This window comes from Medicago truncatula, chromosome 1 (assembly GCF_003473485.1).
Source record: "Medicago truncatula cultivar Jemalong A17 chromosome 1, MtrunA17r5.0-ANR, whole genome shotgun sequence".
NCBI lineage: Eukaryota > Viridiplantae > Streptophyta > Magnoliopsida > Fabales > Fabaceae > Medicago > Medicago truncatula.
This window is the reverse complement of record NC_053042.1, coordinates 33,927,966-33,997,345: the sequence shown is the minus strand read 5'-3', so window position 1 is coordinate 33,997,345 and position 69,380 is coordinate 33,927,966. Positions and strand designations below refer to the sequence as shown.

General features: G+C 33.1%; 9 protein-coding genes across 12 annotated transcripts in view; 7 read left to right on the top strand and 2 right to left on the bottom strand.

Moving 5' to 3' along the window:
* The window catches only part of LOC25484197 (ABC transporter C family member 5), a 9,203-nt gene extending 2,904 nt beyond the window's left edge, over positions 1–6,299 (bottom strand). Inside the window, exons 1-8 of the mRNA XM_013612966.3 lie at positions 3,885–6,299; positions 3,431–3,751; positions 3,256–3,342; positions 1,734–2,417; positions 1,489–1,653; positions 923–1,217; positions 297–511; position 1 (exon numbers count right to left, since the gene is read on the bottom strand). The exon at position 1 is cut by the window's left edge and continues 305 nt beyond it. Coding sequence (XP_013468420.1) covers position 1; positions 297–511; positions 923–1,217; positions 1,489–1,653; positions 1,734–2,417; positions 3,256–3,342; positions 3,431–3,751; positions 3,885–5,987 — 3,871 coding nt within the window. The 5' untranslated portion in view covers positions 5,988–6,299. The remainder of the gene's footprint in view (positions 2–296; positions 512–922; positions 1,218–1,488; positions 1,654–1,733; positions 2,418–3,255; positions 3,343–3,430; positions 3,752–3,884) is intronic.
* A 9,236-nt stretch (positions 6,300–15,535) lies between these two features.
* LOC25484195 (uncharacterized) lies at positions 15,536–19,263 on the top strand. Its single transcript, XM_024779439.2, has 4 exons — positions 15,536–15,905; positions 15,993–16,335; positions 17,119–17,205; positions 17,375–19,263. The coding sequence occupies exons 2-4, from the start codon at positions 16,003–16,005 to the stop codon at positions 18,761–18,763; spliced, it is 1,809 nt and encodes a 602-aa protein (XP_024635207.1). The 5' UTR covers positions 15,536–15,905; positions 15,993–16,002; the 3' UTR covers positions 18,764–19,263.
* Positions 19,264–20,750: 1,487 nt separating this feature from the next.
* LOC112420387 (tetratricopeptide repeat protein 4 homolog) lies at positions 20,751–24,432 on the top strand. Its single transcript, XM_024779438.2, has 8 exons — positions 20,751–20,942; positions 21,015–21,227; positions 21,843–22,034; positions 22,324–22,524; positions 22,613–22,690; positions 22,856–22,988; positions 23,865–23,951; positions 24,039–24,432. The coding sequence occupies exons 1-8, from the start codon at positions 20,838–20,840 to the stop codon at positions 24,113–24,115; spliced, it is 1,086 nt and encodes a 361-aa protein (XP_024635206.2). The 5' UTR covers positions 20,751–20,837; the 3' UTR covers positions 24,116–24,432.
* A 2,045-nt stretch (positions 24,433–26,477) lies between these two features.
* On the bottom strand, positions 26,478–30,539 carry LOC25484194 (alcohol dehydrogenase class-3). The gene is made up of 9 exons (XM_013612963.3): positions 30,389–30,539; positions 30,152–30,288; positions 30,020–30,066; positions 29,393–29,718; positions 27,986–28,068; positions 27,820–27,895; positions 27,526–27,683; positions 27,242–27,403; positions 26,478–26,822 (listed from the first exon to the last, which is right to left on the bottom strand). The coding sequence occupies exons 1-9, from the start codon at positions 30,420–30,422 to the stop codon at positions 26,706–26,708; spliced, it is 1,140 nt and encodes a 379-aa protein (XP_013468417.1). The 5' UTR covers positions 30,423–30,539; the 3' UTR covers positions 26,478–26,705.
* A 1,776-nt stretch (positions 30,540–32,315) lies between these two features.
* LOC25484193 (SUN domain-containing protein 4) lies at positions 32,316–36,651 on the top strand. Its single transcript, XM_024779427.2, has 4 exons — positions 32,316–32,565; positions 32,871–34,195; positions 34,305–34,390; positions 36,333–36,651. The coding sequence occupies exons 1-4, from the start codon at positions 32,427–32,429 to the stop codon at positions 36,577–36,579; spliced, it is 1,797 nt and encodes a 598-aa protein (XP_024635195.1). The 5' UTR covers positions 32,316–32,426; the 3' UTR covers positions 36,580–36,651.
* Positions 36,652–37,760: 1,109 nt separating this feature from the next.
* On the top strand, positions 37,761–40,522 carry LOC112418606 (uncharacterized). Its single transcript, XM_039827286.1, has 6 exons — positions 37,761–37,842; positions 37,941–37,987; positions 38,534–38,657; positions 38,766–38,872; positions 40,038–40,104; positions 40,205–40,522. The coding sequence occupies exons 1-5, from the start codon at positions 37,761–37,763 to the stop codon at positions 40,047–40,049; spliced, it is 372 nt and encodes a 123-aa protein (XP_039683220.1). The 3' UTR covers positions 40,050–40,104; positions 40,205–40,522.
* Positions 40,523–42,607: 2,085 nt separating this feature from the next.
* LOC25484190 (uncharacterized) lies at positions 42,608–44,858 on the top strand. 4 transcript variants are annotated; one of them, XM_024779847.2, is made up of 5 exons: positions 42,608–42,783; positions 42,888–43,027; positions 43,115–43,196; positions 43,284–43,400; positions 44,525–44,858. In XM_024779847.2, exons 2-5 carry the CDS (start codon positions 42,909–42,911, stop codon positions 44,573–44,575), a joined length of 369 nt encoding a protein of 122 aa, XP_024635615.1. In that variant the 5' UTR covers positions 42,608–42,783; positions 42,888–42,908; the 3' UTR covers positions 44,576–44,858. The 4 variants fall into 4 exon arrangements, with proteins under 4 accessions (XP_024635615.1, XP_024635612.1, XP_013468413.1 ...); XM_024779844.2 differs by having other exon boundaries at positions 42,608–42,790; XM_013612959.3 differs by having other exon boundaries at positions 42,608–42,808.
* A 1,913-nt stretch (positions 44,859–46,771) lies between these two features.
* Positions 46,772–49,375, top strand: LOC25484189 (uncharacterized). Its single transcript, XM_013612958.3, has 3 exons — positions 46,772–46,941; positions 47,695–47,836; positions 48,840–49,375. The coding sequence occupies exons 2-3, from the start codon at positions 47,714–47,716 to the stop codon at positions 48,888–48,890; spliced, it is 174 nt and encodes a 57-aa protein (XP_013468412.1). The 5' UTR covers positions 46,772–46,941; positions 47,695–47,713; the 3' UTR covers positions 48,891–49,375.
* An 876-nt stretch (positions 49,376–50,251) lies between these two features.
* On the top strand, positions 50,252–56,205 carry LOC25484188 (3-oxoacyl-[acyl-carrier-protein] synthase, mitochondrial). Its single transcript, XM_013612957.3, has 14 exons — positions 50,252–50,473; positions 50,555–50,784; positions 51,535–51,642; positions 51,726–51,797; positions 51,953–52,039; positions 52,610–52,761; positions 52,864–52,944; positions 53,077–53,110; positions 53,215–53,281; positions 53,367–53,443; positions 54,976–55,036; positions 55,171–55,253; positions 55,460–55,531; positions 55,668–56,205. Exons 1-14 carry the CDS (start codon positions 50,347–50,349, stop codon positions 55,836–55,838), a joined length of 1,422 nt encoding a protein of 473 aa, XP_013468411.1. The 5' UTR covers positions 50,252–50,346; the 3' UTR covers positions 55,839–56,205.
* The last annotated feature ends 13,175 nt before the right edge of the window (positions 56,206–69,380 follow it).

Here is a 69,380-nt window from a genome sequence, read left to right as displayed (position 1 = left end):
CCTTCAAGAGAGAGACAGTAGAGGGAAAATGAGGTGGATCATCGCCAGAAAGAGGCAATTGCAGTAGAAAAATCACAATAAAGATTTTGATGCAATGCACATTTCTAAGAGTTTGGATTAGACTCTAATGTTGTGCAACAGAAGAAAACATAAGAATCTTCCCGCACTCAAAATTTTTTAAAATAAATAAAAATTAAAATGGCTAAAATCAAAATTAAATGCGGTAGAATAGACATGAACTACTTGGTGCTGAACAAAGAACAAAGAGCATATTTAATGTGAAACTTAGATGGTACCTTCAGATCAATTAGTTGAATTGTCCCATTCACTGGCCATGAGGGTGGAGGGCGAAAATCTTCAATAAGTGGTGGTGCTTCACTAGGAATTTGACTGTACTGATAAATCCTTTCAATAGATATAATTTTATTTTCAAGTTTACAAAAGCTTAGTATCCAGCGAGACAAACGTCCATTTAAATTCAGGCCATACGTCACAGCAAGTCCAGCCATACCTATAAGCAGAAAAGTAACAGTAATTAGCAACAGAACATTGTTTACTATTGCATTCTGCTTGGTTCCAAACCATCACTTAAGCCCTTTCCTATAACACAATCTAATACCATATACACCTGCTTTAAGTGAAATTGAAATGCAAAAGAACAAAATCATACACCAAGTATGAGCTATCAGTAGACTATTCTATGTGATAAACAAATTCAACAGTAAAGACCTGAGTCGTAACAATAGTGCGAAACAACTATGTGAACAGAATCAAAATAGTAAAGATTCCATAGGAATCATTTCTAGTAGTAACTACTTCAAATAATACTACATGACTTTGTTTTGACAAAATATACTACATAACTCAATCCTCCAGGATTTGACATCATGAAAATTGGGAATCAATCAGGAAAAAAACTCACTGGGGTCAATACTTCCACGGGGAAAGCTCACGAGTAATACCATGCAGAAAGCAAATACAAAAGTTGAAAGCAATTCCATGCGTAGGCAGAGCCACTCAATAGCTGCAAGACTGCAAAAGAATGGTCGTGCAAAACAATCCAGAAGATAGAGGTTCCTCTTCAAGAACCTTTTTTCTTGTCCAAAACCTCTGATGGTGGCTGCTCCAGCAATTGATTCACCAAAAAGTTGTATAATTGGAGATTTCTGGATGCTTACAATACGTACAAGTTCCCTTGAAGAAGCCATGTAGTATTTCTGCAATTAATTAATGGTCAAATATTAAGCCACAGCATTGGGAGTTAGGAAAACACAAAATGCAATATATTAATGGAGGATTTCTAGTCCTTCGTCAATGTATCTTCTCTGTACCCCTTGAATAAAAAATTTCCTTAACAGAAAAATAATGAATAGGAACTTTATGATAAATGGGGTTTATTTTATCCTTCATGGCTTGATTTTCAGCTAAAGAAATCTTTTTGAAAAGCAGATTGAAAGATTAAAAAATAGGCTTATGATTTCCGATTACCTGCATCCACAAACAGACAATTGCCATTGGGACTACTAGGAGCAAAACTTGCCATGTAACTTCTGACATTACAGCAACAATGCCAATAAGTTGTATCGTTGATGAAGCAAACCCTCCAAGTCTAAAAGGAATGTCAAGATCCACAACACTTTGATCAATTGAAACCTGAGGGAATAAAGGTAGTTCATTATATGATGTAGAGAGACAAAAACAAAAGAGGAGTGGGAAACAACGAGAAAACTTACACGATTCAGGATCCTTCCAGCTGGTGTAGAGTCAAAGAAAGACATTGGTGCATGGAAAATACTCCTAAGCATGTTAAAAAACAGCTTCTGTGCAGCTGCTAGACCAAATGTAGCCACGAGAACGGCCCTAACAAATATGAAGCATGAGCTGCCAAAGGCAAGGGCCATGTAAACAAGAAGAAGAGTCGTGGGAGTTACTTTGGGCTCGTCTCCTTCTGTTTGAGGATTCGCCCAAGCCATCCACCAATTGCTGGCAATCTGAAGGAACTGAAATAATGTTTGTGCAATGATTATGAGGGGAATCAGTAAGCCTTTATAGGCGGCTGCCATGTAGGTCAGGTACACCTTCATGCTGACTCTACCTCTAACCCTCTCCTCTTCTTGAACAAGCTGTTTTTTTCTTGAGCGCTTTGCCTTCTTCTTTTCCTTTATTTCTGACGATCCCTCGTGAACTTCCTTCGCCAAACTGGCAATATCATTTACAGAAGAAATAGATTTCTTACTGGTCCTAATAGGTGCATCCAACGACTCATTTTCATCTGAATCTTCTGAGGATGAGTGAGTAGGAATGTCCATTGCCTCTATTGCTTCATGGTGAGCTGAAACTAGAGATCTAAAATCTGTTCCTGCCTGTAAAAGGTCATCATACTTTCCTGCCTGTATGATCTGGCCTTCTTTAAGAACCTTCAAAATTGGACAAAAAAATAATAGTAATTGAGAAAACTACTTTCACTTTATACCAACCACATTTTTAAGATGTAAGATAATAAAGGATTCTTCTTAGTCTTTGAAAGAATTAAACATCATTATAGACAAAGATAAATACGACATGTAGGCAACTAAAGAAACTAAGGATCAATGTTGAAACAAAACAATGTAGCTAAATTTAGAAATATTGTTAGAAAGTATCAGCAATACATTCAATTACCATAATGGCCAATTGATACGAGTAACGAGTTTCTCTCAGGAGGAAGCTGCTATAAAACAGAACAATATCGGGTTTCACTCCTGAGCCTTAGTCTTGCACAAAGCAATTAAATATGGACCCAAAAGTCATACGTTTTCCTTCTGACTTGTATTATAGCTGTCAACATCTCATGTCATATCCTATATATAACAATAATTTCACACATGTTTCCCTACAATATCTCCAAAGTAAGAGTCTGATTTTTTTTCATATTAAATACAGTGGGAAAATCAACCACAATTCCAGTTATTACACACATACAGCCTACAAATTTGACAGACTAATGAACTCAAACCAAGATCATAGTATAAAGAGAAAGAATTAAGAACCCAACCAGGATATGCAAGGAGAAACAATGCATCACACTGAAATAGTAGAGAGCAACAGCCACCCCTGATCATACAGGGAATATATAACTCTCAAATGCAAAAGAGTTATACCGTAATTTAAAATAATTTAAAAAAAATAAAAAATAAATAAAACACCTGAATCAAAGCATAAACATCAACTAGGCCTCTTAATACACAAATGAAAGACAAAACCATAGAGCCATACCAGTATCATATCAGCAGCTGGAAGAAATTCAACTTGGTGGGTCACAAAAATAACTGTTTTATCTGCTAGTTCCGACAACACATACTCCTGCAGTTACATTACATGTCATAGATTAAGAAAAACACCCAGAACCAATTAAGTTAAACAGTGTCATTAATTAGTGGGAGAAACTAACTCTGAACAATTCTGATCCAGTGTGGGCATCAAGTGCACTAAAGGGGTCATCAAGGAGATAAATATCAGCATCTTGGTAGAGTGCCCGTGCGAGCTGAATCCGCTGCTTCTGTCCACCACTCAAATTTATACCTCTATCACCAATAATTGTTTGATCTCCATGTGAGAAAAGTTCTAGGTCCTTTTTCAGTGAACAAGCATGAATAACATTCTTGTACTTTCGTTTATTCATTGGGTTTCCAAACAGAATATTTTCTTCGATATTTCCTGACTGTATCCATGCTGATTGGGAGACATACGCCGCAGAACCACACACTCTTACCTGCAAAATAAATCGGTTACATCTTGTCAAAGCTGATATAAACAATAATAGTATCCTATTTCAAATGCCAAAGAAAAAATATAAAAACAGTATAGGTGGAATTCTATCATTATGAAACAGAACAACAACATACTTCACCAGAAAGCTTGGGAATTTCTCCAAGGATGCAAGAAAGAAAACTTGATTTCCCAGAACCAACCATGCCACAAACGGCTACACTCATCCCCCTTTCTACTTTCATATGTATTCCTGAAAGAGTAGGCTTAGAGGAAGAAGGGTCCCAGCAGAAGACACCGTCCATAATTTCTATGACAATGTTAGAAGTTCCACGCGGCAAGACAGTAGTTGCATCTTCCCGCAATTCTTCGTCCTGCAGGAAACCAGATATGCGATCAAGAGAAACCTTTGTCTGAGCCATGGTTGATACCAAATCAGGAAAATTTCTGAGAGGTTCTTGAAGAATCCTGAAAGTGGCTAGAGCAGATAGAACACCACCTGCAGTCAGCTGAGTTCCTAAAAATACGGTTGTAGCAAATGTGACTGCTGAAACAAATATAGGTGAACTCCAAAATATGAAAGTTACACAAGCCTGAGAGTAAAGTGCTTTCCTTAGCCACTTGAACTCTACTCCGCGCATTTCCTCCAATTTTATTCTGTATCTATCTTCCCAAGCTTGCAGCTTCAGAATCCTCATATTTCTCAGACACTCGGATGTTTTTCTCATCCGTTCATCCTTAGCAGTCATTAACTTGTCTTGATATTCTTCTTGTATCCTAGCCACAGGAACAGTGACAACAATGGAAATGATTGTAGCTATCAATGTTGCAACGAAAGCAATTCCAACATTCTTATACAAAATCACAAGGGCAAGAACAATCTGCAGAGGAAGCATCCACATATCATGAATGTACCAAGAGTAGTCCCCTACCCTCTGAACATCAACAGCCATGTAATTGACAATCTCACCACTAGTGTGACTTTGCTTGGCCGAGCTCGAGAGTCTGAGTCCCTTCTTATACACCATGGCAGTTAGAGCTGACCTAACATGCATACCTAATATATCCACTCCTAGATACCACTGCCTAGTTGTCAATGTCTCCACAAGCTTCGCCACAAAGAATATACCAGTAAGGATATAACCCTCATGAGCAAAAGTCTCTTTCCCACCCAAGAAATCAACAAAGTAACTTATCAAGTATGGACCTACATACGAAACCAAAGTATTCATACCAGCAAATACAGCATTCAAAGCTGCTTCCTTCCAAAATGACTTGAGAAGAGCCCAAGCTAATGAAGGTTGCTTGGACGAATTTTGATTTTCAGCCTTCAATTTCTCCCAGTTAGAATTCACAGCCTTGTAACTAGCCTTGGCTCTATCACTTGGAGCAACAAGTGGAATGTCCTTAAGCTCAAGTGGTCTCTTTGCACCAATAGAAAGAAGTGGATTCAACCAAGAAAGTGTAGCTAAGCTAAAAAGTCCAGCATCCCTATATGGAGTAACCTGGAGACACCCTAGTTCCTCTTCTTCAACAATTAACAGTTCTTGAAGATCGGAATTTCTACTAACTTGTATACCACTAACACCATTAACCGCAACTGCGCCTAAAAAAGCAAGTGCAGGTGTGACAGCAAAATTCGCAACAGCATGAGAACGAAAGTACTTAGAACCTTCCAACCAAAAACCTCTCCCATCAACATATAAAGTACACAAGCAAATAACAAATGACAAAAACCACCAAACTCTTAACAAAAATGGAAACTTCTCTAACACCTTGAATTTGCAATTCAAAGCTGAGAAGCTTAACACAGACCAAGCTAGAACCTGTGAAGCTGGCACAGAAATAAGTGACCAGTGTAGAACCTCACCCCAAATGATAGCACCTACATCAAAACTCAACACTAAAACTTCCACAAACAAAACATAGAAACAAGACAACACAGATAACTTGAACCAAACACCTATTGAAACATCACTCGTTTCTCTATCAATAACACTGCAAATTGGACTATCATTTGAGGTAGTACTGTCCTTAACGATTCCAATTCTCTTGTACACAAGAATCTTTCTAACAGAGACAACAAAGAGAAACAACAGAACAAGAGTCAAGTTCACGCATATTGCTGCAAGTTCCAATACAGACAATCCCAGAATCGTGCTGGAAAGAATATGCAACGATCCTGAAGATTCAGAAGTTGATAAAGCTGAAATTTTTTCGAGAAATTGGGCAATACCCATTACTGAATACTGTCTATAGATGAAGATGGAACGAATTCAAAATGATGGGTCGGCGAGAAAAGCATTACAGGATTTGGGAAACGAAGATGAAGCAGTAAAAATGAAATTTTGAAGGTAGAGAAAGAAACCCAGTGGAGAAAAATGCAAAATTCAGGAACTGGGTTGTTGTGAAGAATTGTGAGGCAAGCTTGTTATGAATGGTGATGAAGTTGTTGTTCAACAAGCTTCGCCTCTGAAATGGTGATTGCCAGCGATGATGCTAAGCGTGTAAAATTGTAAAACAATGAGAGAGAGAGAGAGAGAGAATTTTGCTTCTTCTCTTCTGCTCTCTATTATATAATGTGCACCACTATGTCCCACACACACTTGCTCATATTTTTATGTTAACAATAATTTCACACTTATTGAACAAAAAATATTATCCTAAGAAAGAACATATAATTTATTAAGAGTCAGGATCCGTTGACACGTATCAATAAATTCATTGACATCAAATTTTAATCGTTGATTTTTTTTATTAAATTGTATAAACAATTCAAAGCATTTGGATTAAATAAATTAACGGTTGAGATTTGATGTCAACGGATCCTGACTCATTTATTAATTAGTTTTGTTTGTGATAATGTAAATATTCATCAATACTAGCAGGGTCATGTTAACTTGTACCCTAAGGGTCATGTTAACTTGTACCCTAAGGGCACAAGTTAAAGAACTTAAAATAGAATTAAGTAATAAATTTTATGTTGAAAAAATAATTTTAAAATTTTTATGACATTGAATACAATTTCCAAAAAAAACTTCTACTTTTGGTTCCTTAACTTATGTCTCAAGAGCACAAGTTAACATTTCCCTTCCTAGTATTAAATAAGTTTGGTGAAATGTAAAATATCCATCATTAATTAAAATTAAGTTGAAAACAACACTCCCCTCTAAAAAAACACTTAATGTAACAATTTAAAAAAAAAATTGTTTGTTGGGAGTACTAAGTTTCTGATCAATTTGTTATTACAACTAAAATATATTTTTTAAGAGGAAATTTGTTATTGTTGTTTATAATATAACATGGTGTGTTCGTGAGCTTAGCTCAGTAGTTGATATGATCAATACATAATATTTGTCGTTCAACCCGAAAAAGAAAAAAAATATATGGTGCCGTGTGTTGTTTGTACTTTGTAATATGGTTCCGTGTGAGAGTGAGAAACCTTTCAATTGCATTGAAGCAGGTGCTGAAAAATATTTGGCACTTTCAGTTGATGAAACAAAAAATGTCAAAAGCAAAATGACTCACTTGTGTGGTGGTTATGTTCAATGGTGGGACCAAATTTCCTTTTTATACTATGGTGTAAAAGGTTTCGTCATCTCCTCTCTAGGTGAGATTAGCTTAGTAGTAACATCAAAACTATCGTTTCATTTTAACCATTACGTGTGCTGGGGACAGTTGGTGTTTGTCAAGTACAGAGAAGACCCAAATCTCCAACCTTTTAACTTTGAGGAATGATATATTTTTGTACAACCAACAACATTTTTTGCTATTTTTTAATATATTTGTACTGATTTTGATTTGAGTGTTCCTCACATTGTCAAAAGTTGTTGCATAAGGTACAATTTTGGTTGTACAAATAACATAACTCTTTAACTTTTGCCTAGTAGGACACGCTCTCTAACATAGTCCTAAGACTTGGTATCTATTAGGTGTCTTTGTTGCACAAGAATTATTTTGAGTATTTAATAGAATCATTGGAATGATATTTGTATAACTAATTTTAAATAACTTTTGTTACAATCATTTTTCCTTTCTTTTTATTAGACAAAAACAATAGAGAGAGAAATAAAAAGAGAGATAATAAAAACATTATAGGTTTAAATATGCCTTTAGTCATTGCACTTTCATCAGATTTTGGCATTGGTCCCTCAATTTTTTTTGTTTGGAATTGATCTCTGCACTTTGTAAAAATATTGGTATTGATCCCTCTGTTAACTTTGTGTTAAAAAAAAAAGCACAAAACTATTGGTATTGGTCCTGCACTTTGTAAAAATATTGGTATTGGTCCCTGCACTTTGTAAAAATATTGACATTGGTGTCACGTGGCGTGAAATGATCGGGCCACGTGGCACTCTGTTGGTTTTGTGGTTTTTTTTTTAACAAAAGTTAACAGAGGGACCAATACCAATATTTTTACAAAGTGCAAGGACCAATGCCAAACAAAAAAAAAGTGTAGGGACCAATGCCAAAATCTGATGAAAGTGCAGAGACCAATGACACATTTAAACCAAACATATGTAAGTATGAGAGAGAGGGTTGTTCCAATGTACAAATATCATTTCTCATATAAATAAGGTATCAATGTAGATCTTCAATCTTAAGTGGGATTTACATTTTTTAATATTATAATATTGAAATATAATGATATAGAGTTATTGATATAGGATTAATGAATTTTGTTTAAGATTATGTGAGGTGTAGAATTGAAGGAATTGTGTGTTTGTTACATATTATATTACTGTTAAAAAATTATAAATGAGTGACATGTATATGTAAAACTCATTCAATTATAAAATATATATATATATATATATATATATATATATATATAAGTCTCGATTATAGATCCTCTTTTTTTTTTAAAGAAAATGAATGACATGCAGGAATCGAACTGTGAACACAAAAGTATAAAACATCTTAAACAAAGTATAAATTAAATGAAAAATATTAACAACTATCTTTAGGGCACATGTTAAGATGTCTAGAGAGGAAGATTTGTTTCGCCCCAAGTGCCTTTTAATTGTTGATTCTTGCTTGATTAAGTATTAAAAACTAGTTTGTTCATAATACAACCACGATATAATTGACTTCTATTAAAATATTAAAATAAGTTATGAAGAGTTTCAACTTTAAACTCTTGATTGTTTTTAATTTTTTTAGACCGTAAGATATTATTATATGATATAAGATATACCACAAAATAAGATGCTTATATAATTTTTTTGAAAAAAGATACCTATATAATTGTATTTTATTTCATTGATAACGTAGTTAAATATCAAAGACATATCAATGATATGATCTTTTTTATGTGAAATGGAAGGAATATTCGTTGCATGTGGGTTGTACGGTGTTTTAGATTGTGATAGGTGTTTTAGGATTGTGTTTGCTAAAATAATTATAGTTATAATAATAGTATAATATACATTTGGAAGTCTCCATTTTAGATTGAAAGATCACCTCCCTCTATGACGACCACGGAACAGGATTCCTGTTGTAACAGCAGGGTGCTGTAATCAATTACAGTCGTATGATCACAATTGAACGGTCATGATTGTTTTAACTAGAAACAAAGTTTTCAATCTCAACCGTTTGATCTGAGATGAACAGCTAAGATTGGAAACTGTGTGAAATTGTGGCCTTTTTCTACACCAGGGAAACCTGATCTTGTCGACCACCATGTATTTCGAAGCTCGTCTTATAGCTAAAGTTGATATTGTTTCTAGTTGTATTAAATCGTTTTTAAAGATGCATCGTGACATAGAGATGTTTTGTGTGCCCAACACCTATTAGATGTGTTGTGTGGAGAGGGTTATATTGTGGTTTAGAAATTTTTTATATGTTATTACTTCAATGGTTAACATGTTGTCAGTCGGAATATGTCTAGTGAGTTTGACAAAATTTGTAGCGTATGCACCCTTGACACTGTTATTGAAGTCTAGTGGTGGAGTATGTCATATTGTAGTAGGTATTGTTTGGAGGTGTATGTATCTAAGGTTGCTATGAAATGAGTCGGTAAAGATGTGGCTAAATATCCCCATGACTTACAGTTTGGTGTTAGAGTACCATGTGGTGTTGAGGCCACTTTGCACAACGTTGACATGATGTTGAGCCATCACCATGGAAATGGTTCTTATTTTTTAATAACATCAACAACAATCTTTATTATAGTAAAAGTTGTTGCTTAAGGGTATAATCGCGATAATGAAAAGGTAAGTATAGATATATCCATCTAGGTTGTTACACTTTTAAATGATAAAGGAAAAAATTGGACATTTATGTTTGTTACACTTTTATTCAGTGGCGGAGTCAAGAATTTTATAGAGTCTGGACAAAATTTTGACCGCAAATTCACATATGACATAATATATAAATAGTCATAAATCAAAATAAAAGAGACTCGCAATTTTGTCAATAAAAGTACAATTTAAAATAAGAGAGATGAAACATAACGTGTCAATAATGTGCTAAATAAAATTAGGAGGTAAATGTCATTTATGATACCTCTTTGCGGAGAAGGTTCGAATAATGTCAATATGATCAAGTGACTTGAATATCTCCCGCTCGGTGTAACATATCATTAAGTCATAGGCTTGTAAGATTATTTTACTAGCTTATTGGTAGGGCTTGACAACCGGTGGACTTCCAACTTTTGTTGATGTTGGTAATGGTTTTAATGCACCCGCTATTGTTGAAGATCCATAAATTAGAAATTAAAATCTGATTTAGAAATTAAAATCTGATTTATTATGCCATGTTGTAGAAGTAATTGTAAGTTTTTTTAGGTATGAAGTGATTGTAAGTTGTAATAGTATGCAACTCCAAAGGCTTGGTCTAGTGGTAAAAAGTCAAGTCTTGAATCCGAGAGAACCCGGGTTCGAGCCCCGCTAGTGCCTTTGGAGGGAGGTAAATGTAATTACCTTTGTAAATGCTCTTTGAGCCCGAAGGTCTTCCCTGCCTTGGACTGGGGCACCATCCCCTCACCCTAAAAAAAAATTCATCAAAAAAAAAATTAAATTGTAATAGTATGCCATTTTGTCTAATAAGTTATTATGAATAGCGACAGCTGCAACCGTAGGAAGATGTCCATAATGTTTTTTTAAAATGGTCTCCAATTACCTATGGTTTTGTCCGTAGATAAAAGTGGACAACACGCAGCGTCAGCCATTTGACAATCACAGACAGATTTAACTACGGAAATTTACTCCATAGTGACAAATTTTGGTCGTAACTACAAGTCAAATTTCTTGAATTTTTTTTGTAGTGATACAAAGAAATGTGTTCAGGCTCGTCGGGTGGTAAAACCACCTCTAATTTTATTTTAATATGTAAATTTATTCTTATCTGTTTGTTACACGTGTTATCTCTTACCAAGTAACCTAAGCTCACATGGACAAACAAATAAAACATTTATCCTTAATTGTGTGTGATTTAAGTTTTTCAAATATAGTAATGTATTATTAAAATATTTTTTTGATGAACCTAAAATAATATATTAGTAGTAATAAAACAAAATATTATATAATTATTATAACAACCGTGTTAATCATTATAATGTAACTTTGTATATTTTTTTCTTTTCTAGACGAATAAACACCACCTAAAATTCGCTTACACAATTGTAAGATGTCGAGTTCAAATTGAAGTGTAAATGTACAAACTAATAGTATCGGTATTATCAATTAAATTATGACCTACAAACCATGACTATATATTTTGAAGTTGATTAAAAGTAAGTCGTGTATGTATGTTTGAATTATCTCGATACTAAACAACATTATTTAAAATATATACAATTTTTTTTTTTAAATTTAGGAAATAAAAAATTATTATTAATTAAAGTGGTACTAATAACAATTTTACAAACACTTCATATGGAATTTGAACTTCGTCCATTGAGGTCCGAGGTCAAAATCTTATCATTTAATCGATGTCTTATGTACGCTTTTCTAAAATATGTTTAAATTGATATCAATTCTATTTTTAATACGATGGATTTCAAAGCAGAAAAATCTTTTCTCTCTCTAGAACTAAATCCTCTGACCTCTCTCTAGCAAAACTCAGCACTGCCTTTCCCTTTTCTCTTTCTCCTCCACATATCCAAATCTTTCTTCTTCAATGTAGTGTTTGGCTATGGTGGTGCGTAGATGGCCCATACATATGCATCTCCTCTTGTGTCGGACCTATCGTCTTAGGTTATTCCTGGTGGGAAACTGCACCATTGACGGCGATTGTTGTTTTGGTCGTGTTTTCATCGGCGGTCTTATCTGGTTTGGCCATTGTTGATTAGTGACTCAAGCCTCAAATGTTTCCCATTATTGTGTTGGTTCGATCGGATCCGGATCTCGGTTTGTTTTTTGATTGTTATGTTTGTTTGTTGTAGCTCGCGAGCTTGTAGGTTCAAGGTTGTTGGTTATGTTTTGTTTGGAGTTCCCTTCTGTTGGTTTGTTGAAGCTGTTCCTGCAGCCTTTGAAGAACCTGGTTGTGATCTCCTTGTCCGTATGTTCTTCGGTCACCTTGGTAGCTTGCTGCAGCTCTGTTGGTTTGTGTTTTTTTTTGCTTTTTGTTATGTTGTTGCTTTTGAGATTGGGTGCGGCTAAGGATATGTGACTTTTTATGGTCATTGGCTTCAGAAAGAGTCTGGTTCGTTTAACCCCCAAAAGGGTATGGTTAGTACGTATTTGACCTACCCCTCGATATGAGTTCTTAGGCGTGTTTGAAACTGGGGCGTTTGGTTGTATAATTTTTTCGATTCACTGATACTCTAAATTTGTTGAGATCTGCAGGTTTCGAGGAGTTATGTCAACCTTCACTTCGGTTATGCTCGAAAGAGCGTTTTATGCTTGATGTTGATCAGGGAGCTGCTGGCACTTGAATTTTGTTGCCGTGTTGATGGTCGATCCATTCGTCATTTTTATAACTCTTATTGTTCTTTGCAAACGTTCACTTTTAATATTATTTTTTGTAACTTGGTTTCGCATTCGTACGCGGGTTCGCTTGGTTGCACATGTGATTAGTGAACTTTCGTCAGGATAGTTTAGGGTTGATTCACCTGGACTGATTATCACAATGTATTCCCGTTTGGGTTATTCCTGGGTCAGGTCCATACCCCCCAATCTCTGGACCTTTTTCTTTTTATTTATTATATTTTATATTTTCCTAAAAAAATATATTTTTAATACCATTTTATTGTCCAAGTCAACAAAAAAAAAAACTCTCTTTTATTCTCATGAAAAATGTTTATGTTTGTGACACTTTTTTGGGGAAACACGTATTTTATAGTTATAAATAAGAACGAATCGACCAGTGGAGATAAACAAAATATACGTACTAGTGGTGTCAAAGCACTCTCGTATCCTTTGAAATCTTTTAGTTGTAGGTCATAAATGTTTTGTGCTTTGTTTTCCATTAACACGGGTCAGTATCTAGTCCAACTCAAACCAACAACAACAACATCAACCACACCTTATTCCCAAATCGTTGTCCTCCCTCTGATGTGAACACAAAATACAGTTTTTTTTTTTTGTTTCAGGGTGATACTTAATTCAATCTGCATCCTTCCTTAAACTACATTTTGCAGCTTCATTGAAACGATAATATTAATACAATGACATACAAACTTTCAAGAGTTGATCGACTTCCCAAACATACATGCACATCCAATAATCAGTAGTTGTGATTCCTACTTCAATATACGAGGTTTGCAATTTTTTTCATGTATTAAATTCACAAATTGATTTTTTGATTGTCAATGTGTACTTTAGATAGTTTTGAGTTGATATCTTACATAATAGGCCTCTCTTTATCATAATTTTTCTTAATCATATACTTTTATCTAGGTGAGACCTAACATAAGGTCTTAATGGCTTTACCACGTGTTAGCCCTAATCGTGAATGATCACATGTCGTCTTATCCATTACCACACACATGACTTTAAAAGGCATATGATACACCATCATCACAATCATACAAAAGAGACATGTTTAATTTCGTAAAATATTATTGTCATAATTAAATGTGAGATTTGATAGGTACATTTTTCTTTTCATTTTAACCCTCCGCAGCGACACACATGATGATATTTTGGGAGTTTAAATCGTTGAAAGATATGGTTACATTATAAAATATAGTTGGTAATCTTAACCATAAACATTCGAGTAACATCAATGTTGTTGGATCAAGACCAAACACTCGAGATTTTGATGCATATTTTAATTTTTTTTTTTAAACAAAAATACCAAACTTGAAATCTTGATGGCTTGATCTCGGTTCAAAGACCATCAACATGTTCTACAACATGAATATATGGGTTTGCCTGATAATTAAAATTCTTGTTTTTTCTCTTTTATTTCTTATATTTTCTCTAACTTGATCCACATACTACGGTGACTTTGTGGAAGGAGATCTAATAACACATCTGTACTTATACTAATCAACATTTTAAGGAATTCAAATTGCATGCAACGTTGTAGTTGGGATTGTTTTGATTGTCTGATTTGAATCAAATGGTCTAAATTTATTACATATTCATTTTTTTTCTTCATAAATTAAAAATACAAACTTTAAATCTAGATCGTTTAATTGTTATTGAACAATCAAATATATGTCGACTGCATGACTCTTGGCAATCCAAATCCCATACTAAGATATAATGAGTTAAATTTTTTAATAATAAGGGTTTTTTTTAGGGTGAAAACAATTTGTATTTTACGGAAACAAAATTATTATTAACAGGAATAGTTATTTTGGTCTTTGAATTTGTAATGATTAGCCAAAATAGTCCCTTAATGTATCGAAATTTCAAAATAGTCTATGATTATGCAATTTGTTAGTCAAAATAGTCTCTCACATTAAAATATCTCGTTAATATTGACATATTAACCCTTCAATATACTTACTACTTTTTTTTTTAAGAGTATATACTTACTTCTATCATATCAATATTTATAAGTACTTATTTATTGTCATTTTAGTCTATATATGAAAAGAGTTATTGTGACTATTGAAGTATTATTTTAGCGTCGGAGATTAGTTTGACTAACAAAATACACAATCAGAGACTATTTTAAAATTATGATACATTGAAGAATTATTGTGACTATTTGTTACACATTCAGACACTAAAATGTCTATTATCCCTTATTTTATTTTAAGCTTAAATGTTCTTTTGGTCCATTAACTTGATTTCAAGTATCGGTTTGGTCGCACAAGTAATAAAAAGTCCGATTATGTCTCTTAACTTTATTTAAAGTATCAATTTGGTCATTTCTGTTAATTTAATTAAAAAGAAAGTTAAATTTTGGTCCATTAACTTATTTAATTAGTATTAGTTTGGTCCCTTATCTTATTTAATTAGTATTAGTTTGATCCCTAAACTTAACGTTTTTTTGAATTAAATTAACAGAAAAGACCAAACTGATACTTTAAATAAAGTTAAGGGACTCAAACGGACTTTTTATTACATATGAGACCAAACCGATACTTGAAATAAAGTTAAGGGACCAAAAGAGCATTTAAACCTTTATTTTATTTTGGTCAAGTAGCCAGTGACTAGAATACACTTTTTCAAGGTGAATAAGAGGGATGTCTGAGGTTTGAACCCCAACTCTACATATAATTATGCATGTCGCTTCCAACTAGCTAAGAGGATAAATTATTACAAAATAATAATTATCCCTTATTATTATTACGAAATAAAACTGGAAAATATATCTAGTAAAAAATAAGAGAAGAAATTATATATATTTCTCGTATTTTTCTTTTACTTTCTTAAACTTTTTTTCTTTTTCTTTTTTCCTTTTCCATTTCTTTCTTTTGCAATTTTTGCATTACGCGCAGAAACCTCACCTCTTTCTCTCACACACACATATCCCAATTCTCACGGCTTTGCAATTTCTTTCCTCAAATTGAAGCCATTTTGCCTGAAAATTCCACAATCTCAAACCCAAATCAAGCAAAAAATCCATTTTCAACTCCATTTGTTTTTCTCAAATCAACCTATTCCAAATTTATTATTTTTTCTCCAAAAATAGAAGGGGAGAATCTTGTCTCAAACGTGAAAAGGGATTCTTTAATTACTCTTTAAGGCACCATAATCGACCAATTTTCACACTTTGCTGTTTTTTATGTGATAATTCACATAACCCAGTTCGAGGTTGTTCTAAAAATTTCAACTTTTTGATGTTTCCTAGAAAACCTAGTTGTCTTTATTTATTTATTTAATTATTTATTTTTGGTATAGTGTTGAAGGCATGCCTGAGGTGTTGGAGATAAGTTCTGACGAAGAAGAGGATGTGAAAGAGGAATCCAAAAACACTGATTTTGAATGGATACAAGAGTTGTTGTTCAATTCTGATGATGAATCTGATGGCGGTTCTGATGATGTTGTCTTCATTCATGAGAACAAAGCACCAGAGGGGAAGTCAAAGTCTTCAACTTTGTCTGTGAAAGATGTGAAAGATGATGTTGATGATGATGATTGTGTGGTTTTGGAGGGTGATCCTGAAAATGGTGTTACTTCTGTTGATGAAGAGGATTCAACAGAAGGGTCAGATGATTTGGTTGTAGTTGGAGAGAAGGGTCAGGTATGTTCTTGAGTTTGTTTATTACTATAAATAAATGGTAATTGTATGCTTGTTTACTTGTATATTATAAAAGTATAATCTTTGTGTTGTTTATGGGATAGAGAAAGAGTACAAATTCATGTTATTGCTTTGGGATGGTTTATTATGGATTTATAATTACATGTGTTCAACCAAGTACTGGTAGGAGTGTCCAGAGTACAATGTTGTCAAATTGTCATTATTTCAGAATACACTATCTAGTACAAAGTGTTGTCAAATATGGTAGCGGAATTTGAACAAACTGTTATTTTCCACAATTTGCAATCGACAACACTGACAAAACATGTTTTTGAAGTGTTTATTGCTTTTAGTGTGGATAGTCTTTGTTCATGAAATGACATGTGAATCTAATGGGGTTGTATGTGGATTTTATACATCCATGGTTGTATCTCTAAACTATCATGTATGTGCTTTTGATTGTTCTTTTGTAAGTGGGGGAGTACTTTCTCCTAAAGTGCCAGTTTGCCACACAAGATGGTACCTCATACACCATTGCCAAGTTTAGCCTCCTAGCTAATTCTTGCAGGGTGTGAAATTACCATGAGGCAAGTTAAGATGGCTGAGGAAATGTTCAAAAAGGTAGAAGAAGACTTTGATCTTTGGCCATGCGTCTTGGCTATTGTGTATGAGAAAACACTTTATTTGTCTTCTCAAACTTACTATTTTAATGCTTCTCTTTGCTTATGGGAGAAGATATAGTCATTGCATTTCAGATACAGGCTCATTTTGTTTTTTGACTTGCAGGTTGCATGTAGAGACTATCCTCATGCCCGACATCTGTGTGCTACATTTCCTTTCTCATCCACTCCTCATGAGAGACACTGTGGCCAGGTAAAAAACAAGTAAAGATCACATATTGGACCATGTCAGGATTCACTTTTGCTTTAGTTTTTTTTTTTTTTTTTTTTATTTTTTTTTTTTATTACTGTTTATTGTGTGTTATTTGATTCACTTAACATTATCCTTTCTGTCCCTCATTTATTTTTTCGATGACATGCAGTGCCACTGTTATGTCTGCGACTCCCTGGCACCATGTCTAAAGTGGGGCACTGGCATTTTGAGTTCAGATCATTGTCATGCAAATGATAAAACTGAGGTGTGGAAAATTAAGAGGAAAGATTTCAAGCGATCCCTGAGTTCCCCATTACCAGCTTCAATTAATTATGGCACTTCACTCGGTATGGTACGTTCGCAAAGTAATGAAATTTTTCCTCGTGATATCGTTCAATTGTCTCCGATTTCCGTGTTACGGACTCAATCAGCCAGGTCAACTGCAATGCACACTCCCTCACTCAACTGCATACCTCAAAATCAGGTTTCTCGGCCAAAAGCAACGTACAGCCACATCTCAGTGAATTCTGGTATGCAGAATCAGATCACTAGACCAATTAATACCCATGTATCCAAAGTTCCCAACCTAACAATCCCAAATGGTGCAAACCATGGTAGATATCTGGAATCAAGATCCGCTTTGTCGAGAGACAGAAACCGCCTTCACTCTGTCCCAAAGCAGTCACTGGGTGTACGTAGTCATGCCATTCAAAGGGAGCGGGGAACGGGTGCAAGCAGTTTGGGACCACAGCTCCTCCGTTCTCCTACGATGTCAAAAGGGGCTGTAGGCAGTATGGGGCGCACATTGGCAGCAAATCACCCGTCTCGTGGTTCATCTGGCTTCAACAATCATGTTAACGCAGTACAACAACCTGCCAGTTTTCATTCTGCTACAAGATTCTCAAGTCCCATGAATTTATCGATGTTCTCACAATCAAGCTTAGGAGGGGTCAGTTTTAATGGTGTCAAGCCGCATACCAGGACTCCTGAACCTCAATATGGCCAAGCATCGTCCCAATCAAACGTTAGCCAGAATTTCCATCAAACATATATTCAGGGTAATGACGCTCCTTATGGGGCATGCCAGAATAGCAATCAGCATGGAAATGAGCTGCAAGTCAAAAGTCAAGATGAAATTGCTAGTGGAAATATGACACAAAGTGGAATTACAAGTCAAGATACTAGCCAATCAAAGCCACAAGAAGAAAGTTCAAATATATCTGCCGGAGAATTTTCTGCTTTTGATCCAAGTTGGACAGAGAATATCAGTCAAAGCACTGAACCTCTCATTGAATTTCCTCCTGTACAAAGCTCAAGATCTACAGACCAACCTCCTAATGTCGATAATTCCATTACTCAGTTTATTGAAAACGTTGAACCAGTAAATGAAAGTTCTCGTATACCTGGTTCAATTGATGATTTTGAAAACTGGCTTCCGGGAAAAGAAACTGGGCCAATGACAACAGACGATGTTTTGCCATTTGAACTGAATGTACCTTCTCCAGATCCTAGTCCATTTGATGAAGATCCGAGTATGCTTTTATCTTCATGGTGGTGAATAAGTTAAACGTAGCAAGCCAAGTGCAGTCTTCAATGGAAGTGCTCAGACTTGTGTATAATGGAACGATGCCATTACAGTGGCCACTTATTTTTTAGTGGCAGTCTTGTAACTGAGTCATTTGTGTGGCAAGTTTCATTTTTAGGCTCATCAAAGAGGCGATTTGTGTTGTATGTTCACTAATCCCCATAGTTATTAATGCGAAGTTAGATCTATAGGTTCTGCTAGCATAGCCTAATTTAGTTTTGTTATGTTTAGTTGGATTTAGCGAAGTCTTTGCTTCTAGGATAATGGATGTGAAGGTCAGAAGGAAGCAGAGTAAAACTAACACAATCAGAAAGTGTTTGTTTTCTATCTCATGTATTTTATTTTCATTTAAGCAGTAATTAAAGTTTCTATTTATCTAAAATTTGCGTGTAAAGTTAGTTAAGTGTAAGAGTAGTGTTATTTGAATGGAATCTCTTACTGGCTTGATTTACAGAGAAATTTGACATATTTAACTACAGTGCACAAATTGACAATGCCTTTCATTTGATGATTGATGATAATATAGTGATTAAATTTTTTGTACTTCTACCTCTAAGGGATGAGTTCTAATTGCATCAAGCCTGTTTGTCTTTCAGGCTGGTGTTCTGGGTTGTGTATCTATTGGAATCAGAGATCTGATTTCATCAAGGTCGAAATCCAGGCTCTTAACCGAGGAGCAGTGTCCTTCCGAAGTTATGACCTGATACCACTCGCCTTTTAGTGCGTATTTGGATCGATGGCAATTTAGCGGAAATGCGGAATCATAGTATGCCGGTGATTTTGGTAAAACCTATACTCCGACACTTCTAACAAAATCACAGTGTCATCGTAATTTCATCAAGCTTTTAGTGGTTGGAGACTGTGTAGTCTTTGATATTGCATTTGGGTGCATGTTTGGTTTTGCGGTTACAAAAACTGATTCTAAATGAGAGACTCTCTAAATGAATTGATTTTGTAAATTTGATTTTATTAAAAGCGAGTTTGGATACATTTACGTAAAAGGAGATGAACAATAAATTTCAGCGTAAATGTCACAATATCACGTTTAGACTCTAAAGATATAACTTCTAGCTTTAAGTTAGAATAAGTTTTACTTGAGAGCAACCAAACTCTTCAAAATCAATTTTACATTGCTCCAAACATGAAAACAAACGGGAAACCATAAGCTGCATTGAAAATCTTGTTCTAACATAATTTCATTAACAATATGCTCACAAAAATTTAAACAAATTTTATAGAGCCATTTATCACATTGTAATATTATTTTTTTAAGATATCGACATAAATATTTTTAAAATTAAAATATGTCTGAAGTTAACGTATAAAACTGTTTATTTACATTTAAAAAAAATAATGTTTTTCATCAATTTATAAGTATTTTGTTTTTCTGTACCAAAAAAGTATTTTGTTTTTTGAAAAAAATGAAAAACTAAAAAGAAAAAGAATCTACGCACTGCTTCAATTAAAAAGCTGTTTTGAGTAGTTGTTTTTGTTTTTTAAAAATCTTTTTCCATGAACGATTTTTATTTATTTATAAATAATTTCTATTAGAGTTTAATGAAGGTGCATTAAAAGTGTAAAATTATTTTACATTTTCATCCAATAAAAAATTCATCATATTTGTACCAAAAAAAAATAAAAATCATCATATAGCACATAAATATCATAAATTCTAAATTTTGGTGTCTTCCATCTCTAAAAATAAAATAAAATAATAATTTGGTGTCTTCCAAACCAAAAGACACACTGTACCAAAAACAAAAACAACAATTCATCTACCTGGGAAATACCGGGTTCGATTTCCCGGAAGAAAAACGCACGATCAGTACGCATGCTTTTACGTACGAGTCGGATTAGTCGTCCACCAAAGGTGGGTCGAAAACCGGTGCGAAAAGTAAAAAAAATAAAATAAAAAATAACACTTCATCCTACGCAGTTAATGTTATAGCTTCCAACGAAACTGCGTTTTAAGGTTACTTTAAAAAACAAAAACTGCGTTATTGTTTGTGTACTGTCTCAGAGCAAGAAAAAGAGAAAAAGGGCAACGATGGCGCTATGGATGGAAAAGGGTTCGGAGCCTTTAACCGAAAACGAGAAAGCAGACCTTGAAGCCATTGCTGCTATCAAAGAATCTTCAGCTTTAGAACTCAAGGTAATAATTACTCTTACTTATTCACTGTTTTCCAAAAAAGCTTTTGATTTCATACTCAATAATCTTTTTCAGGAAAAGGGTAACCAATATGTGAAGATGGGTAAGAAGCATTACTCTGATGCCATTGATTGCTACACAAGGGCAATTGATCAGAAAGCTTTGACTGATTCTGAGACTTCTGTTCTTTTTTCAAATAGAGCCCATGTTAATTTGCTACTTGGAAACTTTAGAAGGGCTCTTAATGATGCTAATGATTCAATCAAGTTGTCCCCTTCAAATATAAAGGTGCATACTTTATTATGGCCCTGTTTGGATAAACAACTTATTTTCAGACTTTAAGCTTAAATAAGCTATTTCTATAGGAAAAGATAAAATAATGTTAAATTGCTATTTATATGATTGATTTGAGCTTATCTACCATCGTAATCACTTGTGAGAATGTCTACGAAAACAACTTATGACATGTCAATATACTGTTTAGGATAACCTATGAAAAATGTTTATAGCTTATGTGAAAACATGTCGACTATATTTTATTATAGAAATAGCTTATACATAATCACTTATATAACCCACATGGGTTGACTTGGTGGTGTAGGCTTGAGACCTTGGAGTGTGCTTCTATCAAGGTCTCAGGTTTGAAATCCTCCCAATGCCAATTTCTAAGGGCTAGTCCATATTGGTTTTAAATGAGCCCCTGCTAGTAGACAGTAGGATTGGTTCCCTCATATTAGTTGGTCTTTGGTTCGGATACCAAGTTTTCAAAAAATAAATAATCACTTTCATATGAACATCACTTAATTAAGTTGTCTATCCAAACAGTGGCTATGTGTTTGTTTGCTTCTTGTAATTCCTTGGTTTGATGTTTCAATAGTAATAATGGTAACTGTGATTGATTAGGCAATTTATAGAGCTGCTAAAGCTTCCTTTTCGTTGAATTTGTTGGATGAAGCACAAGACTATTGTCAAATGGGTCTTCATTTGGACCCCAAGAATGAGGAATTGAAGAGGCTTGATAAGCAGATTGAAACTAAAATACTGGAGAATGAAAAACATGAGGCTGAAGTTTCTAACGCCATTGCAGAGGCAAAGGTATATAAGCTTTGAACTGTTTTCTTTAGTGTTGTCAACTGCAGATTGCGCAAAATAGCAGTTTTTTCAAATTCCACTATCATCATCAGTAGCGCCTCTATAGCCCCTTTTTTACAACATTTTTGTACTAAATAGTATGTCTATGTCGCTGAGCAATAGCGATTTGTTTAAATTTTGTTATGTTATAACGCTATAGTGCCTCTATTTAACAACACTGGTTTTCTCATGTAACTTGTAATGTGGAGACTGGAGAGAGACTCATGCCCTTCTTTAAACAAAAACTGTGCAGGAACTTGCTTCTGCGATAGAAAATAGAGGCTTGAAGATTGGGAAGGCTATGTATCGAGAACTTACTGGGTTAAGGAAACCTGTGTTTGACAAAAGTAACATCCTTCATTGGCCTGTTCTTCTTTTGTATGCAGAAGTTATGTCCAGTGACTTCATTGAGGATTTCTGCGAGACCGACATGTTTACGGTTCACCTTGATATGATATCCTTTTATATGAAATGTTTTGTTCACATTTTCTTAATATTAGTTTTGTGTGTATATGACCGCGTTACACCCTTAGCTATCAAACGTATTTTCAGAAGATCAACCGCTTCCATGGGATGTTAAAAACAATTACAAACGTGAATTTATTGAGTTATACTACGAGGCAAGCTTTCTGATTCCATTGAAATTGTGTACTTGCAGTTACTAGTTTGATATGGTGATATTTTTTGGCGACATTGTTCGTTTTGGCATATTTTGTGTCAAATGTTGGAAAACTTATACCCCCAAAACAATTTCCCACCTCACCCCTTATTCCTTGTTTTGTCAGGCTGGTTCTGGACCTCGTCTATCTAAGCAAAAACTCCTTCATTATCTATTAGAGGGAACTCCAGCAGCTTCCAGTGGGGAAGTTATTGGCGATGAAGTAAAAGATGCAGTTGAGGATTTTAAGCAAAACAAAAGTATGTTACTCTTGAAGTTCATTTTATCCTCCGCTGTGTCTGGTTTCTTTGTTTGTATGACTTCATTTCCCGAATATAATGGTTCATACTAACTTGGGCGGTAAGGATATAGACAATGAGGAAAACACCTATTGGTGATGATTTATGGCGAGCCATTTTTTATGACGGTTTTGGATGATAAAAGTAGTTCATAGGTAGGTGTTAAAGAGAAGAATGGCCAGAAAAACTTTTTCAATTCAAATAAAAACTAGTTGGTGAAGTCTGTGACTAGGTTATCTCCCATATAGTCATGACTCTAAGATTGATCCCCTAGGTTGAGAGCAGTTTTGTTGATGGAGGAAGGCCAATGATCTTCCATACAAACACGTCATTGCGGCCTATGGTGCCGCCATGGCGGGCATCCCTTCACAGATTGTCTATGGCAGTTGTCAAAAGATCTGTCACTGTGAGGGTGGTGTTTAGGTAGAACCTTTCCCAAAATACGACTCTTGGAGGTCATGTGATTGTGACCAACCACTATTCCACTGTGACCAACCACTGTTTGGTATAAGAACTTATTAGTTTGAAAACCAATTTTTGAATGGATAACTTTTTTTATTAGTTTTGACTGAAAAATTGACAATGAGTACTTGGTTCAAGTGTCAAATGATTTCAAATTACCTAACATTGTAAAACCACCCCCATCATGCTAAGCTAGGCAAATGCCTCTTTCACTAGATTTCTCCTTTTTATCAAGCAAAAAAGAAAAAAACTCCCTCGTCACAACATCATAAGTTTAACAAAATGAGGATTCTTGAACCGACCATAAAGAATGTATTCATGTATGTTTAAAAGATTGTTGCTAGCATCATTGTTAACAGAATGTATGTTCATCAGGCTCCCCGAAATGGATCAAAGTCAATGAGAGGAGAACACTCCATGATGTTCTGAAAGAGCCCAATTTCATCATTCCCGAGATCCCAGGTGAAATGGTTTTCAGTAAAAGTGATTGCTTTGTTTTTCCATTGATTCTGTTTAGAGTTTCATCTAACTATATACATGTATTTGCAGTCTTCTATGTTGTTTCTAAGCAATCCAGCTTTTATAGCAAATTCAAAGATGGAAAGTGGGCTCCTCCAAGTGTATGAAAGGAAGCAACAAGAATCTGACATGTTTTGCAGTAGCTAGATTCAAGATTTCTGGCTGTAGTTTTTCTATCAAATATAATGCTAGAATTGGAGGAACCTTGCATGGATGTATCTATTCCTTTTCTCCTGTAATTTGGGATGTTTTGGTACATGTATAATTTGGTAGCTTTGATTTCAGATTTTTATAAGGTTACAGGTGCATACTACTTCTAATATTAGAGTTTTCAAATTTCATTTTCACTAGGGACACACAGATAAGGGATAACTGACCATTTTAGTTCCCGTTTTGATATCAATCCTTACAATTTGCCTTTTTAGCTCTCTTTATCCAATGCAACACAACTCTGAGAATTTATTATTAAGAATGACTGTCACACTCCGATACGTGGAAAAACTAAAATGTAGGGCATTAAGTGTATGTTGGAAAAGAGTAATGATATTTTGACATGAAAATTGTGATATCAAATACGATGTCCTTTAATTTGTGTATTTTTAAAATACTAATTTGTAGAAGATAAAAAGTAAGAGAGAGGGATAGAGTTAAATATATATGGTGTTACATATGATATTATTTTGATGTTCATATAACACAACTCATTGAAAAAATAGAGTCACAACAAGGATGTGTGTCTAGCCGCCTCTTGAATTTCTAGCTTCATAAATTCACAATAAATCTTGTCTTCTGGTGCAAGATTGACAAGGCTGACATGAAACCGAACACTACATAAAAAGGGTGAGAAACAAATCGAAGGGAATAGCAGATGCGTGCATTTTGCATTAAAACAGGTAGGGATAATAGCATAGTCATAATAATCCAAAGAGATTCTCTGCATCCATTGCAATGGCTCTTCAATCACACAACTTTGCAAAGAGTGTCCACATTAAACGTGCGGATTAAACTTCAAAGGCCTCAAACTCATCTGTCAGGGACCTAATCATTTTGAAAAAAAATTCAACATTAACATACATCCTCCAAAGCCTCCCATTATCAAAGAAGTGATATGGAGCCCTCCTATTGCTAATCGGATCAAATGCAACACAGACGGAGCATCAAACTCTTCAACATCAGCTTGTGGTGGAATTTTTAGAAACAACAATGCAAACTTTCTGGCATGCTTTGCAGATAACCTTGATGGAGGGTCTGCCTTTCATTCTGAAATTTATGCAGTGATTAGAGCAATTGAAATAGCTAGCCAGAGGAGGTGGAGAAACCTTTGGATCGAAACTGATTCATCCCTTGTGATCATGACTTTCAATGCTAAATCCAAGGTGCCTTGCAACTTAAGGAACAAGTGGCAAAACTGTATGTTGATGTTGCCTGAAATGAACTATGTAGTTACTCATACATACATACATATATATATATATATATATATGGAGGGTAACAAATGTGCAGATACTATATATATAGACTTGGTATGCCTAACTTTAGGTTTATCAACTTCTAGGTGGTTTTGGTATCTGTCCCCCTCCTTTTTTTGTTTGTTCTCCTTTACACCAAACCTTTGAAGGATGAGGTTCCAGTTTGCCTATATTTCTTTTGAGGTTGCAGTGTCGATAAAATCACATTCCACATGATGTATCTCACCATTTTTCAAATCGGCTATGTTTCCCCCAAAATAAGTCAACTACCATGTTGCAAATTGACTGGTGAACCAAGGAAGAAGTTTGTTGTTACATGTTGGTATATTTATAATCAGGAGTAGGGCCGTATCTGAGGCAGGGCGAAGAGGGTGACCATCCTAGGCCTTAAAAGACAAGATCAAAATTTGGGCCCCAAAATATAAAATTAAGGGTTCGTTAAGTAAAAAAATATAAGAAATGCCAAAACCATATACATTTTAATTGAAAGCCAGATTTTTAGGATTAAATCAGAAGCCAAAATCAAATATTTTTCAGACTAAGTAAGAAACCAATTTTTAGGACTAAAATTTTTTCTCTATAAAATCATGAGAAAAGTATTTTTTTTTTTTTACCAAATCTTCTTTCAGCAAAAATCTCACAATCATAAAATCCACGCGAAAAAAGAAAGACCTGATTTCGTTTATTCTTTCTATTTCTCAATCGTATTGATCATTTTGCGACAAATCGGTGACTGGATCAGATTCCCTTGGATGAGATTAATATTGACAAGGTCTTAGCTCCCCTTGTTTTTAGCAACAACTTCTGATAGCAAAGTTTCAAGTTCTCCTTTCATGTACAGCTTAAATGTATCTGCACATTACATGTATTGGAGTTTAAGGTTATACGTTCTTTACAGAAAGGACTTTGGAGTTAGATGAAAAAACTAGTATCAGACTTCCTCACAACCTGTCTGCAAATAGTAAAGATATCCTCGTGTACGTGTAGATTGTCGCAAACATACAAATGAAGAAGGATTTAGTGTGGGAAATTTGGTTGTCTAAAAACATTGCATTGAAAATTAGGTGGCAATGCCTTAGGAAGTTAACGTTCACATGTCATAAAATCCATTCATGATCATAAGAATTATACAACGCATGATTGTTTAAACTTCAAACGAAAGGCAGCATAACACAGCTTCCATCGCACACAACACTTTCACAAAGCTATCATCAGATCACATATTATCTCATGCATGCATTGCAAGCACACAACGGAGGCATCCTCCTTCATGCATGAGGTCAAATGCATTGTTGATATCCGCAAGAGTCAAATTGTGAGTAATGTATTCATCAACCTTGATTTCCTGCAATATGAGATAAATACTGTGTTAGGCCTCTTATTAGTAAGCATTAAAATAGAAGATCCAAAGTGTGTGGGTCGGTAATTCAAAGTTATTATTCAGTCTGGATTAGAAGTTAATATGCAGCAGTTTACATAAATAGGGAAGTTAGGCCCTTTGTAAAATAGGCAATTAATTGGGACTGATTATTGATTGGGAGAGACCAAACTCTTGAATTCTTGGAAGGGAGAGACCGACGACTCTTGAATTTCTTGGGAACCCATGTGTAATCCTACTCTATCATTAATAAAAGTCAATTATTACTATTTAATCTCTATGTTCGGTACCTGTTTCTATCATATTGCTCACTACTCAACTAACTAACTACGCAATACATTACCTTAAAATTTAATGTATGGAATGGAATAGCTTAATTAGTTTACCTTGTTTAAGTACTTGTTTACAAGCCAAGGCACTTGTGATCGGCTCTTGAAGCCACCAAAAGCTGTTCCTTTCCAGACGCGTCCAGTTACCAACTGAAAAGGTCGAGTTGATATTTCTTGCCCTGATGCTGCAACACCTACAATAACTGATGTCCCCCACCCCTGCAAATTTGCAACACCAAAACATATAATATATTGTTACTCAAGTTGCTAATTTCTCAACATAACCATTCATGGTTTTCATGTTGTAATATACGAGTGACTGAGGTAGCAGCAGCAGTCACCTTATGGCAGCATTCCAAAGCAGCCCTCATTACAGAGACATTTCCAATGCACTCAAAACTATAATCAACTCCACCATCTGTGAGATCAACTATGACCTGCTGAATTGGGTTCTCATGTTCTTTTGGATTAATAAACTCAGTCACTCCAAAGTTCTTCGCTGCAAAGTAAATCAATAAAAGAAATTTTGGTATTAATAACATGCACACTTTAGCTTTTGCATCATGTCCATATATATTCCTAATACAAAAACTGAATAGAACCAAAGCTGAAAAGCAAGCAACAATGATATGTACCTCTTTCAAACTTATTACTATCAATATCTATGCCAATAATCCTTGATGCACCTGCAGCTTTTGCACCCTCAGCAACCTGTTCAGTGTAAACTCTAGGTAATGATAGAAGTCCAACAACACTAAGCTAATATGAAAACCTAGCTACTAGTTTATTTTAGAAACTCACAGCAAGCCCGACAGTTCCAAGACCGAAAACAGCGACAATTGACCCTGCTTCCACCTTTGCAGTATTCCAGACAGCTCCAAGGCCTGAAACATTACTCAAAATAATAGTTGTTTCAAAATCTACCAATGTTGTCTACTGAATTGGATCAAGAATAAGACTAAAAACATTGTTTTAAGATCTCAAACAAATTAAATGAATAACCCCCCTTTTATTTTCTGTCAGTTCAGTAATCTCTCCTACTACATTTTCATTCAACAATACAAAACATACCCTGTTAGGATATAGAATATTGAATAATTATAGTAGTTAAGAGTTAGTTAGTAAGTTGATATAGGTGGTTGTTTAAGTTATTCTTAGAAAGTCTTTAGTGTGATCTAGTGTGATCAACTTACTAGAGAATGATCTAGTATGAAAAGAGAGTGCTCCTTTGGGGTAGCCTTGAGTGCAAGGTCTTTTGTATCTTCTCTTTCAATCCTATAATCCCATTCAATTGATGGTAACAGAAAGAAATTCAAAGAATTCTTCTTTTCTCAATTTTTTTGATCAATCTTTATTCTATTTAGAATCATTCTCTAGTTTATTCATTTCTGCCAAGTTTTGAATTTTTTTTTCGATATACCTAAAGAAAGGTACCTAACATACCCTGATCTCATTTGAATATATCCAAAGTCAAGTATTACTATTAGAGTTAAGTGGAAATGGAGTAAGAATTCCATGGGTAATTCTTGCACGAGTACAATTTAATGTAGACTCAACACTTCATATTGAACGTTTGTCCGATGTCTGACACCAACATATTTGGTTACATTCAATCACTTTAATTTTCTCAATTGATCAATGGTGTCCATGTATGTATGTGTCTTTGCTATACTAGGTAACACCAATCAAAATTAGCTCAAAAAGATACATTAAAATAATTATAACAGAAAAGACGAGTCATGTTGAGATTATTTATATTATCTTAAGATTTCATTGAATTGTGCCTATATGTGGATATTAGACAATACATTCATGTAAGAATAATAACCTAAATTCGTAGCACAGTGTTGGCTAAGATACAAAGGAGGTTATTCAAGAAAACAATTTCAGTAAAATTAGTCACCCTGATGCATGGTTTTAAATTGCGGTCCACATATGCAATTATGGATGCAATATAAATGATTTTGAGATCTTTCCAACAGCATTGCAACCGCATCGATCACATTTTCTCACAATATAAAAGTTCGCACCACTGCCACGAGCGCAACCATAATTTAGAACCATATCAGATGTACTTAGATGGCAGATCTTATGAACACTAGTAACAAATGATGAATATAAGAGATAACCAAGCTCTTTTCTTGTATAACATGCAAAATCTCAATACAATTTCCATACTACTTAATAATATAATTATTAAAAACTTACCAGTTGGAACACCACATCCAAGGAGACAAACTTTGTCCAAAGGAGCTATTGGGTCAATCTTAGCCACACTAACATCATGGACAACAGTGTATTGACTAAAAGTGGAGGTTCCCATAAAATGATAGATAGGCTTTCCATTGACGGAGAAGCGACTCTGGCGATCACTCATCATGACTCCAACTCCAGTTGCAGAACGAACTTTGCCACAAAGATTGGTTTTGCCTGATTTGCAAAACTTACATTCTCCACATTCAGCTTGGTAACAAGGGATGACATGATCCCCTGGCTTAACTTCAGTAACACCTTCTCCAACACTTTCCACAATCCTGTAGGCACGAAAAACACATCATCATAATCATAATCTATGAAACACTAACAGAAACATGGACACAGAACACAATACTTACCAACACTAACACATGAACAACAGTAATAATTTTACAAAATAAATAAGTTACATGTAATAATCACATATATCGATGTCAGATGCTAACACGTATTGGACACCGAACACACATTCAATCAAAAGTGTCGGTGTTTCAGAGATCATAATATTGTTATTGATAACAAACTGAATATGAACAATAAAAAATGCAAGCATATATATATATGGTTTTATATACCCACCCAGCAGCTTCATGACCAAGTATACATGGGAAAAGACCTTCAGGATCCTGCAAAAGCAAATCAAGATGAATTCATATACTTATGCATAAAAATGGAGATGGTCAACTACACATGTTATTGTTATATTTATACCTTGCCGCTCCAAGTGTAAGCATCGGTGTGACAGAGAGCAGTGAAAAGAATTTGGATTCGAACCTCACCAGCCTGAGGTGGAGCCACTTGAACGTCCTCGATGATCAGTGGTTTGTTGGGTTCCCAGGCCACCGCAGCTACACAAATATATATATATGATAACAAAGAAAAAGAATGTATTAGGCTATTGATGTGATGATATTGAATTGAGATGAATAGAAAGGAAAGAGAGAAAACCTTTGCAGGTGATAACTTGTCCTTGAGTAGCCATCGAAATGGAATAGAATGTGGATTGTAACGCACAGTCAAATGTATGAAATGAAATCACATGAAAGAGACAAATCCCAAGTTTGTTTCTAATGATATCGTATTCTATAGAGTCTGTTCAACTTTTAAATAGATGTGATGTGATGTACTCGCAAAAAACAATTTTTTTATATTTATCGAAAAATTAATGTATCTAGTCACATTTATAGATCATATATTAATTATTTAATAAACCTAAAATATTATTTTTGTTTATAAATATGACCGGAGAGAGTATGTAATTTTTTTTTTGAAGATAAGATATATGTAATATATTGGTGATGTTATAAAAATAGAGTGATTGAGAGAAAAAATTAAATGTTGAATGAACATAGAAAAAATTATATGTTAAAATATAATTGCTCTTTTAAATAATTCGTTCCATGTCATATTATTAAAGAATGATATCTGTACTATAATTTTTGGGATAGCATTTGAAACAAATATCTTTAATATTCACATTATGTTTTAAATTATATTTATGGTAGTTGTTTAAAAAATTGTCCTACAAATATCATTTCTCTATTATTAAGTGATTCATATGTACCAAAAAAACCGAAGTAACAAAAAAGAAAAGAATTGAAACCAAATGCACATTTTAACATCTCACACATAGGTTAAGAGAAATGTATAAATAAAAGAGAATGTATGATGACCCATAAACATAACTCAATTGGTAGAAACGTTGTGAGAGTTCGAACCCCGACATCCCATTTATTTACCTTATGAGTGAATATGTAGCCACTATATACTATTTGACAAAAAAAAAAAAAAAAAACCCATAATATTTTTCCTAAATTACTGTTATAAAATATTAATTCATTCATCACCGTAAAACCTTGTGATAAAAAGAACCCATAATATAAGACCTTGTATCTTATAGGTACCAAAAACTATTTCCCAAATGGGGTACCTCATAAGTACAAAATTTTAAAATTTGAGACAACCATTGTGGATGGTCTTTTTTTTTTTTTTTTTTTTTTTTTTTAAGGAAAACATGCTTATAGCATTTCATTTATAATAAGAGTTTCAATATAATTGGGTATATTAAAATAAACGGCGGGACTAGCTAAAGACGTGGCCTCCCTTGCAAGAGCATGAGCAACCACGCTGGCTTGTCGCCTAACAAACTCCACCCTAGAGTTAGAAAAGAAAGTATTGAACAAAGAACGACATGAGGAAATAATGCATCCAAATTCGGACAAGTCGTTTCTAGTAGAAAGGAAGGCTTCAGCTGTCAACTTAGAGTCTGTTTCGAAATCCACATTGTCAAATTGCATATCACTCAACCATTGCAAAGCAGAGTGCAGCCCTAAAGCTTCACCCACTTCCACCGGAACAGTACAAGGGTATGTCATGGTCTAACTTGTTATAAACATTTAACTTAAAAAACCACAAATGATATTTGACCTTAAAAAAAGTGAGCATTTATACATATACACCTTTATTTTTCATACTTCCGTTCAACGCCTTATTTTCTCTATATCTCTCTTCTTATCGGATAATTAATCTATCACCTTTATTGGATATTACAATTTACACCTCTCTCTATCACATCTCTCTATCTCTTTACATCTATCAATCACCCTATATTGAGTGTTTATGAATTAATTTTCAAAAAAAAGTTTCGATTCCACCATGACATATCCGATTCTTTATTTTTGATCCCTCGTTTAGTGTATGTTATTCACATATGTCTATGCGTCGTCATGTTAACTGATATCTTTTTGTGACGAAAACAAAACCATATTCATTTATTCAAATTGATAGAGTACATAATTGAACCAGCGTGACAAAATGTACCATACCAACTCTACTAACATCCCCTAAAATAAAATAATATTGTGAACCGAACCAATCACAAAGCTCTCAAAGTGTCAACGCACTCAAGAACAAAATATAGGCAGGAAGACGAGGGACGGGGTAACGTTATATCACGCGCTATGTTCCGCGACTCGACTTGTGCATAATGCAGAGATCACGTAAAGGTCGCATGGAAAGAAGACCTACTTCTTCCTCTGCCCAAAGTTTCCATTTTTATCAACTTCCTCTGCTTTTTGATTTGTGGGTTTTACTCATTCTCTTCAGCTTATTGATCACTTGCACAGGTACTAAACTCCATCCTTTCTTTACATAAGGGTGGGTGAGATAATCTTATTGAGGCATGGTAGGACGTATAGGCAGATGTTAGTGGTTAATTTGTTGGTAGAAGATTCAGTGAATTGGAAAAAGGAGGTAGGAAATAGAAGTGTGAACAAACTACTATTTTCTGCAATACGCAATTGACGTGTTTCGATAGCCTCAAATAACATCTTGCTTTTGTAAAATGAAAACAATATTTTTTTTTTGTTTTTACTTCGTTGCAGACATATGTCTCATAATCTTATTGGTCAGTTTATTATTTTGTATGTAGATGGATCTGAAGAGCTTTCAGTTGGATTATCAAATTCGGATGAAGTTAACCACGGATTTTGTGAAATATCTGATACTGCTGATAAAAGTTGTATTAAAGAAAGTGATGCTTGCGATCCATCAGAAGCTTTATTATACTCTAAAGGTGAAGGTGCTGAGGCTATTGGTTTAGTTGGTGGTGAGTCACAAACTGATAGAGAAAGTTCTGTTTATGCGCTACTTGGTGGTTGTAATAAAGAACATACTGATTCGGCCAATAAAGAGGAGCATGTAGTTGAGAGTTCTGAATCTGCTGTCAAACATGAAAATGATGTCAAAAAATCTGATCTCTTATCTCGGGCTGTGCCTCTTGGTCTTGATGAGTTCAAGAGCAGGGCGATCAGTTCTAAAGTTAAGTCAGGCACTGATCAATCTGGAAGTGTAATACATAGATTGGAGCCTGGAGGTGCAGAATACAATTATGCTTCGGCATCAAAGGGTGCCAAAGTTTTAGGTTCCAATAAAGAAGGGAAAGGTGCCTCTAATATCTTAAGCAGGGATAAAGACAAGTATCTTCGAAATCCGTGTTCTGTGGAGGATAAATTTGTCATCATAGAACTTTCAGAAGAAACCTTGGTAGATACTGTAGAAATAGCTAATTTTGAACACCACTCTTCCAATTTGAAAGACTTTGAAATCCATGGAAGTCTGAACTTTCCAACAGATGCTTGGGTTTTCCTTGGGAATTTTACTGCCTCAAATGTGAGGCATGCTCAAAGGTTTGTTCTTAAAGAGCCAAAATGGGTAAGATACCTAAAGTTGAATCTTCAAAGCCACTATGGTTCAGAATTTTATTGCACACTAAGTGTTGTTGAAGTTTTTGGTGTGGATGCCGTTGAGAGGATGCTGGAGGATTTAATTAGTACTCAAGACAATCTATTTGCATCTGGAGAAGGCAATGATGATAAGAAGATAGTATCACCCCATCCCGATCCTGCTGAGAGTGAACATGTTCAGCAAAACACTTTTGAGGGGATGAATTCCCACCCTGCTTCAGATATCCCTTCTTCCAATCATGAAACGGCAAACAGTAATGTTCCTGCTCCAGTTGAAGAAATCCGTCAACCAGTTGGCAGGATGCCTGGGGATACTGTTCTCAAGATTCTAATGCAGAAAGTCCGTACTCTAGACCTAAATTTAATTGTTTTGGAGCGGTATATGGAAGACCTAAACTCCAGATATGTCAATATTTTCAAAGAGTACAGCAAAGACATAGAAGAAACAGATGTAGTTCTTCAGAAGATTAAAGAAGGCATTAAGAATCTCATTGACCAGCAGGATGTTATAGTACGTAATTTTGTCATGGATATTGTTCACAATATTTGTATTTGTACTTGAATCAAATTCATTACTATCCTACTCTATTCATTTTGGAAATGATTCGATGCTCGTGCAGGCAAAATATGCTGGTGATCTCAATTCTTGGAAGTCTCAAGTTTCTTTGCAGTTGGATCATCTACTCCGGGACAATGCTGTTTTGAGGTGAGAATTAAAATACAAGCTTTTCATAATTTCTGACCATATGAACTCAGGAGCTAATTTAGATTTAGTACCTAGTGTAAATATTAATTGGCCCAATAGACAGGGCCCAATATAGTTTATTCACATGTATTAGAATAAGGATGGGCATTTATTACTAATCGGTTGTTTATGTTGGAGAGACTAGGCTCGAATTAGAGGAATTGTTAGTTTGCAGCAGTTAATATATGATGTTTACATTAGTTTGTAATTCCCCTGTTGTGAAATTGTCTCTGTTGGACAGTTATCCACAGAGAAGTTCAATAATAGTGCAGGTACAATTTCCATTATTATATTTAATTCCTTATTCATCTATCAGTAAACTTCGGAGGTCTTTAAAACAGTAGAGTAATATTTGTGTCTCTCCCTGCCTTAATATTTCTATCGGAGTTCTATGCTCAGACCCAACAGCGACAAAAAAAATAGTGAACTACTGACAGTGGGTAAGACTCAGAATAAACTAGCCAGATCTGGCACAACAAGTGAACTTCTATTGAAAACACGGAAGCTTCATTCACATACACTGTCATTATCATTAAGAATTCAACTTTACAATAAAGTAATGAACGATGTATTCAAACTTGATGTTGGAAATTCTGCCTGAATTGCAGTCCCCTCTAGCCACCTAAGTGCGGCATTTGGGTTGCCTTTGTTGCAGTTGTAGTCTCCAGCACCATTGTTTTGGGTGTGAGGGGATGAATTTAGTCCTACATTGCCTAAGGCCTAAGTTGTGCTTATATAGTTTGGGCTGTACTCACCTTACAAGTCGGTTTTGTAGGTTGAGTTAGGCCTAACTCAAATTTTAAGATTCAGCATCTGCCGATTTTGATGACAAGCTTCTGCTACTAAACCAAAATTTCAATTTTTAGGATGGAAAATAGTTATTTTTATTCACGAACTGATGCATGGGTTCCATAAGTTACAGAAATTGCAATTAAAAAAGTTTATGTTAAGTTCTAAAAAAGTTTGAGTGAAATTAAAAATTGTGTGATTCAAAGGCTCTGCTGATATTGGTACTCCCTCGAAAAACGGAGGGTCGGACGGACCGATTGATAGATCATTTATGATTGAGAAAAATTTCTGAAAGAAAGACAAGGAAAGAATCAGAAAAAACCCAATTGGTTTTGCTCCCAAGGAAAGAATCCACTTTCTAACGGGGAAAACAGTTTGTACAATCTAATTTCCTAAACGACTGTTCAGTGTACCACCCTAACACCTATTCACAACAACTGATGTGACCACTTGAGCTAAGTAGCTAACTCTTTTTACTTTGTAGTCATTTGTTAGGAACCCAGAATTGAATTGAAAAGAGTGAATAGTTTTATTTAAAGAATGAGAAAGGATAAAATAGAATATGAGAGAAATCTCTCCTCCAAGGGTTTCCCCTTCACAAAGAGTCACTATTTTATTCACTAAACTTTACAAAATACTCAATGCCCTCTCTAACTCAATAAACCTCCTATTTATACAGGATATCTCTAACTAATCAATTAACTAACTAACTAAGTTCCTAACTTATGCTCCCTATTCTATATCCTAACATCATTCAACTAACCGACTACTTTCCCTTGATCCTCCTTTCTTCTTGATATCACTCTGGTTCCTAACATGGCAAGACTCATAAGATTACAGTACATATTGTAGATCTCGAAGAACTTGTTCATTGGAATAAAAATGTATTCTGTAGGAATCCTACTGTATGACGATAATACACTTAGGAAAGTTGACATTATTTACTGTTTCTGGTCCTTGCTCTAAGTTTAGTGGTTGCCGCGTTATTAGTTGAATGCATTTTTATCACCATAGTTTATTAAGAAATAGAAAGTAAGATTTTTCTTCTTCTTAATTGATGATGCTACGAACTATATAGTTATTTGGAATCTGAACTTTTTTCTTAATAATTCAGGTCCGAGGTTGAAAAGGTCCGGGAGAAGCAGGTTTCTTTGGAAAACAAGGGTGTGATTGTGTTTCTATTATGTTGTATTTTTTCATTGATTGCTTTGTTACGGCTATCTTTGGATATGGCTAAGAATGTTTATAGAGCACTTATGGTTGATAGAACAGTTGACTCCAGGGAATTTTGTGTGGGTAGATCTTCCTGGTTTCTTCTATTATTGAGTTGTATCATTATCATTTTCATATTAACTTTTTGACAGTCCATTTTTGAGATATCTTGTTATCTTGTGTGAGTTGCATAGTGATGAAGTTGCTTCTTTTTATATTGATCTAAAATCTTCAAGGTTTAGTTCGACATCACTTAGAGTGGATGCAATAACTAAGGTGGTGAGTTGCATAGTGATGAAGTTGCTTCTTGTTTAACACCTTTCCTCTGCAATTGTAGATAAAAACTAAGTAGTTTTCTTCGTTTCCCAATATCAATGTATCATCCATCATTCTCATAAAGTTACATTGGCAACAGTTTCAATCGTTGAATTTCAAATGCATATTCGCAGTCGAGGTGATGATGATGATAAAATAAATCTATTAGCTATCCAACATCACAATCATTGATCACTGTGCGTTCTTTCCTCAATTTTATGAGGATAAATAATTTCCATAAGCACATTGGTTGCAATGCTATTCCACTGGTGTAAACTTTGCAAGATGAAGGGAAATGATAAATCTGAATTATAATCATTAATAATTTACTATGCATGTATTGATGATATACATATTGATGAATGTATCTGAGAACTAAAAAGAAATCATAGTGAGATTCTAAAATACCAAAAGTAGCATGTGTGTTACACGAAGTAACTAGAAAAGGCAAATGTTATGTGTCCTCAACCTTTGAGATTTCGAGTTAGCGTTGTATCTGATGATAACAAAACACAAGTTGAATAGTGAACACTTATAAAATGCATCTCCTATTCACAAGATGGTTTTCTAATATAGCAATGGTTTTCTTAGATAAATTTTCAAATTCAAGCAATTGTGAAAACATGCACCAATTGTGCTAGACACATGGTTGAATTTTCTGCTCATATCTGTTGTAATTATTATTATGTTCAAGTCTGAAATTTTTGCAATTGGTTGATTGTATTTAAATTCCATTATAAATCTTTATTGAGGTTGATGATCCTCTCTGACCTTACATGAGATGTGTCTCCCTTAATCTAAATGATCAGGTGAAAAGTGAAATTATACTATAATTAAGACCTTGTATACAACTTAAGTCAGAATAAAAATTGTGTTGAATAACCGAACAACATTTCGGAGTTCAAATTCTGATCGCAACATCAATTTCAAATTTTTGAAGTAACTAGTTGTTTTTACTCAACCCCATTTATAACATTTGGGGACAGGTATTTGCATGCCAACCCTAATCAAGAAAATGCAGCAAAGAAAATCAACATTGGGAAGACCATCTGGAACCGATGCTTCTGATTATTCCTACCGTATGGTAGTTGATTCAAGTCAGTGCCATTCGCCAAAATACTAATTGTTCTAAAATTTTGATAATTTTATATCAAATCTATATTTTTTTAATTCAATCATGGTTTTTGTTAATTAGGTTATCAACTTGTTGCAAAGGGAAAGAAACCTATCTTTGTTATTTTGGTCCATTTGCATAAGGAGTATCAAGCTTCAAATCTATGGTTTTATTTCTCTATGAGCTTTCAGTCTTCAAATCTATGGTTCTTCAGCCATGTTTGCATATGAATTTTAGATTTGAAGCTTGAAAATCGATATGCATTGCAAACAGACTAAAAGAATCAAAATGGAATGAAATAAAGATAACAGACCAAATCGTTATCTGAAATTAAGTTAAGGGACCACGGGTGTAATTTTGCCATTATTTTAAAAATTTCAATATGGTCAAACTATTTTGTGATGCTCCTCAAGCTAAATTTGACTGTAGTTAATGAATTATCTTATAAGGGAGTTTCTCTTGCCAGCTAGGAGTAGTTCTAGATTGTGCTATTCTTAACTTTCTAAATGATGTTGTCTATTTGTGTGTTTGATGCTCATAACAATGTGACAATATTATTTTTAGCTTTCAGAATTTATTTAGACAGTATTAAGACGAATACTGATTTTGTATACTCTACTGCTATCTTTATTTGTGTTTGATATATATTTGAAATTTTAAATTGTGCCCTGCAGGCTTTGTTTCTGTTAGTAGGAGTGATATTTGCATTTTTACCAGGAAAGAAAGAGGATACACCAAATACCGTTGCCATTTCTTCTGTTATTGTTAGTGTTGTTTTGTTGATCATTGCGGACATAGGTTGCTTAACCTGGAGTTCTTTACTCTCCTTTATTGTTTTGAGTTTTGTATTTGAACCTTTTAAATGAGTTATATGAGAATGAGATATCTGTCAATTTTGTGAAAAAGGTAGAAGACGAAGCCGGTCGAGTTTGTTAAGATTATATGCCGTTCTATCTTCCCTAGCATTGCTTCTCTTGACTGCTACTCTTGCTAACCAGTATTCCCTGCTGAAGGTAAATTTGTCAATATTTCACTGAAGTTTTATTAACATTCAGGAGAAGAAACATCACTAAGAAAGCATCTGAAACGAATTTTCAATGTATTTTTTGAAGTCATGCACAAATGAGGGTTTTATATTTCTTTTTCTTTTTCTTTTGGTGCATACTTGTTATCTATCTATTTTTTCATTCTTGTTATGTTTCCATATTTATGTGTCTTCGTTGAACTCGTTTTTGCATCTTGTTTTCTTGGTGAACTCGTTTTTGCATCTTCATTTCTTTGTTGAACTAATTCTACATCTTTGTTTCTTTGTTGAGCTTGTTTCTACATTTCTTTGTTTCTTCAAATTGCATTACTTTCCATCACCCATGTGCTACATTAGATTTGCCATTTTTTTAATTACTGTAACGTCCCCAGGAACTAGATTTGCCATATTTTTTTGTAAAGTTGAACAGTTGATTTGGTTCAGAATCAACTGTTTGTTCAGTTTGGAAAAACAGAATCTGGTGTACCGAACCATAAACACAGTTCGGTTTGGGAAAAATTATAAACGGTTCAGTTCGGTTTTACTGAACCTTTTTGACAGTTTGATTTGGTTGGGTGTATGAAGAAAACTAAACCATGAACATCCCTAATCTAATCATATTACAGATGAGTACACCGTATGAATTGCATCTGCAGTAGCATATGCCTATACAGAGATCTGGGTATGGAAATGTTATAGCTTGATCACAGGTTTTTTCATGCTGCAACAATACGCTATAGTGAGCGGTACTGGAAGCCTGTTGTTGCGCGGTTTGCTGTGGCAGCTGTAGTGTCCACTATAGAGGCCCAAATAGCAGCCATTTGCAACCGCGAAGGCTGCCTATAAAAAACCTTGCTGTAATAGCCATTTTCCTGGATTTGGATGTTGTCTCGATATTATTGTATATATAGTATTAATTATTTACTATGCATAAAAAAATTAGCGATTTTCCCGCCATGCACTATCTCAGTATAGTGCTTTTGAGTTCAGTTGCTACGCGCCGCTATCTGAAACTGATAACTTTAGGTCTTCATTGTAGTTCAGCCACAACATGTGCATTTAAATTTCAAATGCATTTGCTACATAAGTTTATTGTTGATAGTTCACTTTTTCCTCAGAAATGCTCTTATGATTGCATGGAAACTCTTCTGTAGGTTATCCAATAATTTCGTAATCGGGGAACAAGCAGTTTTGATGTTGATTTTCCTAGTCTTCAAACTGGTAAAAAAAATTCTTCAAAATCTAAATATTTTTTTATTCATGTGCAAATTGGTGTTATAATTGGATATTTTGTGCATTAACTCCGATTTACACCTTACAGGTTTGTTGGTATATATACTCACTTTTCCGCTGTTCAAGATTAGTACCATCAAAGCAGTCGTTTTGCTTCTTTTTAACATGACGCCTCCCAAGAAAGCGTCTTAGCCTCATCTTTCCCTCATTGATCTGTAAGAATGTATCTCTTTTGAGTGACTGAGGGAATCTGACTTAGCTCGTGTAGAATTTTCCCTGCAAATTGTTTTAAAGACATTTTCTGATTTTATTCAATTTTTTGTTTTTGTATTTGAGTTATCATCCAAGTATTTGTTTGGTTTAGTGGTCAGAGAATTCTGTTTGCGTGCCAATGAATATTATTATTTGCCATGATTTTAAGGAAGCTCCCAATGGTAGATCCGGCCAATGTGCGGGGTGATACGGTATTTCCCCATGAATACAAACATACACCAAGTCAAGAGAGGTCCTGTTGAACTGTTGCAACATGAATAAACGCAGACTATTGTTAAGACTTGTAGTGAACTAGTGGTGATATTTATAGATTAAGCTATCAATTTTGCTTGCTCTTGAATTTACCCAAGTGCAATATACAATCCACTAATTGTGAACATAACAGGAATGATGCAAACTCTTAGATAAAGCATTACACATATGAGTTGCTCTTGCCCTGCATAGCTCTTAACAATTGGATTTTTATTCCTTCTTGAGTGATCGATCATGAGGTAGAAACCTACTATGCGAGTCAAACCATGATACCTTCCCACCGAATTTTAATTTAAATGTTTTTGTGTCTTCAATGCAAGTAGGACATGCCAATTTACCATGAGTCCCCCATCATAACAACATTTCATAAGCAGGGAAATCATTAATGGTCCACATCAAAGCCGTTTTCATCATAAAATTTTGTTTTCTGGAAATATCATATGTCAAGGCACCACTTCACAACCTTTTCAAGTCATTAATCAAAAGTTGTAAATAGATACCAATATCAGCTGCTGGAAAACAAAGATCGTCAACTTCTTTGCAAACACACCAATTCTGGGGAGCTTGCCTTAAAAAATGTTTATTTATTTCAATCTCCAATTGGTCTCCACAATGCAAACTGGACATCATTGCCTCAATCATCAATATATATCCTCAATACAATTTGGTTCTACAGAAACCAAATGAGATGGGACTATTTCCATGAATGCTTTCAACACAACTTTATTTGGGAAAATACAGAGCTGACAGGATCATCATCTAAGAAGTTATATGGCAACCTCCTTTGGTGAGTTGGGCGAAGTGTAATTATGATGGAGCAGCTCTAGGCATCCTAAACATGGCTGCTTGTGTTGTAAGAAACCATAATGCTGTCAACCTTGGTTGCTTTGTAGTTAACAAATGTATCAAGTGTGCCCTCAGTGCTGAACTTATTGGTGTATTGTATGCATGCTATTGGAATTGCCTCTTTCAAAGGATGGAATTGCCTCTTGTTACCTTGGCCTTTATGGAACAATAATAATTAGAGCGTTTATGACGTTTGTGATAGTATGAGAGAGGACTATGCAAGAAATAAGTTAATTCTCCCTCACTTTAGATTTATAAATCTTTAGAGCGTTTTAATTTGGTCTCTCATCATTTCTTGCGGTCACTTTTTTGTTCCTTTTCAATATAGGGCTATGAGGCTTTTGCAACTCACCTTTGCTTTTAAAAAAAAGTATACAAAGGCTTGTGATATCTGATATAGACTATTTATGTTGTTGTCAAAGGCCATGCTTAATTGCTACAATGTGATTTTTCTTAAATACATTTTGTTGTGTATAATTTTTTCGGTTAAATATTTTTTTGATCCCTATAAATATACAAATTTTTCGTTTTAGTCCTTCTAAAATTTTCCATCTTCACATATGAGGGACGAAAACGAAAAGTTGATATATTTATAGGGACCAAAAACATAATTAACCCTAATTTTTTTAATACGAATAGAATAAAAAAAAAGATGTAAGAGATTGTGAAAGAGGGAAGATGGAAGAATTGCCAAGATTAGATAATAATAATCTTCCCATTCAAGCTCTTTGTGAATTTTTTATCCCTCGTTTAATCTAATTTTTTTACATTTTTAATTTATGTTTTGTTATAAAACTCTAATTTTTTTTGAAAAGATTTATACAATGTTTTACACATTTCTGCACAATTTCATTAAAAAAATACTTAAATTAACTTAAAAATAGGGATTAAAAGAAGTGATTGAAAATTTTATATGGACTAAAAGTTGAAGAAATATTTTAGAAGGATTAAAACGAAAAGTTTATATATTTGTAGGGACAAAAAACATATTTAATTTTTTTTTTATCCTCCCCAGTTATTTAAAATAAAAGAAAACATGATTAAAAATTGAAATAGAATATAATTATATTAAAATTAAAAGGATTTAAATAATTATTAAATAAAAAATAAAGGGTCATAAATTCGTTCCTTCGTTCGTTCTCTCTTTCGCTCATTCCACTCGTGTGTGTATGTATGTAACTCTCAACCTCACTCGTATCTTTCCGGTCGCCCCCGCCACCGCCGCCGTGTTCGGGGCTCCTCTTCCTGACGCCTGACTCACAAACCTCACCATCAACTCCAAACGCCATCTTCAAAGTCATACGTACTTCATTCTTCATAGGTTACAATTTTACATTTTGTGCACACCAACTGTTTGAATAAAAGCTTCACTGATATCTTTTCCACATTTTACTTCTCAGGGTAACTTCTTATCACTATCCATGAGGCTCTATGAAGAATTCAAAGAGATATTAAAGATTCAGAAGCTTCGAAGATGTGTATCCTTTGCTGGATTCTACGGCTTCACTACACTTATCATCTATGCTTATGTTAACAATACGTACGTGGGTTGCAAGCAAAAAAACATGGTTTGAATTTTGATTTTGTTTATTGGTTCTCGGGTTAATATCTGATTTTGGTGTTTCAGAACTAGAGCAGGGTATTCTAGAGCTGACCAATACTATGCATCATACCCGGCTGGTACCGAGCTTTTAACCGACACCTCAAAGGTCTTTGCAATGTTACAATCTTGGAAGTGTCGTTTATTTGATGTTTTTGTTCTCAAGTATGATTGTAGCGTTTAAATTTGTTGTCAGTTATACAAGGCTGCTCTTGGAAACTGCTTTGAAGCTGAAGAGTGGGGTCCATTTGAGTTTTGCGTCATGACAAAACACTTTGAGCGTCAAGGAAAGTCACCATATGCATATCATGCTGTGAGTTATATCATAAATTCTTCATATCTTTTCTTTATCTTGTGTTAAATTTTATATTGGTGAAGATTTGTAGTATTGTTTTATCCTATTTTATTTTGATGTAACCATAATGTTAGCAATATGAGGAAAGAATGCTCATTGTAGTCCTTATTTCTAGAAAAAAATGGTTTTGTCAGTATGACTGCTCTTTCTTCATTCTTTTGTAACGTAACTGTAAGGGTTAAAACTGAAATAAAGTTCTTTGGACAGTTTAATCTAATGAAGCCATACAATCAACTGAAACAGTAAACTGAAATGTGGGAGTTATAAGGTTGGTTTGGTCGCTGGGGTGGGAGAGTTCAGGAGCGGAGTGATAAGGGTGGTATCCGATTCAGTTCCCACCTCTAGCAAATACTAACAAATTAACAATTAACATAATAACTTTGGTTGTGTCAAAAGAAAGAGTAAACTGAAATGTGAAATGCTGAACAGAAGGAAATGATAGAATTGTAATATGGAATCTAATCCATTTAGACAAAGTTTAGCTAGTAAGGAAAGTCAGAAGGAAGAATCCAGAGGAAGAGGGAGTATACAAGGCTGACTCAATTTCAACATGCCCTCTTCATTCACTTATTTCTCCGAATATCACATAATCATTAGCATATTTTCCATTACCGTTTCTTTCTATCTCCACGTCTTACTGATTAATTGGATCAACAGCCACCTGTTTAAGGGCCTCAACAGATTCTGTTATTCCAGCTGGATTGCAACATGTACTCTTTTAGTTTTAGGTCTTAATAGTATCAACCAAAAAACAATAGATATATGGCAGATGCAATGCAAATACTTGCCTTAATCTTCAGCAATAGTCTCTACCACGTTTCTATGCTTGTTGAATTTCATTGAATTGTATTTCATTCTTTGGGGTCTGTGAAGTGTTTAGGAACCAGTTTTGAATTCTTTAGGTTGTCTTTTACATGTCAAAGATATACACAACATGTTCAAGGGATTTTTTTCAGTATTTTAAAGATAGTATGTAGCGAGGTCTTTGAAATCAAGTGTTAATTTTTTGATGCTGCTTATTATATATTGGATGTTAACACCATTATATTTTGTTTTAACTACAATATGTTGCACTTTTACAGCAATACATGGCACACCTCCTTTCCCATGGACAGCTTGATGGAAGTGGTTAAAGTATGATAGAGTGAAAAGTTTCAAACATATGAAGACTTGTAAAGCCAAATGAGAATACTTGAAGTTTAAGTCGGGTTTTGAACTGCTTTATATTCTATACTCTTGTGTTATTTTATCAATAATGGTAAAGTATTTGATTTCACTCATGCTATTTACCATGCTATTCAGTCATACTAATTTATCTTTTTCTGAATCGTGCCTAGGCGCATTAGATTGTTTGAAAAGTTTAGTGTAAGTAATTGAGTCCAGTATAGTGTCATGATATTATTCTTTCAGTGCAAAGATATCAATCTTTATGTCGTTATTGAGTAAAATCCTAAGTTCTGGTTTGAAGTACTTTGTTAAAATACGAAAAGTTAAGTTACAAAAATAAATATATGATTTTTTTATGATAAAAAAGGGGTGAAACCTCGAGCGAAAACAGGAGCAATATTATACAATTGTGCATGCTATGGTTCAGACCTGCTTCATTATTTATCAACGTCTACAACAAAGAGGAGTGCTTGAGACACTTTCTTTCCAATACTAACTCTTAACATTTTTGACATTATATTTATATAACCACCCAAACGACCACTTTTGAATCGGGTTTTCATTATTTTATTTTATTTTTGACAGTTTTTCTATCTTTTTAAATATTATTACCACGATGATATATGTGACCAAGTAGAATTATGTGAATTGACGCAAAAAATCATTCACATTTCACGCAGTTAGTATATTGGTGATAGTTAAATTGAGATTGAACTCTCTAGATTTTAATATATATTTTGATTTAAAACATGACTTACCAATTTTAAATTTTAAATCGTCCAATTTCAATCAAACAACCATTGACATTGACGTGATTAATGTGTGGTTTGATAGCTATAACAAATCCAAAAAGATAAAACCCCATAGATCTTTATGATTAATTGCTTTACTAAATATATGTTTAGACATGAGATTCAACAAGTTCCTCTATTAGAGCTTTGTTGTACTGAAAGCCTTCAATGTCAAAACTCGTCATTCTAAGACTCGTGTTACCAAAGAAAACAGCTTGTGGTGGAACCTTTAAAAACAGGTTTATTGAGGATCTTGGTTGCTTTCCAGTGAATACAAGAGTTTCTAATGTTCTTAATGCTGGATTGATTGTCGCTATTGATATTGCTCATTGCAAAGGGTGTCATCGTCTTGTGTTCGAATGTGATTCTAAGTTGGTTATCTTGGCCTTCAAGTCTCATCACATAGTTCCTTGTCAACTTAAGAATAAATAGAGAAATTGTTTGAAATTGATTAGTATAATGTATGTTTTATCATACATATTTATCGTGAAAGAAACCATTGTGCAAACAAATTTGTCAATGTTGGTTTTTACATTGAACAAAGTCACTTACAAGGTTTTTTCTCTTCCTCATATAAACGACCAACAAGAATATGATTTTTCAACTTTGACTTCGTTTTATGGTTGGGTACTCTAGACACAACACTGAGACTCAATTCTTTAGATGTCAAAATAATCACGCAACCTAAAATAACATTCATATTTCCTCGACCCCTATGTCTTTTCGATTTAAATTCTTCATGGTTTCTTTGTACACACCACCCGTTCACATCTCAAAATAAAATATTGCTTTCTTTGATCGAAGACATGATCAAATTTCTCTATAATTACTATAAATCCGCTTTGTTGCTTCACAAAGAATCAAGTTAATCAAATCATCTCAGACATTATATTTCTTTTCTGTAAAAAAGTTTTTCCCACCATCAACATGCACCTCAATTTCAATAAAATCAACTAGAGATTCAACCATAGCCACAAATATATGAGACCTATAAGAGCTTATCATTCAAAATGGACCGAGCGGAAGATAACTTCCTACGAGGCTTGCTTTTTTGACATCCATTGTTTCCTAGAAAACACATGGAAATGACCAAAAACCCAACGGTAGTTAACTACCGCCGATTTTCTAGTTATAAGCACGCGATAGTTAACTACCGCTTGAGTGTTTTTGATCATTTTCATGCGCTTCTAGGAAACAATGGTTGTCAAAAAGCAATTCTCACTTCCGATAGCATTGAAATGTGCATCCAATAGGTCTGCCGTGGACATTTTAGGAATTTTTGGGATCATATGAGCAATATGGGGGGCGTAAACAGCAATTTCATTTTTTTTTCTTCTTGTAAAACAACAATGCCAAGCCCACTCAAAAATCTTCTCATCCCTAACCTGAGAAAAACAGACAAGTGAAAAGCAGTATCGCTCATTAGTGTTCGTTGAATCCCTACCAACTCTCAACCTCGCTCGCTCGTATCTCTCCGATCGCCACCGTCGCCGCCGTGCTTCACTCTCTTATTTCATCTTAGCTGCGACATTTCGTAACAGGTGAGTAGAAAATTTACCTGTCAATACTATTTTCATATTCTCAATTCTAATTTTACGCATTTGCATCTCTTTCATTTGGAATGCTTTAAATAATAATTATATCATTTGCTTGCGTAAGAAATAAATTATTGTGACTAGCGTCAATACTAGCACCGTCTTTCAGCTTTTCTATTTTTGTATATTGATTTTATGTTCCCGATTTTCTAGAATATGCCACAAGTTAGTTGAATTTTGTTTTTGGTCAAGTTGCTAGTGGCTATAATTTCACCAAAGTGGAGAATCTGAAGTTCGAATCCAATCCCTGCATATTGCAATGCATCTCGTTAAGCTCACGGGACAATTATATTAGTGATATTGTTACAATAGTTTATCTGACGGGGATAATCAGAACAATGAAAAATTCAGTACAAAATCTCATATGCTCGTTATACATTGTTATAGATTTTATTGTTGTTCCTTCTATCTAATTTATCTTAGAAAAAAAATAGCACTTTAATTTGTCTTTAAACAATTAAAAGCCTAAAACAACAAAATTCAGAACTTTAATCGTAATAAATAAACAAAATGAAGGCGCTGTTGGGTTGCCCTTGCATCCCATACTATTTGGCGTCCTAATGATCTCAACACAGGCAGGCAGAATCAGTGAGAAAGTCGTCTGTCTAGTCTAGGTTTAGATTTTCCTTCTTCTCTCATCCTCTTGTTGTACTCAGCAATGCAATTGATGCAAATGTTTGTTTGTTTGATTGATTTCAGGTTCAAATAAGAAACAAGTATGCCACATAAAACCCGACCCATGACTGCAATCTTGCTGTTTACAACATTAAATGCAGTTTTGTGTGCAACCATCACTCCAGTCTACGATTTTGTTTGCTTTCTTCCTTACTGGGAAAGAAGGGTCAGTCACTCACTAATATTTCTCTCTTTTTCCTCTCCCAAATTTATTATCATCATTATTGTTGTTGTTGTTGTTATAGTAAGGAGAATATATCTTCTACCTAAAACAGTAAGGAGAGTAGATTAGATGGAGGATATTCAAATCGTTAAGAGGCAGATAATTATGTAGAAAAACCATTAGTAAAGACCTAGATATTAATGAGTTAGATAGAGATACCATATCCGACAGAACATTATGGTGTCGTTTGATCCATGTAACTGGCTGGGATAAAATTTGGTTTTGGTTTTTGTTGTTGGTGTTAGGGAATTAACCATTAAGGACTGTCGAGTTGAGAATATATGCATTTCTTGATCATATAATAACATTTATAGTTAATATGGCTTTTTGATCTAGAATTGACCAATTCTATGTGATATATTATTGGATGCTTTGTATGTAGCATGTTTAACTGCCACTTGAAGAGAAGTAAATAAGCTTTGCTTTCTCCTTCAATTGCCATCTGATTTTGAAATGTGCATTATTAATTAGGATCGTTTAACTTAACTGTTTGAGAATCATATTGCAGCTTACAGAACTGTGAACCAAAGCCATGTCATCTTGTGCTATATATAATGTAAAATTCAACGAGGATAAGATAGTTGAAAAATGCAGCTCAGTCATTGTAGAGAGTAAAAACTTATGATGATAGTGCTAAATAATACGTCCCTTAACCTGGCTGGTTCCAGTAGTTGGTAGTTTTTCAGGAGAATTTGTCTAGATCCCTTTCCACAAAAAATAAAAAGAAAAATGCAAGTTGATTGAATTTGTAGCAATAGGTGTAACATACATTCTCCATGTAGCCTATGCAAGATAAGCATTGTTCTATTAGATGTATGGAAATGGGCGAGCCTCAAGTAATTCAGTATGTGTGTGGCATCTTGCTTGGTGATGACTAGTTTTACAACTATATGCAATTGATTTGTTAATTTGTATGTTTGACTGATTCTTTACAAAATCTTTACAGAGGGAGAGGCGTCGTCAGGAACGTGAAGCTTCTAACCATGGAAGGATCTAGCCTTTTAAATTTTATTTTTTTCTTTCTTCCTCCCTCTCATAGTGTAAAAATAATCTCATAATTGTCTGATATTTGTGATTGGATTTGAAGATAAGCAGCCAGCAGTGGGAAAACGAAGGAGGGGATAAACCTGAACTTTTTCCACAAAATTGAGTTTAGCTAGAATCAATTTTGAAAGGAAAGGAAGACTCACGTCATAATTGGATACCAAACATCCTCTTGGAACCATAAAATCACGTTTGTTTGATGCTGGTAGACAGTCCCACATTCGTTCGCAGCAAGTAGCAAAACCATAAATTGAACGCAACTCTTGGATTGATCGTTTCTTATGTTCCTACTTGTGGAATCCATGTTCAATCTATCAATATATATGTATGTAAAGATTAAACGTAACTTGTGGATCAATTGACTCCTTGCCGTTAATTTATGTTCGCTGTGGTTTTTTTTTCCTCGTTTACATTTTTTATTTTCTTGACTATATTCAATCTCCTTGTTGAAGAATGTTGATCACCTCTGATTTTTTTTACATCCGCAAGTCGCAACTACATACACTCTGCTTCTCTCACATATCTTCCTTTCTTTTATTTTTTATTTTTGAAAGATTTGTCTTACACATATCCATTACAATAAAGCAATGGTTTTTAAGCTTCAATTTGTATTTTGTCAGAATTCTCTATTAATTTTTAAGACAGGGATGGATCAGAGTTCAATTTGGTTATAATTATAACAAGGGAGTTACATGAAGCCAACAGCTATAAAATCAAGGCTACGTAACTTGTAGGACCCATCTTCCATTTATCAATATATATGTATGTAGGAACATAAATAATCAACACAGCAAGTAGCAAATCTATATACAATAAAGAAATCAATCACCCTTCATTTTATAATCAAATGTTGAGAAGGGAGGCCAGTTGGAAACATTAATTCAAATTCAGTGTAGAAGGAAGTCAATTTAAAAAGTATGCTCTTATACATCCCTCATCTCTTATTTAAAGAGTACACCCTTTGTGATCTAAGAATGTTGATGAACGAACTTAGTTTAAATTATGTGCCAACAAGGTAATTTTTTATTGATATTTTAATTTAAATTTAAAGAAAGACATATAGTTTTTTCTTCTTACTATCTATTTGTGTCGAGTTTGAGCTAAATAAAAAAGGTCGTAACAAATTCGAGTTATGCTTTGAGCTGATTCAATTCTTATAAGTCAATCTAAACTAAATTCGACTTAACTCAACTCATTTTAAACCTTATTATATACCTAATGATCAAACTTTAGGTAATTAAAAAAAGTATTTATTTTTTGTAGAAAAATCAATTAAAAAAAGTTATCTATAAATGTGAATGTGATATCAGTCTTTGAAGTCCAAACGACAATCTTCCTACTATACTATCTATGAGTGGAAATAATTAGTGTGAAAAATACCAGTTTTCTAGCGACGACGGTAGTTTGTGATGGCAATGCGTGGAACTTCGAGAAGGGTTTTGAGTTCCGTTTACCGAAGCATATCATCATCTTCCACTGTTGATAAAGCTTTTCCACCTCCTCCTCTTGTTTCTTCACGAAGAGTAGTTGTCACCGGTTAGTAACTCTCCTTCTCTCAAATTATGTACTGATCTTATGATGTTGTAGTAATGAAATTTCGTGGTTTTTGAATTGTAGGTTTGGGAATGGTGACACCTCTTGGTTGTGGAGTCGATAAAACATGGAACCAACTAATTGATGGAAAATGTGGGGTAAGGGCACTGTCTTTGGAGGATCTCAAGATGAATGCTTTTGATACAGAAACTCAGTTGGCTACATTTCATCAATTGACTTCCAAAGTTGCTGCACTTGTTCCCGCTGGAACTAACCCCGGTGAATTTAATCACGAAATTTGGCTTAATTCTAAGGTACAGCCATACCATTTCGCCATGTTTGGATAAACAGCTTAATTAAGTGGTTATCACATACGTTTTTTTTTTTAAACAAATTCAAACTGTTTTCATATAAGGTATAAAGAAAAGTGTAAACTAGTTTTACACTGTTGTCCGATAAGAATTTAGTTTTTGACAGTTATTTAAAAAAAAAAAAAATTGGTTGTAATATAGGCTTACAAGACAATAGGGTTGGTTCTTATTGGATGACGGTGCAAAACTATTTTACACTGTCTTTTTCATAAGCTATGCTAGAGAACTTACGGAAATAAGCTGAAAACCGCTATTGGACATGTCATAAGTTGTTTCACAAGCTCTCTCAAATATTTTTCTAGGGGACTATGCTAGTAGATAAACTCAAATAAGTCAATCCAAACAGACTCTAAAACTATGGTGAAAAGCTGCCATTGCCATAAGTTCTTAAAGGAGAATATGAAGTATTTGACTTCTTGGTAGTTTGTAATATTATATTTAAATTGAAAGGAAAAACTATTTTTCCTGCATGAAAGAAAGTAATCTGAATCTGCAGTGCGAAAAGGATAAAGAAAACAAAGTTGGATAAGTGTTATTATAAGTTTCTTTTTGGATTTTTGCTCAAAAAAAAAGAAGTTTCTTTTGGATTTGATATTATCTGCTATTGCTTTGGTTTTACTTATATGTGCTGCATCTGAATAACTATTATGCTTATTGGTTGATGCCATTGTAGTATTGTGACATTTCCCTTAGGAACATCGATCCATGACAAGGTTTATAGCATATGCACTATGTGCTGCCGATGAAGCTCTTAAAGATTCTAATTGGTTTCCCACTGAGCAGGAACACAAGGAAAGAACGGTATGAAAATTTTTATATGGTCAATTACAACTAATTTTTTCTACAATTTCCTTGCATTGTATTTTAACTTCAAAACTAATCAGGGGGTGTCTATTGGTGGGGGAACTGGAAGCGTTAGTGACATGTTAGACTCTGCACAACTGATATGTGAAAAGGTCAGTTCGTGGAAAGTCACTGATTCTGAAGTAGTTTGCTGGTCTTTCCTCATTCAAGTTTTTTTTTTCAAAGTATTGTAATTTGATTGGAAAATGATTTGTTGATTTAAATAAACTATTGCATTTAATTTTTACCTATTCTCCCCTGTATGCAGCGCCTTCGTCGCCTTAGTCCATTTTTTATACCACGGATACTGATCAACATGGCATCAGGGCACGTTAGCATGAAATATGGGTTCCAGGTAAAAAAACTACTTTCAATTTATTGGTATTCTATACTACAGATTTAATGAGCTCCTGTAGCTGCTGGACAGGCAACCACATTGTCCTTTACTAACTTATGTAGATATACTTTTTAAAAAAAAAAAAACTTCTTTAGATATATAAAATGCAGGTTATTGTATTTTAAGCATGAAGATTATTTGTTCATTACACGATAAATTGACCTTGTGTGAAACTGATTTAGAAAATATATCTTCTTGATTCCATGCTTCGTACTCTTTTAAAAATTAAACTAACACCATATCCAATCAGAAAAAATTAGCCTCTCCTTCCTACTTGTCACTTCGGATATAATTATGTCAAACATGTTTTAAGAGATTGGTTAGTCAATCAGGACATATCTCAGGTGGAACAATTATAAGTTTTTAACTCAAATGGTTGCAATTTAGAGATTTGTTAGAAAATTATATCTGAAAAACAGGGTATTAAACTGGTTGTTGTTGTGGAGATATTCACATATTTTTCTTTACTAACAACAACTGTATTAATTATTAATCATGAGTAGATTTTTTCCCTATTCCTGAATACAGGGGCCAAATCATGCTGCAGTCACTGCTTGTGCTACTGGGTCACATTCTATTGGTGATGCAATGAGAATGATTCAATTTGGGGATGCAGATGTTATGGTGACTGGAGGCACCGAGTCCAGTATTGATGCATTATCAATTGCAGGATTCTGCAAGTAAATTATAACTAGCACCTTGTGTTTTATGTTAGTGCCAACCACCTTATTAGTTATTTGTCTTTGTCCCTCTGATGCTTAAAAACTGATATTGGAATGCAGGTCTCGAGCCTTGAGTACAAAATATAACTCAAGCCCACAAGAAGCATCGCGGCCCTTTGATAGTGGTCGAGATGGGTTTGTGTGAGTAAATCAACTCTGCAGATTTGTTTCTTCTGATGATCATCCATTTATTTTGCTTAATGTTCACTTTCTGGCTTCAAATTATTGTTCTGTTTGGCTTGCTGCTTATACCCAATTTATGTTTTTACTCAGGATAGGTGAAGGTTCTGGAGTCTTGGTCTTGGAGGTAAGTTAAATTTTTTGTGTGGATCATCTATCCTTCCAATTCCTGTTCTCCTTCTTTGTTTATAATCTGACCTTTTTTTGTTTATTCATTTCCCTATTGTTTAGGAACTTGAGCATGCTAAAAACCGAGGAGCCAAAATCTATGCAGAGATTCGTGGCTATGGGATGTCAGGTAATTTATTGTAGGATATGTAAAATCTTCTCCCCAGTCTTAGTTTTATTTGTGGTTGATTTCATTTCATATGGATTTTGACTAGGGGATGCATATCATATTACTCAACCTCCTAGTGATGGGAGAGGTGCCATTCTGGCCATGACTCGTGCTTTAAAACAGGTTCTTTCATCATCCTATGTTGATTTATATTTGTTATGCAGCATTATAAGTTTTATGTTTGCTAAGCTGCGAACTTATTATGTATGAATAAGTGGGAGGTAACCCTCACCCCATGAGCTAGCCTTTGGGGTTGAGTTAGACTCAAGTCCAAATTCTAAGAGGTCGAGCCTCAAGCCTTAGCTCTTGCCCTCTCCCAAAGTTTTTTTTTTTGTTGGAATGAAGTGATAACACTTGTTTTCATCCTCAACTCTAACGTTGGCATAACATTGACATTGACCACTATTCAAGCATCGAGGTCTGGCGGTTTTGGCAATGGAAGCTTGTCCACCCTGGTTGACGACTTGACATCACCCAAAGGTTTTAGAGTTATAAAACTACAACCATCTCCCCCTTTGTCTTTTCCATCAATGTCACTGTGGCTACTATATAAGCTTGGCTATTTGAAGATGGAATTTGAGTCTTCATGCATCTGAGCTAGAGTTTCATCATTGTCATTCGCCCACCACTCTTCACAAAAGAACTATTGGTTGGTGCAGTGTTATCAACTAGCAGCTATAGCGTAGTGGATTTTGAATAATTCTCTATGAAAACTGCAATGCCATTCAAGTTTTGTTATTAGGGCAAGAGCATCAGTTATTCCAGTTTCAGCCATAGCAGTTGTAGTGGCAGTAGTGGTAACCCAGAATTTCTAGGGTCCGCAAATCTCCCTATGTCCAATGCACCAGCTCACTCAAATGACAGTATCCCTCTCATTCTCTCTTTATTTATTGGCAACCTGTTCTATTTCTCTTATTATCCCAGCTTCCAACTACTAACAAACACTCCGTCAACTAACAAACATATTACACTACATTTTTAACTTTAATTGTCACTATGAGATCTATCAATTGCAATAAGTGTGTGCACAAGATTGCCAAACTTCTGCCACAACCAGTACTGGTTAGATATTAGCATAGTTTGAAAGTGAATAAAATTAGTTAGATATTAGCAAAGTTTGAAAGTGAATAAAATTAGTTAGATATTAGCAAAGTTTAAAAGTGAATGAAATTATCATGTGAAGGAGTTTATATTCAAGTGATTTTGGCATATATTATTTCAGGGTGCTCTTCTTTTAAAAAAAATAAAAAAATCAGGGTGCTCTAGATACCTATTCAGAAGAAACTAAGGGTGTGTTTGGATGGAGGGTTTAGAAGGGGAAGGGAGGGGAGGGTTTACTTTTCATTTTGAAATTACGGACACTACGAAATGTTTTTTAAATAGTTAACATATTAACATTATAAACGATCATATAATACTTCAACCACACTTAATTTATTTTAGAAAAACATGTTATATAGTCCGTAATTTAAACAAGAAAAGTAAATCCTCCCCTCCCTTCCCCTCCTAAACCCTCAATCCAAACACACCCTAAGTGTTAATGATATCAAACTTTTCATCCATGTTGTATTGTTGTTGTTTTCTCTCTGCATTTATGACGTAGCTATTGTCTCGACAATCTTCATTTTAAATGATTTCCTTTTCATATATTTCAGTCAGGTTTTCATCCTTCTGATGTGGATTACATCAATGCACATGCTACATCTACACCTTTAGGCAAGTGAAGCAGATCCATCCTAACGGATTACAGCAATTTAAGTTTGAATATTTATCATGTTTGAATATGAATACTACAATAGTGGATGATTATGCTTATGTTATGAAGTATCTCACCTGAATTCTTTATACAGGTGATGCAGTAGAAGCTAATGCTATCAAAACCATATTCTCTGAGCATGCTAGCTCATCTTCTTTAGCCTTCTCATCCACCAAGGTAAGAGTGGTTGCAAGCTGCATGACTAACAAATTATATGCTCATCTGTTTGGCTGTCTTATCTAAGTATTATCCCCCTCTTAGATGAAAGCTCTCATCCATGGGAATGGAGATTCCATTAAAAATTTAAGAGAAAAAATTGGATAGGGTGAACATTGACAACTTGATTCAAGTCCATAACTGTTCCATAATTTCACTGATTTCAGGGGGCTATTGGTCATCTCCTTGGTGCTGCTGGAGCTGTTGAAGCAATTTTTTCTGTTTTAGCAATCCGACATGTAAGCAACGTTTTGACATTTTGTGTGCGAGTCACGGGGAAGCATTTTTGCACATACCGTGAATTTGTGCTTAATCTATAGCCAGACCCTGTATGCTTAATCTAATAGTGCGGCTCTTTTGATGTTCTTATCACAGGGAATCGCTCCATTAACTCTCAATTTAACTAGGCCAGATTCTGTATTTGGTGACGGTTTCATGCCATTGACTGCTTCAAAGGAGATGCCAATTAGAGTAGCTATGTCAAACTCTTTTGGTTTTGGAGGAACAAATGCTTCCCTACTATTTGCTTACTCTGGATCGGACTAGTAAGATAGGTGCATCTCATTCATTCCCCAGGCGTTATTCTACAAGAGCTAACACATCATGCTGAGGAGAATTTAATGGCCTAAAAGCTTTAATGCTGAAGTATGTGCTTTTCCTTACATTTTAAAACTGCTCTGTTGCTTTTGCTAAGCAGTTTTTCAATGTGATTAGCTTTTAATTATTAACCCTCTTATGATTATTCCAATTGCATTGTGAGAACATCTGGCCATGATGTATGGTGCAATTCTAAATAGGTCAGGAATCAAGATGGTTGAGTTGAAGTAGACAAAAATTTTGTTTTGTAATTTAACTCTGAAATGAAATAAATATTTTGATAAGAAAAAAAAACGTTATTGTTTGATGTGTATAATATTTGAATCTCTGTTTAGAAGTTTTAGTTACAAGAGACATGAGATGATAAATAGGTGACAAAAGCAGAGAAAGAAGCCTTTGTACAAAGAGAGAAATGTTTGGAGACAGGATTACATGGGTAGAAAGATGCAATTTGTCCAAATGTAAATTGTGCAGAAAAGTTATAGTCGGCTACAATTCTACTCACTTGATTTGAACATACAAACTCTTGCACAAGGTTCACAAGCATATATGTTCTGTGCAAATACAATATTATACTATGACATTTATTTATATTAATCTACATTGATATAAATATTAACAAACATTTTAAAAAACATGTATAGTTTTATTACAAGGGTGTTTTTGTTGTTTTATATAAAATATTTTAAAATGATTAAAATAAAAATATTCAAAATAAAATGTTATGAAAGTTATAATAATATGAAATTTAATTTAATTTATTTCCAAATTAAATATATTTTTTTGTCACAGGGATAATTGTCATTTACATACAATATACATCATATGATTGTTATATTTATCTAAACTAAACTATATAATGCAAGTTATCTAGTTTTTAGATGCAAATTAATGGCACGTATAACCAAAATCAATTAAATGATATTAAATTGAACATACATTTAGGATACTAGTCTTCCTTTCACAAAAAATCAAAAAATAAATCAGGATATCATGTCATGATATTGGGATTTCGATTTTCAGCAACAAGACGTTGTAATTGATTAGGACCATCCGATTTAGATCAATGACTGATATCATTTAATTGTGTTAAACTTGTTTGTAATCCATCTGACCTAATATCAACGAGTGTGATTTATTACAGCGTGAAATAGTGCTTTCCTACTGCACCAAATCCAGATCCCATCATATTGTCAACGAAATGGAGATTCACTTTTGCTTATCGTAGTGGAAATAAAGAAGAAGAAAAAATTGAATTTCCTGCTACTTCAGCTCAAACAAGAACTATGTGAATCAACACAACTTTATTTGCAAAACTACGTTCATAAAAATTCAGATATACATGCCCTTCATTTCCTATAAACATCTTTTGCATATAAGTAACGTAGTGATTATTCATGCCCTTGACAAATAAAATACAAGCTACACATAACCATTGTAAGTGACTTCCTTCAAAAAAAAAAAAAAAAAACCATTGTAAGTGACTAATTGTGATAAGTTCAATTTTTTTGAGACATAGGCAACGGCAAAATCAAAACGTTCATGGGAGAAGATTTTTGACTTAACGACGGAAAAATCCCTCACATGGATAGCGACAGCGCTAACCCTAGGAGCAGCGGCGATATGAATATTAATTTTTATAGGAAAATAATGAAATTTTTGTCAAGCCAACAAAAAAGGATATAAAAGTCGCCTTAGTTATCATTAATCAATTTTGTAAAAACAAAAAAAAGAAAATGACAAGCAGTTTAATTTTCCTAAAAAACATAACACAAAAATTTCAAGGCAATATCGCAATCTATAATTTGAGGGTTTATCTGGAGCAACAGAGTTGCCACTAAAATTATTAAAATATATAGGAAAATTCTTTTAATAAAAATTTCAAAAGAAGAATATTATAAGTTTGAGAGTCAAGTATGTGCAAAGAGTATATTAACGGTCTACAATATCGTTTGAAAATTTTAATTAAATCATGCAAACGTTGTGTTAATTTAAAAACAATTATTATAACTTTGCATAAATACAATGGATTAGGTACTTAGACCCTTAAACATGTGGCCAGAGGTTTAATTTCTGATTCATGCGTATGAAAAATCTTGTTGAGAGGAGAGAATCTACCTTATCTATCTCATGGTGAAAACTTCATACCAATATTATGGTAATCTAAAAAACATTTATAAAATTCAATTTTAAAAATTGAAAATTGAAAGCTTGGTAAGGATTGTCCCATGCTCCAACTTATCTTCCAATGCAATAGAGAATTCAAAGCTTATTAAGGGTTGTGTCATGCTCCAATGTATCACCCAATGCAATTGGATGATACAATACACACAATTTTGCACACACCCTATTCTATATTGACCATGACCGATGAAGAAATATGATTAAATAGTTGTTGTCTTGCCTAGGCCGCGCCATCTAGAGTCAAATGAAGCTATAGAATTGGCAATGGGTTAATTGCAGTATCGACATGTCATATAACCTCGAATTAATTAAAATCTAGCAATTAAAATATAAATAAAATAAGTTTCGGGCAGTGTGGTCAAATGCTCATCCACGTTCAAAAAAAACAAATGCATTCTATTGTTACATCTCATCTATCATGCACATGTTTTCATCATCGGTTATGGTCGTTATCATTTGGGCGGCATAATATAGATGTATGAAAATTTGTGTTTCTAAATAGCGAACATGGACTTGTAGAGGAAAGAGGACCTCATTGAAGGGCAAAAAAACGAGACAACATCCATTTTTTGTGTTTTAAAATTATACAATTCCTAAATAAATAGAATGGACAATAAGATTTTATCATATTATTTTCTATTTTATTCTTAATAGAAAGAATCTCCTCTCCATCATTCCCTCATCTTTTCTCCTCAATGGAGTAAGTAAATATGGTTTTTCTCAAACACAAAAACAATATTCCTTCCTTCCGTTTCAAAATGAATGTCGCTTTAGTCAATTGCACACAGATTAATGAATTGAATGAAATAATCATTAGACATAACACTATTACTAAATTGCTCTTACTTTATAAGAAAAAGATAAATTTAAAGTTGCATTGAAAATTGTTTGAGAGAAAAGTTGGAGAGGGTAAAGTTGAAAGAAAAAAAAAAAATTGAAAAAAAAAAGTTGCATTGAAACAACTTTTTTTTGCCAAAGTAATACTCATTTTAAAATGGAGGGAGTACTCTCTTTGATCCATTTTATAAGAGACAAAATGAGTCATTTTTTCGAGTCTTTTTTATAAGAATAATTTTCAAATTACAACTCTAATAATTATCCAATTTTATGTATACCCTTGTTTTATACTCCCTCGGTCCCTTTTTATAGGAAGAGTTTAAAAAAAAAGTTGTATATAAATATAAGATCATATATATTTTTTAGATGTATTGATTATGACGTAGGAAGTAAAGTTAATGATACTCAGTCCTATATTAGATGACTTATTTTACAATGTGCACTTTTGACATTACATACTTTAATCATATTTTTCTACTAATATACAAAAATAAATAATATCATATAAAATGTTGTTGGATTTGTCTCGATTAATATTTTTAAAATATTAAATTTTCATAATTTTTTCAAATACATAATAAAAGATATTAAAGATAAAAAAAATATACATTAATATGTGTCAGAATCAAATAGATCAACTAATATGAGATAGTTTTTTCAAAATAAAATCCAATATGAGACGTAGAGAGTTAAGCAAATACCAACTTTCAATGCAAGTGCCTTGGAGATATACATCTCATTGCACGTTGATTGGCTTACAGGTTGAGTATTAATCATAGGAGTAGTTCAATCCACCATTATAAGGATAGTTTTGGTATATAAAAAAACGTTTAAAATCATTAATACAAAAAAAAAAAAAAAAAAACGATTTCTTTGATCCAGGTGTGTGATTAAGGAATTGTCACCTAGGCCTTGGAGAGTGTAAAGTGCTCAATCAGGCCGGGCCTCCAAATACTACGGGCCTCAAACAAAAAACAGCTGTGTTATTCACCACGAAGCAACAAAACACAAAAACCACGATATACACTTAAGGTGGTTATTTCAAACATTATTTTAATATAAAAAATTAAAACAAAAAAATAGCTTTTTGGTGGAAAACACGCCATCATAGTGTAATTCGTATTTCCCGTGAATTCACTTTCGCAGGATATGACATTTCCCAACAAAAAATTAAGTCTAATACCCACCTCCCATTTAAATAAAAAAATATGTGTTATATCCTTTTCTTTTTTCGGTACACGTTTGAGTTTTTTTTTCTAGACTCTACTTCTCCTTTTTGTACATAAATCCGATCCTATCAAACCAATTTGTATAATCACTTAATCAATTAATTTGAAAAGCTATTTCATTGAAAGAATCGCAACAATCATTTGTTCTTCCCATAAACCATTCGTTTTACCTTTTTCCACAACAGAGGAGTGACAAATTCAAACGATACCGTTAGATAAATTTCACCTTTTTCACTTAATTTTTTTTTAATTCCTTTCATGTTTAGAAGTTCTTCTGATTCTGATTTAATTCAATGAAGTTTAGCTACACAAAAAAATTACGTTTTATTTTACTATGGGCCTATTTTAAAAAGAGAGCCGAGCCTCCTATTTTACATGGACGGTCCTGTCACCTATCAAACAGACAAGAGAGAGTAGTCTATAGTTAAATGAAATAGAAAAAATATGAAATCAAAATGCACACTCTCCTTGAACAAAAAGAAATGATGAAGCTTGATAAAAAAATTAAATTAAAAATTAAAGGTACCACCAACACTCTTTAGCTTTTTCTAAAAGAAAACACTAGTACAAAATACAAAAGACAAGAACCAATCCAAAGAAATAGAAAAAGAACCCAACAAACCAAATTGCACATGCATTCATAACATCAAAACCTCCATCAACATGAACAAGTAAATGAAGAAAATTAAGATAGTAAACAGTTACTAGAAGAAGGAAGAAACAATAAAAAATGAAAGAAGAAACAGGTTGCCGAGCTTTGTATCCCCTCTCTTTTGTTCTGATTTTTATTCATATTTATACTCACAAAGTCACATATTAGATAAAGGTCATCTTAGACATTTCAAAAAATAGGTTAGGGAAATTTGATACGAGAAAGATGCCAATAGTTTGAGTAGTGAAAAACAACAAAATGTACCATCTCCTACTTCTGCAGACTCTGCAGGTAGTAGATAAAATTGTACTATTGTTAGTTAGCAAGTGCAATAGATAAAAACAAAAAATAACCATATGCTTTTTGGTCTCCTCTCCTCATTAATCATCAAGAAGGAAACTGATAAATGTGTTTTCCTCCTTGCTTCTTTCATGAAGCCAAGTTTACGGTTCAACACTTTTCTTTATTATTTTGTTTTTGTTTTAGGCATTTTTGGAAGAAAAAAAAAAAGTTTATGAAAGCAAAGGGATAGATGTTAGTTATGGTGGACTAAATTTAAAGAGTGTATATGGATAGATTTCTCATTTTGATCATTTTACTCCCTCCGTTTCAAAATACATGTCAAAGTCAATCACTTCACATATGTCAATGTACAATTTTGACCGTTAATATCCTTTAATTATCTAAAGTAAAAAATTATAAAAATTTAATATTTTGAAAATATTTGTCAAGACAAATCAAACAACATCTTACATGCTAATATTTGTATTTATACATTAGTTAAAAAGTATGGTCAAAGTAAGTCAAGTGAATAGTGCACATTACAAAAATTGGACATGTATTTTGAAACGGATGGAGTATAAACTTCTCTTTTTTCAAAAAATGACCATGAACATTACTCCTTCTATCCTACATTAATCGATATTTATGTCACACAATTTAAAAAAAAAAAAAAACGAATTAATGAATGAGAGAACATTATTTTTTATTTTTTTATTTTTATTTTTGAAGAAATTTTTTATTTTTTTATTTTATTGTAAAAAGAATATTAACGTATTTATCATTATTATAAATAGCAAGCTTTGGAGTTGAAGTCAAGAATTCACTTTTTTTTTTTTTTGTGGTGGCCAGAGTTTAAAGCTCAGTCTTTACATATATTATGCATTGTCCATACCAACTGAATTAAGCTCACGATAACGAAAATTCACTTTTCAAAAAGATTAATAGCAAACTTTATGAATTTTTAGGGGACTACAAACATATTGAATATTAACATATTCTTTTCATTTCTATTTATATTTTTATATGCATAACAATTGTTAAATAAAGTAAAATAATCAGCACCCCATGAATTAAGATTCTAAATAAGGCGGCTGATCCTCTTACCATCCTCGACAGGGTTAAGCTTACTTCTTTCTTGTAACTAAAAGCACATTTGTTCACCTTTGTTTTTTATTATCATGACCGGTGGCGAAACCATATGTCATGCATGAGTGTTTTTGTATAATTATTTCATTATTTCTTTGTTTATAGGGCGGTGCTCCCTTGAAAATGCACCAATGACGGTGTAACTTTTTGGGGTGCTTCATCCGTTGCACATCTTGTGCGCAGTGTTTCACTTTAGTTTTATTATTATATCATTTTGATTTGTTAAAAAAAAAAAAATCTAAATAAGCAACCGTTAGTTACCAGCTAATAATAAATAATGCTAATAAACCTGTAATTTTGATTTTTATATGTCCATTTCTAATATTTCAATGACGTCTTCTTCAAAAAAAAAAACATTTCAATGACGTCTCAGTGCAATAGGTGTGTTGCTCACTTGCTGCTATCTTGGTGACAAAATAACACAATTAGTCCCTTAACTTTATTTTAGGTAACATTTTCGTCCTTTATCTTTTTTTGTCACGATTTAGTCCTTTATGTTATAAAATGACAATATCTTATCATTTTTTATGAGATTTTTTTTAAAGAAATTTGATTTTCTAGGTTTGTATGATGAAGATTTACGTTTGCCTATGAGTTTGATAATTTTTTTTTGAGTTTTTGATTATTTTTTTCATAAAAAAGGATAACTATGTTGTTATTTTATAACATAAAGGACTAAATCGTGACAAAAAAAAGATAAAGGACAAAAGTGTTACATAAAATAAAGTTAAGGGACTAATTGTGTAATTTTACCCTTGGTTTATTATGCAATGCATAGATGGCAAGATAGTTGATTTGTATTTTGGTTGTTAATTAATAGGCACCTTCCTCTTTGGTTGACTATTGTAACTCATTTGCTATATACTAGCATGGACACTCGTGCCAAGCACGGGCTAGAATGTCGTCGCATATATTATATATACTAACAAAAATCATATACTTTAAGTCTTAAAATTTTGGATGAAGTTGTGGTGGTATTATTATCACTTGTGTGGTTTCCTCTTTCCCCAAATTGTCGATCTACATCAGTTTAAGCTTCCACAGAAAGCTCGGCTGTGGTATCACATCTCCGTTAGACATTGTGAGGGAGCGAGAGTTGTTCTTGGTGGTGGACTACAAACACAAAGATCCTGACACTTAATGGAGAGATGTTAATGTGTCAAGTGTAAGTTAAAATTTTATATTGTATGCAATAGTAGATATGAGAAACATTTAAGTGAGATGACTCACATACATAATACTTTCGGACTTTGAAAGAATATGTGATGTGAATCTCACTTCTGTGATTGTTCTTAGTCTAATGTGATAATATAATCCAATGTAGGATCTTTGTCTAATGTGATGAGTTGTTTCGTTAGTTTTTGAGTGTCATTTGTTTAATTTTTATCTTAAATTTTAGTTTTTGAATGTCATTCGCTTTCATAAAGAAGAAAAAAAAATTCAACCTTTATCATTTAAAATTCCTTCACTTTTGTTATTTCATGGGATCTTGCAATAGAAAAATGTAGATGTATTTTGATGAGTTGACAAAATACATATTTATTGGGCATTTTAAATAGATGTACATATTTTAATAAGTCTAATATTTTGGTAGCAAACTTCTTCAACAAATCCATAAAATCACCATCAATTCATTATGTTTCCTATACTCTCACGAATACACCAGAAAGTTTATCAGTAATACATAATTTAATTTCTCCACTCTCATTGGCAGATCCAATTTCATCTCTTCTACGAACACATAGAAGTAACATGTATACTATGACCCTAGAATTTTTTTTTGTCAAAGTGATAATAGATTAGAGCCTCTTAAGCATGTGGATAGTAGTTCAATTTATGTCTCATGCGTATTGAAAATATTTGGATGAGATGAGAGAACTCACCTTATGTGTCCTGCAGGTTTTCGAACCAAGATTAGTCATTGCTAAACGGTGGTGTAAACTCCTACCAATTTCATAATAACTCGATAAAATATCAAATATAAAGTTAGTTAGCAAACTTAATTGATACATTTAATTAGTATATCTAAAAAAACATTAAAAATCAATATTTATTAATAATGATAATAATAATAACAATAATATTTGAAAATTGATAATTTCAGCAAGCATTTATTTTGTATTACTTTCAACCGAGATTTTTCATTGATAAGTTAATCAATTGTTAGAGCATCCATAACGGTCCTCTCCGTTTGATTGCTTAAATGAGTCTCGTATGTAAAGATCACTTGTTGTTATATAATTAATATTTAATAAGATTTAATCTCTCAAACTCTAGAGGTATTTTACCAGATTAACTTAAGGACTTTCTCTAAGTTTGTTTCTTTTCTTTTCCTCATCTTCTTTTGTTATTGTTTCCTTTTATTCGTACGTTTAGAGCGTGATACAACTGGTTCATAATTGAACCCCATTTGACTAAAAAAAATAAAATATCTCTCAAACTCAACCCTTCAAAAATATATCAAATGGGCCTTAGTAATAAATATGTATCAGTATATTTTGACAGTAGTGTATTTATTCATTCATAATTATCTAATATTTGAAATATTAAATCAGTTCAATTATAAATTTAAAAAAACAAAAGTATATTTTTTCAATCCTGTTAATAATTCAAAAAAATAACTAAAATTCGAAAAGATAAAAAAAAATGATTGGAAATTACACGGTTTAAGTAACAACTTTGCATATGGTCGAAATCATAGTAAAGAAACAAAAATGTACTTTGATTGATAATGACGGAATTTACAACGAAGTGATCATGTGTAACACACAAATAATAGGAGAGCGAGGGTGTCTATAAAAATACGATTCTAAATAGAAGAAAGATCCTATTATAGATGGTCTTAACCACCCTTGAGTGAGAAAATAATTATTTCATGCTATTATTTATAAGATCATCATGAGAAATAAAATCAATCATGTAATAAATTAATATTCAACGGTGTTTCAAAAAGTAGTAAGAATTGATTTATATAAACAGAAAATCAAAACAAACTGAGTCATGCTATGATGATGAAATCATAAAAACAAACGAAAGAAAAATTAAAATATAAGGAAAGGTCTTATTTAACTAAAAGGGAAAAAAAAAAAAAATTTGAAGGGGTGATTTAAGGGCAAAATTGACCATAAATTGACCCCAGAAACTAACATTTTTCCCTTCCCTCTATAAATTTACAAACAACTATTAAAAAAAAAAAAAGAACCCAACACAAAGACGAAATAAATAAGTGGAACAAATCTTTCTCTCAAAATAGGTTGTTATGAATTATCGACTAATTAATATTTGTAAAGTCTGTTTAGAAGATTAATAATTTTAACTATGAGTAAAAAAATTAATTTTTCAAAATATATAATAAAAAAAAAACACGAAAGTGATTTAAGTAATTTAATCTAAAATAAATGAAAATGAGATAGAAAATGATCTGACAAACAACAGGGTTTGTTGATTTATATATATATATATATATATATATATATATATATATATATATATATATATATATATATATCATTTTGTTTGGATTATTTATAGAGGATTTGGAAATTTTTACCATGTATATAAACTTTTTAGTTAATTTCCTCGTGAGCAAAGTTAAGTTGGTATGGACAATGCATAATATATGCAAGGTCCGGATTTTGCATTTCATTGATTTTTTTTCTCTATTTATCTCTTCCTCTCAATATTTTTTCGTACTATTTGTTATATTCTTCTTCCCAATGTTTTTCATACTATTTCTTATTATGTGCTTGTTTGACACCAATAACGGAAAATGTAGACAAACATGTATACTAATCGAATAAGATAATTGGTTTTGGAGACACTGAAAAATTAGAGTAGTAAGTTTTTGTTTTTTTTTTTACAAATAGTGAGTATTGTTGAAAACCCAAAAATAAATAAAATTGAAAGAATTTTGAAATCTTTAGTTCAATATCGGAATTGTAAGAAGAATGGTGAAATTAGAATCAATATCTATAAAAAAAATTCAAACAAATCACTACATTAACGTATAGATCCAAAATTTGCTGCAAAAATAATTTATAATATATATTATAATTATAAAAAAATTACATCATGTGAAAATGAAAATAAAAAGTATAAAGTTGTTTTTAAAAACACATGAGTAAATAAAAAACATATGAGTAATTTATTTTATACTTATCACAAATATTTTTATTTTTTTTCACAAATAATATGAACTTAAATAATGTTTTTTTATGTACTATTAATTCAATCATTCCTTATATATAAATAAAAACCTTTTTCTTTGACCCTTCTTATCACCGTTGTTTTTTATTTTTTTGCTTCTACAAATAATATGAACCTTTTTATAGAAACAAATAATATGAACTTAATCAATGTTTTTTATACACCACCACATCATTCCTTATAGAGAAAAACGAAAAGGTTTTGCTTTGCCTTTGACCTTTAAATGTTGTTTCCTATCTTGAATATAGACATCGATTCTACTAATTTTTGCTTCCTTATTAAATTATAACAGCTATGTGTTATCATTTTAAAAAAATGTTGGTACATGTTATATTTGTTTTTTTTATCTCTTATTTGCATATCTTTTGCCTAGTTTAGATGCTATTAATATTTTTATTTTTTGATTTTATAGAGAGAAAACACCTTAAAGCGATGTTAATGAGTCAAGTGTGAGTTTACGTTATACATTGAATTGAATAGTAGATTTTGAATAGAAAATAAGTGTGATGACTCATATAACCAAGGTCTTTAGATTTTGTGTAAAGATGTGGTGTCAATCTCACTTATATGGTTGGTATTGGCCTAATACGATGATCTAACTCAGTGCAGGCTCACTCGCAAGTCCCAACGTTATGATAAACTTTTTTTTATTATTTTATTTTTGAATGTCATTTGTTTAATTTTTTATCTTAAAATTTAGTTATTGGATGTCATTTTCTTTCATTATATATTTTTTATACAATCTATATTACTTCAAATTCCTTCATTTTTTGTTTTTGATGGGATTTATGGAAAATTACATGTGTTATGTTGAGTTGAAAACATATATGATTATTACAAATTCAAAAATAATGTGGCATTTTTTTATTTACTCTAATTTTTTTGCAAAACATTTAAACAAAAATTTCTAACTGCTTCAGATAACCCATAAAATTATCAATAACTCACTCTATTATCTAAACAGCCACAGACAAAGCATACACTCTTTGTAGGCACTAAAAATAAAATAAAATAAGGCTTAAATCCACTTTTAATCTCCCTATTTGTTTTAAAAGAAAATGGTTTTTTAGTCCATCTATTTTTACCACCGTTATTTGTCCCCTATTTGTACTTTTTTCTAAAGTTTCATCCTCATCACATTTTAGGCTAATTTGTTATGATGTGCCTATTCATAATGACGTGAAAGAACTTATATCAATGTGAATCATATGTATAGATCATTTTAATGTAACAATGTTTATTTTGAATGTTGGTATAGAAAGTTTTATAGTATCAACTCATCATAATTAATCATGTTTGTGACTTTGAATATGGTTAAGATAAAATCAAATGTTTGAATTGATCTAAAAGTTGTGATTGTTAATGAGAATATAATTAATCAAATCCAATAGAATTTATAGGACTCTATTTTTACTCTTAGCTTATACGTCACATTTTCATGATCGAAAACCCCCCTTGTTTTTTACTTGATTGAAAAATATTTGTTATTTGAGTCGTATGTTTGGATCAATATAATATGGACATATAGAAAATGATCTAAAAGAAACCCCGATGCAATATTTTTCTTTTAAGGAAAATGTAATATTTTATTAAAGTTTGCTAAAAATAATAAGAGTCAACTTTACACTTGTTCCATATTAGACACGTTAACTTTTTATATATATTTGAGTGCTTAATGCTCTTGAAGTTTTTCTTTAAACAATCAATTTAAAATTCTTTCACAAACAAATGTCATTTTATAACCTTTTTTTAATGTGCTACCAGGGGAAAAATGACTGTGTGGCATATAACTTATAATTTATGACATATAATTAACAATTAAAATTGAAATATTCAATTTTAATCCCTCAAAAAAAAAAATTAAATACAATTGAAATCTTCATTATAATTTTGAATGTTCACCATATATATGTGAAGTTTTTTCTATGCGGAAATTTATTTGACTCTTAAATGATTATTAATGTTTATCAAGTAGAAATTTAATGACATTCATTTTTTTTAATGTGCTACCACATGAACAATGATTGTGAATGAAAATTTTATGGCATATAACTTATAATTTATGACGTATAATTAATTATTAAAGTTGCAATGAAATTGAAATGTTTATTATAATTTTGAAAGTTCACCATATATATATATATGTGAAGTTTTTTTCTCTGCGGAAATTTATTTGACTTTGAAATGATTATTAATGTTCATCAAATAGAAATTTAATGACATTCATTATGTAATTATTAGTTAAGGAGTGTTTACGTTCTTATTTTGCTAATTTTTTTTAACTTTTCTAATAATGACATGTTCCAGTATATTCCTTTCTAAATACCTTCCAAACACTTTTGTTAGTCTGATAGTATATGCTCGTGAGATTGATCTCATTGAATTAATCGGTCCTTGAACTGAATATAGAGTTAAAAAAAAACCATTTTAAACACTTTCCTCGTTTGATTTATAGATATTATTGAAAAAACTTAAGATACTTTTTAGTTTACAAACATAAGTTATTTTTTATTTGTTTACTATAGTGAATCCAGCATAATACTCAAATGAGTTTTAAGATAAATTACTCAAAACAACTTTATATTTTGGGGCATATAATTTAAACATGTTTATTTTGAATGTTAGTGTAGAAATTTTATAGTATCAGCTCATCAAAATCAATCATGTTTGTGACTTTGAATGTGGTTAAGATAAAATCAAATGTTTGAATTGATCTAAAAGTTGTGATTATTATTGAAAATATAATTATTCAAATCCAATAGAATTTTAGGAGTCAATTTTTACTCTTAACTTATACGACATGTTTGCTAAAAATAATAAGAGTAACCTTTACACTTGTTCCATATTATTAGACACCCCTTACCTTTGTATATACACATTTTAAGTCATTTATTTTTAGACTTTCTTTTTTCAAACCTAACAAACAAAACCTAACATGTAAACATTTTGTTTTTA

What these genes read in the sequence shown, in the direction of transcription:
- LOC25484195 (XM_024779439.2), top strand. Translation starts at nt 16,003, where the DNA reads ATGCCTGAGGTGTTGGAGATAAGTTCTGACGAAGAAGAGGATGTGAAA. An exon ending in TAGTTGGAGAGAAGGGTCAG is followed by an intron (nt 16,336 to 17,118) that starts GTATGTTCTTGA and finishes TTTGACTTGCAG; the next exon opens with GTTGCATGTAGAGACTATCC. An exon ending in ATGAGAGACACTGTGGCCAG is followed by an intron (nt 17,206 to 17,374) that starts GTAAAAAACAAG and finishes GATGACATGCAG; the next exon opens with TGCCACTGTTATGTCTGCGA.
- LOC112420387 (XM_024779438.2), top strand. Translation starts at nt 20,838, where the DNA reads ATGGCGCTATGGATGGAAAAGGGTTCGGAGCCTTTAACCGAAAACGAG. An exon ending in CTTCAGCTTTAGAACTCAAG is followed by an intron (nt 20,943 to 21,014) that starts GTAATAATTACT and finishes AATCTTTTTCAG; the next exon opens with GAAAAGGGTAACCAATATGT. An exon ending in TTATTGAGTTATACTACGAG is followed by an intron (nt 22,691 to 22,855) that starts GCAAGCTTTCTG and finishes TTGTTTTGTCAG; the next exon opens with GCTGGTTCTGGACCTCGTCT.
- LOC25484194 (XM_013612963.3), bottom strand. Translation starts at nt 30,422, where the DNA reads ATGGCTACTCAAGGACAAGTTATCACCTGCAAAG. An exon ending in TGGATGTGGTGTTCCAACTG is followed by an intron (nt 28,069 to 29,392) that starts GTAAGTTTTTAA and finishes GTAATGTTTCAG; the next exon opens with GCCTTGGAGCTGTCTGGAAT. An exon ending in TAGTAATAAGTTTGAAAGAG is followed by an intron (nt 27,684 to 27,819) that starts GTACATATCATT and finishes TTTACTTTGCAG; the next exon opens with CGAAGAACTTTGGAGTGACT.
- LOC25484193 (XM_024779427.2), top strand. Translation starts at nt 32,427, where the DNA reads ATGCAGAGATCACGTAAAGGTCGCATGGAAAGAAGACCTACTTCTTCC. An exon ending in TTGACCAGCAGGATGTTATA is followed by an intron (nt 34,196 to 34,304) that starts GTACGTAATTTT and finishes ATGCTCGTGCAG; the next exon opens with GCAAAATATGCTGGTGATCT. An exon ending in CGGGACAATGCTGTTTTGAG is followed by an intron (nt 34,391 to 36,332) that starts GTGAGAATTAAA and finishes TTAATAATTCAG; the next exon opens with GTCCGAGGTTGAAAAGGTCC.
- LOC112418606 (XM_039827286.1), top strand. Translation starts at nt 37,761, where the DNA reads ATGCAGCAAAGAAAATCAACATTGGGAAGACCATCTGGAACCGATGCT. An exon ending in CCGTATGGTAGTTGATTCAA is followed by an intron (nt 37,843 to 37,940) that starts GTCAGTGCCATT and finishes TTTGTTAATTAG; the next exon opens with GTTATCAACTTGTTGCAAAG. An exon ending in GTTGATCATTGCGGACATAG is followed by an intron (nt 38,658 to 38,765) that starts GTTGCTTAACCT and finishes TTTGTGAAAAAG; the next exon opens with GTAGAAGACGAAGCCGGTCG.
- LOC25484190 (XM_024779847.2), top strand. Translation starts at nt 42,909, where the DNA reads ATGAGGCTCTATGAAGAATTCAAAGAGATATTAAAGATTCAGAAGCTT. An exon ending in TTTTAACCGACACCTCAAAG is followed by an intron (nt 43,197 to 43,283) that starts GTCTTTGCAATG and finishes ATTTGTTGTCAG; the next exon opens with TTATACAAGGCTGCTCTTGG. An exon ending in CACCATATGCATATCATGCT is followed by an intron (nt 43,401 to 44,524) that starts GTGAGTTATATC and finishes GCACTTTTACAG; the next exon opens with CAATACATGGCACACCTCCT.
- LOC25484189 (XM_013612958.3), top strand. Translation starts at nt 47,714, where the DNA reads ATGCCACATAAAACCCGACCCATGACTGCAATCTTGCTGTTTACAACA. An exon ending in TTCCTTACTGGGAAAGAAGG is followed by an intron (nt 47,837 to 48,839) that starts GTCAGTCACTCA and finishes AAATCTTTACAG; the next exon opens with AGGGAGAGGCGTCGTCAGGA.
- LOC25484188 (XM_013612957.3), top strand. Translation starts at nt 50,347, where the DNA reads ATGGCAATGCGTGGAACTTCGAGAAGGGTTTTGAGTTCCGTTTACCGA. An exon ending in CACAACTGATATGTGAAAAG is followed by an intron (nt 51,798 to 51,952) that starts GTCAGTTCGTGG and finishes CCCTGTATGCAG; the next exon opens with CGCCTTCGTCGCCTTAGTCC. An exon ending in TGACTCGTGCTTTAAAACAG is followed by an intron (nt 53,444 to 54,975) that starts GTTCTTTCATCA and finishes CATATATTTCAG; the next exon opens with TCAGGTTTTCATCCTTCTGA.